At 44.6% G+C, this 65,080-nt stretch overlaps 2 protein-coding genes across 7 annotated transcripts; both read left to right on the forward strand.

Moving 5' to 3' along the window:
- Nucleotides 1-31,502: 31,502 nt before the first annotated feature.
- LOC123181245 (wings apart-like protein 2) lies at nucleotides 31,503-39,691 on the forward strand. Of its 4 annotated transcripts, none has more exons than XM_044593507.1 (13): nucleotides 31,503-32,174; nucleotides 33,560-33,659; nucleotides 34,126-34,459; nucleotides 34,700-34,812; nucleotides 35,422-35,538; nucleotides 35,634-35,727; nucleotides 35,833-35,916; nucleotides 36,275-36,936; nucleotides 37,974-38,254; nucleotides 38,402-38,546; nucleotides 38,796-38,893; nucleotides 39,008-39,089; nucleotides 39,239-39,691. In XM_044593507.1, the coding sequence occupies exons 1-13, from the start codon at nucleotides 31,690-31,692 to the stop codon at nucleotides 39,317-39,319; spliced, it is 2,676 nt and encodes an 891-aa protein (XP_044449442.1). In that variant the 5' UTR covers nucleotides 31,503-31,689; the 3' UTR covers nucleotides 39,320-39,691. The 4 variants fall into 4 exon arrangements, with proteins under 4 accessions (XP_044449442.1, XP_044449443.1, XP_044449444.1 ...); XM_044593508.1 differs by having other exon boundaries at nucleotides 36,278-36,936; XM_044593509.1 differs by having other exon boundaries at nucleotides 35,833-35,895.
- Nucleotides 39,692-44,816: 5,125 nt separating this feature from the next.
- On the forward strand, nucleotides 44,817-47,980 carry LOC123181246 (1-acyl-sn-glycerol-3-phosphate acyltransferase LPAT1, chloroplastic). 3 transcript variants are annotated; one of them, XR_006491601.1, is made up of 6 exons: nucleotides 44,817-45,183; nucleotides 45,286-45,456; nucleotides 46,059-46,465; nucleotides 46,789-46,890; nucleotides 46,984-47,296; nucleotides 47,716-47,980. XR_006491601.1 is itself a non-coding variant. In XM_044593511.1 (5 exons), the coding sequence occupies exons 1-5, from the start codon at nucleotides 45,114-45,116 to the stop codon at nucleotides 47,209-47,211; spliced, it is 978 nt and encodes a 325-aa protein (XP_044449446.1). In that variant the 5' UTR covers nucleotides 44,817-45,113; the 3' UTR covers nucleotides 47,212-47,501. The 3 variants fall into 3 exon arrangements, 1 of the variants encoding a protein (XP_044449446.1); XR_006491600.1 differs by having other exon boundaries at nucleotides 44,818-45,183; nucleotides 47,676-47,980; XM_044593511.1 differs by lacking the exon at nucleotides 47,716-47,980 and having other exon boundaries at nucleotides 46,984-47,501.
- Nucleotides 47,981-65,080: the final 17,100 nt, after the last annotated feature.

Consider the following 65,080-nt stretch of genomic DNA (forward strand, 5'->3'; position numbering starts at 1 on the left):
CGCCGCGAGGCACCTCTCCCTGCAAGAATTCGTCGACCTACACATCCACGTGTACGAGCACATCATGTACATAGGTATCTACAAGGCCAGTGAGGACGCTACGATGTTGGCCTTCTTCAACCGGCTGGAAGCCTTGGATGCCTTTGCTGAGAAGCACCGTGACCTCGCCACAAAAGCCGCCGCTCCTTAGCCGCCGATCGGTGGCCCGGCGCACTGAGTTGAGGAGGAGGAGGTCGTACGTTGATGGATGCATCTTTCTTCTTGCCTCCTGTAACCACCACTAAAGGAAATATGCCCTAGAGGCAATAAAAGTTATTATTTATTTCCTTATATCATGATAGATGTTTATTATTCATGCTAGAATTATATTAACCGGAAACTTAGTACATGTGTGAATACATAGACAAACAGAGTGTCCCTAGTATGCCTCTACTTTACTAGCTCGTTGAATCAAAGATGGTTAAGATTCCTAGCCATAGACATGAGTTGTCATTTGATTAACGGGATCACATCATTAGATAATGATCTGATTGACTTGACCCATTCCGTTATCTTAGCACTTGATCGTTTAGTATGTTGCTATTGCTTTCTTCATGACTTATACATGTTCCTATGACTATGAGATTATGCAACTCCCGAATACCGGAGGAACACTTAGTGTGCTACCAAACATCACAACGTAACTGGGTGATTATAAAGGTGCTCTACAGGTGTCTCCGATGGTACTTGTTGAGTTGGCATAGATCAAGATTAGGATTTGTCACTCCGATTGTCAGAGAGGTATCTCTGGGCCCTCTCGGTGATGCACATCACTATAAGCCTTGCAAGCAATGTGACTAATGAGTTAGCTGTGGGATGATGCATTACGGAATGAGTAAAGAGACTTGACGGTAACGAGATCGAACTAGGTATTGAGATACCGACGATCGAATCTCGGGCAAGTAACATACCGATGACAAAGGGAACAACGTATATCGTTATGCGGTTTGACCGATAAAGATCTTCGTAGAATATGTGGGAGCCAATATGAACATCCAGGTTCCGCTATTGGTTATTGACCGGAGACGTGTCTCGGTCATGTCTACATAGTTCTCGAACCCGTAGGGTCCGCACGCTTAACGTTCGGTGGCGATCGGTATGATGAGTTTATGTGTTTTGATGTACCAAAGATAGTTCGGAGTCCTGGATGTGATCACGGACATGACGAGGAGTCTCGAAATGGTCGAGACGTAAAGATTGATATATTGGATGACTATATTCGGACATCGGATGAGTTCTGGGGGTCACCTGATAATTATCGGAGTGCCAGGGGGTTATCGAAACCCCCCGGGGCAATTAATAGGCCAACATGGGCCTTGTGAGAGAGAGGAGGGGGCCATAGGGATGCCCCCCCCTGAGGAGTCCGAATTGGACAAGGAGGGGGGCGGCGTCCCCTCTTTCCCTTCCTCTCTCCCTCTCCTTCCTTCCCCCTTCCTCCTCCTAGTTGGACTAGGAAAGGAGGAGTCCTACTCCTACTAGGAGGAGGACTCCTCCCCTCCTTGGCGTGCCCCAAGGGCCGGCCAGCCTCCCCCCTTGCTCCTTTATATACGGGGGCAAGGGGGCACCGTAGAACACAACAACAGACAAGTTGATCATTGATCTCTTAGCCGTGTGCTGTGCCCCCCTCCACCATAATCCACCTCGGTCATATCGTCGTAGTGCTTAGGCGAAGCCCTGCGCCGGTAGCTTCATCATCACCGTCATCACGCCATCGTGCTGACGAAGCTCTGTCTCGACACTCAGCTGGATCGAGAGTTCGTGGGACATCACCGAGCCGAACGTGTGCAGATCGCGGAGGTGCCGTACTTTCGGTACTAGGATCGTGAAGACGTACGACTACATCAACCGCGTTGTCATAACGCTTCCGCTTTTGGTCTACGAGGGTACATGGACAACACTCTCCCCTCTCGTTGCTATGCATCACCATGATCTTGCGCGTGCGTAGGAATTTTTTTGAAATTACTGCGTTCCCCAACAGTGGCATCCGAGCCAGGTTTATGCGTAGATGTTATATGAAAGAGTAGAACACAAGTGAGTTGTGGGCGATAATAGTCATACTGCTTGCCAGCATGTCATACTTTGATTCGGCGGTATTGTTGGATGAAGCGGCCTGGACCGACATTACGCGTACGCTTACGCGAGACTGGTTCTACCGACGTGCTTTGCACACAGGTTGCTGGCGGGTGTCAGTTTCTCCAACTTCAGTTGAATCGAGTGTGGCTACACCCGGTCATTGTTGAAGGTTAAAACAGCACATACTTGACGAAAAATCATTGTGGTTTTGATGCGTAGGTAAGAACGGTTCTTGCTCAGCCTGTAGCAGCCACGTAAAACTTGCAACGACCAAGTAGAGAACGTCTAACTTGTTTTTGCAGGGCATGTTGTGATGTGATATGGTCAAGAAATGATGCTAAATTTTATTGTATGAGATGATCATGTTTTGTAACGGAGTTATCGGCAACTAGCAGGAGCCATATGGTTGTCGCTTTATTGTATGAAATGCAATCGCCATGTAATTGCTTTACTTTATCACTAAGCGGTAGTGATAGTCGTAGAAGCAATAGTTGGCGAGACGACAACGATGCTACGATGGAGATCAAGGTGTCGCGCCGGTGACGATGGTGATCATGACGGTGCTTTGGAGATGGAGATCAAAGGCACAAGATGATGATGGCTATATCATATCACTTATATTGATTGCATGTGATGTTTATCCTTTATGCATCTTATTTTGCTTAGTTCGACGGTAGCATTATAAGATGATCTCTCACTAAATTTCAAGGTACAAGTGTTCTCCCTGAGTATGCACCGTTGCGAAAGTTCGTCGTGCCGAGACACCACGTGATGATCGGGTGTGATAAGCTCCACGTTCACATAAAACGGGTGCAAGCCAGTTTTGCACACGTAGAATACTCGGGTTAAACTTGACGAGCCTAGCATATGCAGATATGGCCTCGGAACACTGAGACGAAAGGTCGAGTGTGAATCATATAGTAGATATGATCAACATAGTGATGTTCACCATTGAAAACTACTTCATCTCACGTGATGACCGGACATGGTTTAGTTGATTTGGATCACATGATCACTTAGATGATTAGAGGGATGTCTATCTAAGTGGGAGTTCTTAAGTACTTTGATTAGTTGAACTTTAACTTATCATGAACTTAGTCCTGGTAGTATTTGCATAACTATGTTGTAGATCAATAGCTCGCGTTGTAGCTCCCCGTTTATTTTTGATATGTTCCTAGAGATAAACTATGTTGAAAGATGTTAGTATCAATGATGCGGACTTGGTCCGTGATCCGAGGATTATCCTCATTGTTGCACAGAAGAATTATGTCCTTGATGCACCGCTAGGTGACAGAACTATTGCAGGAGCAGATGCAGACGTTATGAACATTTGACAAGCTCGGTATGATGACTACTTGATAGTTTAGTGCACCATGCTTTACGGCTTAAAACCGGGACTTCAAAAATGTTTTGAACGCCACAGAGCATATAAGATGTTCCAAGAGTTGATATTGGTATCTCATACTCATGCCCGTGTCAAGAGGTATGAGACCTCTCACAATACTTTGCCTACAAGATGGAGGAGAATAGCTCAACAAGTGAGCATGTGCTCAGAATGTCTGAGTACTACAATCACTTGAATCAAGTGGGAGTTAATCTTCCCAATAAGATGGTGATTGACAGAGTTCACTAGTCACTATCACCAAGTTACTAGAACTTCGTGATGAACTATAATATGCAAGGGATAATGGAAACGATTCCCAAGCTCTTCACGATGCTGAAATCGGCGAAGGTAGAAACCAAGAAAAATCATCAAGTGTTGATGGTTGACAAGACCACTAGTTTCAAGTAAAAGAGCAAGGGAAAGAAAGGGAACTTCAAGAAGAATGGCAAGCAAGTTGCCACTCCCATGAAGAAGCCCAAAGCTAGACCCAAACCTGAAACTGAGTGCTTCTACTGCAAAGGAAATGGTCACTGGAAATGGAACTTGTTGGGGAACGTAGTAATTTCAAAAAATTTCCTACGCACACGCAAGATCATGGTGATGCATAGCAACGAGAGGGGAGAGTGTGTCCACGTACCCTCGTAGACCGATAGCGGAAGCGTTTAACACAACGCGGTTGATGTAGTCGTACGTCTTCACGATCCGACCGATCAAGTACCAAACGTACGGCACCTCCGAGTTCAGCACACGTTCAGCTCGATGACGTCCCTCGAACTCCGATCCAGCCGAGTGTTACGGGAGAGTTTCGTCAGCACGACGGCGTGGTGACAATGATGATGTCCTACCGACGTAGGGCTTCGCATAAGCACCGCTACGATATTATCGAGGTGTAATATGGTGGAGGGGGCACCGCACACGGCTAAGAGATCAATGATCAATCATTGTGTCTATAGGGTGCCCCCTGCCCCCGTATATAAAGGAGCAAGGGGGGAGGCGGCCGGCCTAGGAGGAGGGCGTGCCAAGGGGGGAGTCCTACTCCCACCGGGAGTAGGACTCCTCCTCTCCTTGTTGGAGTAGGAAAAGGGAAGGGAGAAGGAGAAAGAAGGAAGGGGCGCCCCCCTCCCTAGTCCAATTCGGACTAGTCCATGGGGAGGGGTGCGGCCACCCTTTGGGGCCTTTCTCTCCTTTCCCGTATGGCCCATTAAGGCCCAATACAAATTCCCGTAACTCTCCGGTACTCTGAAAAATACCCGAATCACTCGGAACCTTTCCGATGTCCGAATATAGTCGTCCAATATATCGATCTTTACGTCTCGACCATTTCGAGACTCCTCGTCAAGTCCCTGATCTCATCCGGGACTCCGAACTCCTTCGGTACATCAAAACACATAAACTCATAATATAACCGTTATCTAACTTTAAGCGTGCAAACCCTACGGGTTCGAGAACTATGTAGACATGACCGAGACACGTCTCCGGTCAATAACCTATAGCGGAACCTCGATGCTCATATTGGCTCCCACATATTCTACGAAGATCTTTATCGGTCAGACCGCATAACAACATACGTTTGTTCCCTTTGTCATGGGTATGTTACTTGCCCGAGATTCGATCTTCGGTATCTCAATACCTAGTTCAATCTCGTTTCTGGCAAGTCTCTTTACTCGTTCCGTAATACATCATCTCGTAACAAACTCATTTGTTGCAATGCTTGCAAGGCTTAAGTGATGTGCATTACCGAGAGGGCCCAGAGATACCTCTCCGACAATCGGAGTGACAAATCCTAATCTCGAAATACGCCAACCCAACAAGTACCTTCGGAGACACCTATAGAGCACCTTTATAATCACCCAGTTACGTTGTGACGTTTGGTAGCACACAAAGTGTTCCTCCGGTAAACGGGAGTTGCATAATCTCATAGTCATAGGAACATGTATAAGTCATGAAGAAAGCAATAGCAACATACTAAAACGATCGAGTGCTAAGCTAACGGAATGGGTCAAGTCAATCACATCATTCTCCTAATGATGTGATCCCGTTAATCAAATGACAACTCATGTCTATGGCTAGGAAACATAATCATCTTTGATCAACGAGCTAGTCAAGTAGAGGCATACTAGTGACACTCTGTTTGTCTATGTATTCACACATGTATCAAGTTTCCAGTTAATACAATTCTAGCATGAATAATAAACATTTATCATGATATAAGGAAATAAATAATAACTTTATTATTGCCTCTAGGCATATTTCCTTCAGAACTGCCCTAGATACTTGGCGGATAAGAAGGATGGCATAGTTCACATCGCCATGTGATTTAACATCAATAGTTCACATCACCATGTGATTAACACCCATAGTTCACATCGTCATGTGACCAACACCCAAAGGGTTTACTAGAGTCAGTAATCTAGTTCACATCGCTTATGTGATTAACACCCAAAGAGTACTAAGGTGTGATCATGTTTTGCTTGTGAGATAATTTTAGTCAACGGGTCTGTCCGTAAGTATTTTGCAAATTTCTATGTCTACAATGCTCTGCCCGGAGCTACTCTAGCTAATTGCTCCTTCTTTCAATATGTATCTACACCGAGACTTAGAGTCATCTAGATTAGTGTCAAAACTTGCATCGACGTAACCCTTTACGACGAACCTTTTGTCACTTCCATAATCGAGAAACATATCCTTATTCCAGTAAGGATAATTTTGACCGCTGTCCAGAGATCTACTCCTAGATCACTATTGTACTCCCTTGCCAAAATCAGTGTAGGGTATACAATAGATCTGGTACACAGCATGGCATACTTTATAGAACTTATGGCCGAGGCATAGGGAATGACTTTCATTCTTTTTCTATCTTCTGCCGTGGTCGGGCTTTGAGTCTTACTCAATTTCACACCTTGTAACACAGGCAAGAAACTCTTTCTTTGACTGTTCCATTTTGAACTACTTCAAAATCTTGTTAAGGTATGTACTCATTGAAAAAACTTATCAAGCGTCTTGATCTATCTCTATAGATCTTGATGCTCAATATGTAAGCAGCTTCACCGAGGTCTTTCTTTGAAAAACTCCTTTCAAACACTCCTTTATGCTTTGCAGAATAATTCTACATTATTTCCGATCAACAATATGTCATTCACATATACTTATCAGAAATGTTGTAGTGCTCCCACTCACTTCCTTGTAAATATAGACTTCACCGCAAGTCTGTATAAAACTATATGCTTTGATCAACTTATCAAAGCGTATATTCCAACTCCGAGATGCTTGCACCAGTCCATAGATGGATCGCTGGAGTTTGCATATTTTGTTAGCACCTTTAGGATTGACAATACCTTCTAGTTGCATCATATACAACTCTTCTTTAATGAATCCATTAAGTAATGCAGTTTTGTTTATCCATTTGCCAGATTTCATAAAATGCGGCAATTGCTAACATGATTCGGACAGACTTAAGCATCGCTGCGAGTGAGAAAATCTCATCGTATTCAACACTTTGAACTTTGTCAAAAACCTTTTTCCGACAAGTCTAGCTTTGTAGATAGTAACACTACTATCAGCGTCTGTCTTCCTCTTGAAGATCCATTTATTTTTTATGGCTCGCTGATCATTGGGCAAGTCAATCAAAGTCCATACTTTGTTCTCATACATGGATCCCATCTCAGATTTCATGGCCTCAAGCCATTTTGCGGAATCTGGGCTCACCATCGCTTCTTCATAGTTCGTAGGTTCGTCATGGTCTAGTAACATAACCTCCAGAACAGGATTATCGTACCACTCTGGTGCGGATCTTACTCTGGTTGACCTACGAGGTTCAGTAACAACTTGATCTGAAGTTTCATGATCATCATCATTAACTTCCTCACTAATTGGTGTAGGTGTCACAGGAATCGGTTTATGTGATGAACTACTTTCCAATAAGCGATGAGGTACAATTACCTCATCAAGTTCTACTTTCCTCCCACTCACTTCTTTCGAGAGAAACTCCTTCTCTAGAAAGGATCCATTCTTAGCAATGAATGTCTTGCCTTCGGATCTATGATAGAAGGTGTACCTAACTGTCTCCTTTGGGTATCCTATGAAGACACATTTCTCCGATTTGGGTTTGAGATTATCAGGATGAAACCTTTTCACATAAGCATCGCAACCCCAAACTTTAAGAAACGACAACTTTGGTTTCTTGCCAAACCACAGTTCATAAGATGTCGTCTCAACGGATTTAGATGGTACCCTATTTAACGTGAATGCAGCTGTCTCTAATGCATAACCCCAAAACGATAGTGGTAGATCGGTAAGAGACATCATATATCGCATCATATCTAATAAAGTACGGTTACGATGTTCGGACACACCATTACACCGTGGTGTTCCAGGTGGCGTGAGTAGTGAAACTATTTCACATTGTTTTAACTGAAGGCCAAACTCGTAACTCAAATACTCTTCTCCACGATCAGATCATAGAAACTTTATTTTCTTGTTACGATGATTTTCCGCTTCACTCTGAAATTATATGAACTTTTCAAATGTTTCAGACTTCTGTTTCATTAAGTAGATATATCCATATCTGCTCAAATCATCTGTGAAGGTCAGAAAATAATGATACCTGCTACGAGCCTCAATATTCATCGGACCACATACATCTGTATGTATGATTTCCAACAAATCTGTTGCTCTCTCCATAGTTCTGGAGAACGGCGTTTTAGTCATCTTGCCCATGAGGCACGGTTCGCAAGCATCAAGTGATTCATAATCAAGTGATTCCAAAATCCCATCAGTATGGAGTTTCTTCATGCGCTTTACACCAATATGACCTAAACGGCAGTGCCACAAATAAGTTGCACTATCATTATTAACTTTGCATCTTTTGGCTTCATTATTATGAATATGTGTATCACTACGATCGAGATCCAAGAAACCATTTTATTGGGTGTATGACCATAGAAGGTTTTATTCATGTAAACAGAACAACAATTATTCTCTAATTTAAATGAATAACCGTATTGCAACAAACATGATCAAATCATATTCATGCTCAACGCAAACACCAAATAACACTTATTTAGTTTCAACACTAATCCCGAAAGTATAGGGAGTGTGCGATGATGATCATATCAATCTTGGAACTACTTCCAACACACATCGTCACCTCGCCTTTTACTAGTCTCTGTTTATTCTGCAACTCCCGTTTTGAGTTACTACTCTTAGCAACTGAACCAGTATCAAATACCGAGGGGTTTCTATAAACACTAGTAAAGTACACATCAATAACATGTATATCCAATATACCTTTGTTCACTTTGCCATCCTTCTTATCCACCAAATAGTTGGGGTAGTTCCGCTTCCAGTGACCAGTCCCTTTGCAGTAGAAGCACTTAGTCTCAGGCTTAGGACCAGACTTAGGGTTCTTCACTTGAGCAGCAACTTGCTTGCCGTTCTTCTTGAAGTTCCCCTTCTACCCTTTGCCCTTTTCTTGAAACTAGTGGTCTCGTCAACCATCAACACTTGATGTTTTTCTTGATTTCTACCTTCGTCGATTTCAGCATCACGAAGAGCTCGGGAATTACTTTCGTCATCCCTTGCATACTATAGTTCATCACGAAGTTCTACTAACTTGGTGATGGTGACTAGAGAATTTTGTCAATCACTATTTTATCTGGAAGATTAACTCCCACTTGATTCAAGCGATTGTAGTACCCAGACAATCTGAGCACATGCTCACTGCTTGAGCTATTCTCCTCCATCTTTTAGCTATAGAACTTGTTGGAGACTTCATATCTCTCAACTCGGGTATTTTCTTGAAATATTAACTTCAACTCCTGGAACATCTCATATGGTCCATGACGTTCAAAACGTCTTTGAAGTCCCGATTCTAAGCCGTTAAGCATGGTGCACTAAACTATCAAGTAGTCATCATACTGAGCTAGCCAAACATTCATAACGTCTGCATTTGCTCCTGTAATAGGTCTGTCACCTAGCGGTGCATCAAGGACATAATTCTTCTATGCAGCAATGAGGATAATCCTCAGATCACGGATCCAATCCGCATCTTTGCTACTAACATCTTTCAACATAATTTTTCTCTTAGGAACATATCAAAAATAAACACAGGGAAGCAACAACGCGAGCTATTGATCTACAACATAATTTGCAAAATACTATCAGGACTAAGTTCATGATAAATTTAAGTTTAATTAATCATATTACTTAAGAACTCCCACTTAGATAGACATCCCTCTAATCCTCTAAGTGATCACGTGATCCATATCAACTAAACCATAACCGATCATCACGTGAAATGGAGTAGCTTTCAATGGTGAACATCACTATGTTGATCATATCTACTATATGATTCACGCTCGACCTTTCGGTCTCAGTGTTCCGAGGCCATATCTGCATATGCTAGGCTCGTCAAGTTTAACCTGAGTATTCTGCGTGTGCAAAACTGGCTTGCACCCGTTGTAGATGGACGTAGAGCTTATCACACCCGATCATCACGTGGTGTCTGGGCACGACGAACTTTGGCAACGGTGCATACTCAGGGAGAACACTTTTATCTTGAAATTTTAGTGAGAGATCATCTTATAATGCTACCGTCAATCAAAGCAAGATAAGATGCATAAAAGATAAACATCACATGCAATCAATATAAGTGATATGATATGTCCATCATCATCTTGTGCTTGTGATCTCCATCTCCGAAGCACCGTCATGATCACCATCGTCACCGGCGCGACACCTTGATCTCCATCGTAGCATCGTTGTCGTCTCGCCAACTATTGCTTCTACGACTATCGCTACCGCTTAGTGATAAAGTAAAACAATTACATGGCGATTGCATTGCATACAATAAAGCGACAACCATATGGCTCCTGCCAGTTGCCGATAACTCGGTTACAAAACATGACCATCTCATACAATAAAATTCAGCATCATGTCTTGACCATATCACATCACAACATGCCCTGCAAAAACAAGTTAGACGTCCTCTACTTTGTTGTTGCAAGTTTTACGTGGCTGCTATGGGCTTAGCAAGAACCGTTCTTACCTACGCATCAAAACCACAACGATAGTTTGTCAAGTTGGTGCTGTTTTAACCTTCGCAAGGACCGGGCGTAGCCACACTCGGTTCAACTAAAGTGAGAGAGACAGACACCCGCCAGTCACCTTTAAGCAACGAGTGCTCGCAACGGTGAAACCAGTCTCGCGTAAGCGTACGCGTAATGTCGATCCGGGCCGCTTCATCTCACAATACCGCCGAACCAAAGTATGACATGCTGGTAAGCAGTATGACTTATATCGCCCACAACTCAGTTGTGTTCTACTCGTGCATATAACATCAACGCATAAAACCAGGCTCGGATGCCACTGTTGGGGAACGTAGTAATTTCAAAAAAATTCCTACGCACACGCAAGATCATGGTGATGCATAGCAACGAGAGGGGAGAGTGTTGTCCACGTACCCTCGTAGACCGATAGCGGAAGCGTTTAACACAACGCGGTTGATGTAGTCGTACGTCTTCACGATCCGACCGATCAAGTACCGAACGTACGGCACCTCCGAGTTCAGCACACGTTCAGCTCGATGACGTCTCTCAAACTCCGATCCAGCCGAGTGTTGAGGGAGAGTTTCATCAGCATGACGGCGTGGTGACAATGATGATGTTCTACCGACGCAGGGCTTCGCCTAAGCACCGCTACGATATTATCGAGGTGTAATATGGTGGAGGGGGGCAGCGCACATGGCTAAGAGATCAATGATCAATCGTTGTGTCTATAGGGTGCCCCCTGCCCCCGTATATAAAGGAGCAAGGGGGGAGGCGGCCGGCCTAGGAGGAGGGCGTGCCAAGGGGGGAGTCCTACTCCCACCGGGAGTAGGACTCCTCCTCTCCTTGTTGGAGTAGGAAAAGGGAAGGGAGAAGGAGAAAGAAGGAAGGGGCGCCCCTCTCCCTAGTCCAATTCGGACTAGTCCATGGGGAGGGGTGCGGCCACCCTTTGGGGCCTTTCTCTCCTTTCCAGTATGGCCCATTAAGGCCCAATACGAATTCCCGTAACTCTCCGGTACTCCGAAAAATACCCGAATCACTCGGAACCTTTCCGATGTCCGAATATAATCGTCCAATATATCGATCTTTATGTCTCGACCATTTCGAGACTCCTCGTCAAGTCCCTGATCTCATCCGGGACTCCGAACTCCTTCGGTACATCAAAACACATAAACTCATAATATAACCGTCATCTAACTTTAAGCGTGCGGACCCTACGGGTTCGAGAACTATGTAGACATGACCGAGACACGTCTCCGGTCAATAACCTATAGCGGAACCTGGATGCTCATATTGGCTCCCACATATTCTACGAAGATCTTTACCGGTCAGACCGCATAACAACATACGTTTGTTCCCTTTGTCATCGGTATGTTACTTGCCCGAGATTCGATCGTCGGTATCTCAATACCTAGTTCAATCTCGTTTCCGGCAAGTCTCTTTACTCGTTCCGTAATACATCATCTCGTAACAAACTCATTTGTTGCAATGCTTGCAAGGCTTAAGTGATGTGCATTACCGAGAGGGCCCAGAGATACCTCTCCGACAATCGGAGTGACAAATCCTAATCTCGAAATACGCCAACCCAACAAGTACCTTCGGAGACACCTGTAGAGCACCTTTATAATCACCCAGTTACGTTGTGACGTTTGGTAGCACACAAAGTGTTCCTCCGGTAAACGGGAGTTGCATAATCTCATAGTCATAGGAACATGTATAAGTCATGAAGAAAGCAATAGCAACATACTAAAACGATCGAGTGCTAAGCTAACGGAATGGGTCAAGTCAATCACATCATTCTCCTAATGATGTGATCCCGTTAATCAAATGACAACTCATCTCTATGGCTAGGAAACATAACCATCTTTGATCAACGAGCTAGTCAAGTAGAGGCATACTAGTGACACTCTGTTTGTCTATGTATTCACACATGTATCAAGTTTCCAGTTAATACAATTCTAGCATGAATAATAAACATTTATCATGATATAAGGAAATAAATAATAACTTTATTATTGCCTCTAGGGCATATTTCCTTCAGAACTGCCCTAGATACTTGGCGGATAAGAAGGATGGCATAGTGAATAAAGGTATATTGGATATACATGTTATTGATGTGTACTTTACTAGTGTTTATAGCAACCCCTCGGTATTTGATACTGGTTCAGTTGTTAAGAGTAGTAACTCGAAACGGGAGTTGCAGAATAAATAGAGACTAGTTAAGGGCGAGGTGATGATGTGTGTTGGGAGTGATTTCAAGGTTGATAAGATCACCATCGCACACTCCCTTTACCTTCGGGATTAGTGTTGAACCTAAAATAAATGTTATTTGGTGTTTGCGTTGAGTATGAATATGATTGGATCATGTTTATTGCAATACGGTTATTCATTTAAGTCAAAGAATAATTGTTGTTCTATTTACATGAATAAAACCTTCTATGGTCATACACTCAATGTAAATGGTTTATTGAATCTCGATCATAGTGATACACATATTCATAATATTGAAGCCAAAAGATGCAAAGTTAATAATGATAGTGCACACTTATTTGTGGCACTGTCGTTTAGGTTATATTGGTGCAAAGCGCATGAAGAAACTCCATGCCGATGGGATTTTGGAATCACTTGATTATGAATCACTTGATGCTTGCGAACCATGCCTCATGGGCAAGATGACTAAGACTCCGTTCTCCGGAACAATGGAGCAAGCAACTGACTTATTGGAAATAATACATACTGATGTATGCGGTGCAATGAGTCTTGAGGCTTGCGGCGGGTATTGTTATTTTTTAACCTTCACAGATGATTTGAGCAGAGTATATCTACTTGATCAAACATAAGTCTGAAACATTTGAAAAGTTCAAAGAATTTCAGAGTGAAGTGGAAAATCATCGTAACAAGAAAATAAAGTTTCTACGATCTGATCGCAGAGGCGAATATTCGAGTCACGAGTTTGGTCTTCATTTGAAACAATGCAGAATAGTTTCGCAACTCACGCCACCCGGAACACCACAGCGTAATGGTGTGTCCGAACGTCGTAACCGCGCTTTATTAGATATGGTGCGAACTATGATGTCTCTTACTGATTTACCGCTATCATTTTGGGGTTTTGCATTAGAGACAACTGGATTCACATTAAATAGGGCACCATCTAAATCCATTGAGACGACACCATATGAACCATGGTTTGGCAAGAAACCTAAGCTGTCATTTCTTAAAGTTTGGGGCGGCAATGCTTATGTGAAAAAGTTTCAACCTGATAAGCTCAAACCCAAATCAGAGAAATGTGTCTTCATAGGATACCCAAAGGAAACTATTGGGTACACCTTCTATCACAGATCCGAAGGCAAGATATTCGTTGCTAAAAATGGATACTTTCTAGAGAAGGAATTTCTCTCAAAAGAAGTGAGTGGGAGGAAAGTAGAACTTGACGAGGTAACTGTACCTGCTCCCTTATTGGAAAGTAGTTCATCACAGAAATATGTTCCTGTGATTCCTACACCAATTAGTGAGGAAGCTAATGATGATGATCATGTAACTTCAGATCAAGTTACTACCGAACCTCGTAGGTCAACCAGGGTAAGATCCGCACCAGAGTGGTATGGTAATCCTGTTCTAGAAGTCATGTTACTTGACCATGACGAGCCTACAAACTATGAGGAAGCGATGATGAGCCCAGATTCCGCAAAATGGTTTAAGGCCATGAAATCTGAGATAGGATCCATGTATGAAAACAAAGTATGGACTTTGGTGGAATTGCCCGATGATCGGCAAAGCCATTGAGAATAAATGGATCTTCAAGAGGAAGACGGACGCTGATGGTAGTGTTACTATCTACAAAGCTCGACTTGTCGTGAAAGGTTTTCGACAAGTTCAAGGTGTTGACTACGATGAGATTTTCTCACTCATAGCGATGCTTAAGTCTGTCTGAATCATGTTAGCAATTGTCGCATTTTATGAAATCTGGCAAATGGATAACAAAACTGTATTCCTTAATGGATTTATTAAAGAAGAGTTGTATATGATGCAACCAGAAGGTTTTGTCAATCCTAAAGGTGCCAACAAAATGTGCAAGCTCCAGCGATCCATCTATGAACTGGTGCAAGCATCTCGGAGTTGGAATATACGCTTTGATAAGTTGATCAAAGCATATAGTTTTATACAGACTTGTGGTGAAGCATGTATTTACAAGAAAGTGAGTGGGAGCACTACAGCCTTTCTGATAAGTATATGTGAATGACATATTGTCAATCAGAAATGATGTAGAATTTTCTGGAAAGCATAAAGGAGTGTTTGAAAGGAGTTTTTCAAAGAAAGACCTCGGTGAAGCTGCTTACATATTGGGCATCAAGATCTATAGAGATAGATCAAGACGCTTGATAAGATTTTTCAATGAGTACATACCTTGACAAGATTTTTGAAGTAGTTCAAAATGGAACAGTCAAAGAAGGAGTTTTGCATGTATTGCAAGGTGTAAAGTTGAGTAAGACTCAAAACACGACCACGGCAGAAAATAGAAAGAGAATGGAAGTCATTCTCTATACCACAGCCATAGGTACTATAAAGTATGCCATGCTATGTACCAGACCTACTATATACCCTGCCCTGAGTTTGGCAAGGGAGTACAATAGTGATCCAGGAATAGATCACTGGACATTGGTCAAAATGATCCTTAGTAAAATAAGGATATGTTTCTCGGTTATGGAGGTGACAAAAAGGTTCGTCGTAAAGAGTTACATCGATGCAAGCTTTGACACCGATCTGGATGACTCGAAGTCTCAATCTGGATACATATTGAAAGTGGGAGCAATTAGCTAGAGTAGCTCCGTGCAGAGCTTTGTAGACATAGAACTTTGCAAAATACGTATGGATCTGTATGTGGCAGGCCCGTTGACTAAACTTCTCTCACAAGCAAAACATTATCACACCTTAGTACTCTTTGGGTGTTAATCACATAGCGATGTGAACTAGATTGTTGACTCTAGTAAAACCCTTTGGGTATTAGTCACATGGTGATGTGAACTAATCACATGGTGAAGTGAACTATTGTTGTTAAATCACATGGCAATCTGAACTAGATTATTGACTCTAGTGCAAGTGGGAGACTGAAGGAAATATGCCCTAGAGGCAATAATAAAGTTATTATTTATTTCCTTATATCATGATAAATGTTTATTATTCATGCTAGAATTGTATTAACCGGAAACTTAGTACATGTGTGAATACATAGACAAACAGAGTGTCACTAGTATGCCTCTACTTGACTAGCTCGTTGAATCAAAGATGGTTAAGTTTCCTAGCCATAGACATGAGTTGTCATTTGATTAACGGGATCACATCATTAGAGAATGATGTGATTGACTTGACCCATTCCGTTAGCTTAGCACTTGATCATTTAGTATGTTGCTATTGCTTTCTTCATGACTTATAAATGTTCATATGACTTTGAGATTATGCAACTCCCGAATACCGGAGGAACACTTAGTGTGCTACCAAACGTCACAATGTAACTGGGTGATTATAAAGGTGCTCTACAGGTGTCTCCGATGGTACTTGTTGAGTTGGCATAGATCGAGATTAGGATTTGTCACTCCGATTGTCGGAGAGGTGTCTCTGGGCCCTCTCAGTGATGCACATCACTATAAGCCTTGCAAGCAATGTGACATGAGTTAGTTGCAGGATGATGCATTACGGAACGAGTAAAGAGACTTGCCGGTAACGAGATTGAACTAGGTATTGAGATACCGACGATCGAATCTCGGGCAAGTAACATACCGATGACAAAGGGAACAACGTATATTGTTATGCGGTTTGACCGGTAAAGATCTTCGTAGAATATGTGGGAGCCAATATGAACATCTAGGTTGCGCTATTGGTTATTGACCAGAGACGTGTCTCGGTCATGTCTACATAGTTCTCGAACCCGTAGGGTCCGCACGCTTAACGTTCGGTGACGATTGGTATGATGAGTTTATATGTTTTGATGTACCGAATATAGTTCGGTGTCCCGGATGTGATCACGGACATGACGAGGAGTCTCGAAATGGTCGAGACATAATGATTGATATATTGGATGACTATATTTGGACACCGGATGAGTTCCAGGGGTCACCGGATAATTATCAGAGTGCCGGGGGGTTATCGGAACCCCCAGGGGAACTAATGGGCCAACATGGGCCTTGTGTGAGAGAGAGGAGGGGGCCATAGGGCTGGCCGCGCCCCCCCTTGAGGAGTCCGAATTGGACAAGGAGGGGGGCGGCGCCCCCTCTTCCCCTCCCTCTCTCCCTCTCCTTCCTTCCCCCTTCCTCCTCCTAGTTGGACTAGGAAAGGAGGAGTCCTACTCCTACTAGGAGGAGGAATCCTCCCCTCCTTGGCGCGCCCCAAGGGCCGGCCGGCCTCCCCCCTTGCTCCTTTATATACGGGGGCAAGGGGGCACCCTAGAACACAACAACAGACAAGTTGATCATTGATCTCTTAGCCGTGTGCGGTGCCCCCTCCACCATAATCCACCTCGGTCATATCGTCATAGTGCTTAGGTGAAGCCCCGCGCCGGTAGCTTCATCATCACCGTCGTCACGCCGTCGTGCTGACGAAGCTCTCTCAATCGAGAGTTCATGGGACGTCACCGAGCCGAACGTGTGCAGATTGTGGAGGTGCCGTACTTTCGGTACTAGGATCGGTCGGATCGTGAAGACGTACGACTACATCAACCGCGTTGTCATAATGCTTCTGCTTTCGGTCTACGAGGGTACGTGGACAACACTCTCCCCTCTCGTTGCTATGCATCACCATGATCTTGCGTGTGCGTAGGAATTTTTTTGAAAGTACTGCGTTCCCCAACAACCACTGCAATCGCATCATCGTGGCCTTAATTCTTATTGTGCTATTGCATTCTCGTTCTAGTCAATACAGACATGTGCGCCCCTTTGCTTAATTATATGCATCACTGTAACTAGTACTCCATCCGTTAATTTATAAGTTGTGCTGCCAGTGTTTGGGGCCGGCGCACGATCACGCACGTTCGTGTGCATCGGTTGCGTCGGGCGCGGCGCGACGATGTAGTTGCCCGCTACAAAAACTACCATGCGTGGGACGTGGCATTGACCATTGGGCGTCAACAGTCGGTCATCTGGGTGCCCAATAAAGGATGCAAAGAGGGATCCTATAGCAGCAAGGACCAGCTTCCCTACCGATAGCTCATCTAACAGAACTCCCAAGTTAAGTGTGCTGAGGCTGGAGTAGTCATCAGATGGGTGATCGGATGGGAAGTGGCCTCGATGTTAAATTAACTGATGTGATGGGTCACTGTAAACATTTAATTGCGTTGAATGTATATAGTGCTCCATCATATTAGTTGAATTAACCTCGAGGTCCTTGTTTTGTAATTTTTGACATTTATTGTTTTTTGTACACATGTTGATTGGCTTGAAGAAGGTCTATCTCGTTACTTTTTGATATTTTTTGTTTTTTGAACACATGTTGATTGGCTTGAATGAAGGTCTATCCCGTTACTTTACGACATGTTTCCAAAACATGGACCTCGAGGTTAATTCAACTAATAGGACGACGCACTATATACATTCAACGCAATTAAATGCTTCCCAAAAAAAGTGATATAATTTCTGTGAACTTATAAGTCATGTATGTCAAATTAACCTCTGTGTACTTGTTCTCGAATTAACCCCCGGGCCTTTTTGCCGCGTATCACACACATCTTGTTAAGTTGAACTATTTATGTTCTCTTCCCTACTCGAAAACAGTTCATTCGACTGAACCGTATGCCGCATATCACACACACCTTGATCTGGCTGACCGTTTCTGTTGCTTTCCCTAATAGCAAACAGTTCATCGGAGCGAACTGTATGCCATATATCGCACACACATTGATATGACTGCCCGTTTTTGTTGTTCTGTCTAATCGCAAACAGTTCGTCTGGATCAACCGTATGCCGTGCATCGCACACACAACTAAAATCTGAACCGTGTTTGAAGGCTCCGCCATCGCAAACGTTTTCCACCTTTTTGATGGTTTTTTTACATCACCGTTTGCGATTATTGCATCGCACACAGTTTCGTCGAAGGGTCTCTAATCGTAGTGGCGTGTTAGCAGCAACCTGCAGTAGTGCCTGCGACGGTTCATCTAGCCTCCACTGGGTCCTGTTCATCAACCCCCAATCGGCTGGGGTGTGGCGGCCTCCTCGGGTCCTATTCATCGAGCTGCAACGGCCTACTACCACGGGGTCCTAATCATCCAACCCCCACCGGGAACTATCCATCCACAACCAACCAACCGGCTCGACTCATTCTACGTACCGCGCGCATAGTAGCCAATGTCACTGTCCATCGAGAGGCAACCCAACACCGGCTGGCTAGCTACGTCTCGCACGGGGGTTCGATCGGCTTCAGTAAGCAGCAAATGCTAGCTAGCGATCGATCGCTCGAGTTCAATTAGCAGCAGCAGCGAAGGAACCGCTCGGGTTCAATTAACGGCCAAGGGATCAATCACTCAGATTGAGTAACGTAGGTAATGCAATTGCTCGGGTTCAGTAAGCGAACGCCTCGCTTGGTTTCATTTACGTACCCAACGCCTCGCACACACGCGCGTACGAGAGAGAATGCACAAACCACAGTGCATCTTGCTCGCCCCCGACCATCCACCGTAACCGGGAACTCCTCGATATTTTCCTCACCCTCGCTTCTACAATGATTTTTTCCGTCATGGACGACCCAAAGAATGTCATGCAGGTGCGCCTCCGGCCCACCCAGGACGAAAAGCCCAATTTCTGTCATGATTTTTTTATCATAGAAGTAGGAGCCCACCACATCTATGATGATACATGTTTTTGTCACAATTATCATCATAGAAGTGTAATAAGCATGACAATTTTTTGTTTGTTCGGGCCATAATGTCACATATGTGTCTTTTTTGTAGTGCTCTTACAGGGCCCATGAGTTGGCATGATGGCCCAGGGCGGAAACCAGCATAGGGGCCTCGGACCGGCCTACTCGGGTCAACAACTAGAGAGGTGTGGCACCCTTGGACCGTAATGTCGTCGTTCATGGTCAACATTTGTGAACTAGTGTCGATTCCCTGCTTGTCAAGAAGCTTGCCATAAGAACATTGAGAGAGCTTTTCTGTGTACTGCAAGCTCAGTTTGCTATTTGTGTGAGGTCTTACTGGTTTCTGGGGCAAGGAATACCTCACCAACATCATGAGGACTTGTGTGACTCTTCAAAACATGGTCATCGAGGATGACGGGGGCTTGGATTTTGACTTTCAGTACGATAATGTTGGTGAAGGAAATATGCCCTAGAGGCAATAATAAAGTTATTATTTATTTCTTTATATCATGATAAATGTTTATTATTCATGCTAGAATTGTATTAACCGGAAACATAATACTTGTGTGAATACATAGACAAACAGAGTGTCACTAGTATGCCTCTACTTGACTAGCTCGTTGATCAAAGATGGTTATGTTTCCTAGCCATAGACATGAGTTGTCATTTGATTAACGGGATCACATCATTAGGAGAATGATGTGATTGACTTGACCCATTCCGTTAGCTTAGCACTCGATCGTTTAGTATGTTGCTATTGCTTTCTTCATGACTTATACATGTTCCTATGACTATGAGATTATGCAACTCCCGTTTACCGGAGGAACACTTTGTGTGCTACCAAACGTCACAACGTAACTGGGTGATTATAAAGGTGCTCTACAGGTGTCTCCAAAGGTACTTGTTGGGTTGGCGTATTTCGAGATTAGGATTTGTCACTCCGATTGTCGGAGAGGTATCTCTGGGCCCACTCAGTAATACACATCACTATAAGCCTTGCAAGCATTGTGACTAATGAGTTAGTTGTGGGATGATGTATTACGGAACGAGTAAAGAGACTTGCCGGTAACGAGATTGAACTAGGTATCGAGATACCGACGATCGAATCTCGGGCAAGTAACATACCGATGACAAAGGGAACAACGTATGTTGTTATGCGGTCTGACCGATAAAGATCTTCGTAGAATATGTGGGAACCAATATGAGCATCCAGGTTCCGCTATTGGTTATTGACCGGAGAGGTGTCTCGGTCATGTCTACATAGTTCTCGAACCCGTAGGGTCCACATGCTTAACGTTACGATGACAGTTATATTATGAGTTTATATGTTTTGATGTACCGAAGGTTGTTCGGAGTCCCGGATGTGATCACGGACATAACGAGGAGTCTCGAAATGGTCGAGACATAAAGATTGATATATTGGAAGCCTATGTTTGGATATCGGAAGTGTTCGGGGTGAAATCGGGATTTTTCCGGAGTACCGGGAGGTTACCGGAACCCCCCGGTAACTTAATGGGCCTTAGTGGGCCTAGGTGGAAGAGAGGAGAGGAGGCCAGGGTAGGGCCGCACGCCCCTCCCCCCAGTCCGAATAGGACAAGGAGAGGGGGCGGCGCCCCCCTTTCCTTCCTCCCTTCCACCTCTTCCCCCTCTCTCTCCTAGTCCAACATGGAAAAGGGGGGAGTCCTACTCCCGGTAGGAGTAGGACTCCTCCTGGCGCGCCTCTCCCCTTGGCCGGCCGAACCCCCCTCCCTTGCTCCTTTATATACGGGGGCAGGAGGGCACCTCTAGACACACAATTGATCATTGATCTCTTAGCCATGTGCGGTGCCCCCCTCCACCATATTACACCTCGATAATATCGTAGCGGTGCTTAGGTGAAGCCCTGCGTCAGTAGAACATCATCATTGTCACCACGCCGTCGTGCTGACGAAACTCTCCCTCAACACTCGGCTGGATCGGAGTACGAGGGACGTCATCGAGCTGAACGTGTGCTGAACTCGGAGGTGCCGTGCGTTCGGTACTTGATCGGTCGGATCGTGAAGACGTACAACTACATCAACCGCGTTGTGTTAACGCTTCCGCTTTCGGTCTACGAGGGTACGTGGACTACACTCTCCCCTCTCGTTGCTATGCATCACCATGATCTTGCGTGTGCGTAGGATTTTTTTTGAAATTACTACGTTCCCCAACAGTGGCATCCGAGCCTGGTTTTATGCGTTGATGTTATATGCACGAGTAGAACACAAGTGAGTTGTGGGCGATATAAATCATACTGCTTACCAGCATGTCATATTTTGGTTCAGCGGTATTGTGAGATGAAGCGGCCCGGACCGACATTACGCGTACGCTTACGCGAGACTGGTTTCACCGTTGCGAGCACTCGTTGCTTAAAGGTGACTAGCGGGTGTCTGTCTCTCTCACTTCAGTTGAACCGAGTGTGGCTACGCCCGGTCCTTGCGAAGGTTAAAACAGCACCAACTTGACAAACTATCGTTGTGGTTTTGATGCGTAGGTAAGAACGGTTCTTGCTAAGCCCGTAGCAGCCATGTAAAACTTGCAACAACAAAGTAGAGGACGTCTAACTTGTTTTTGCAGGGCATGTTGTGATGTGATATGGTCAAGACATGATGCTATATTTTATTGTATGAGATGATCATGTTTTGTAACCGAGTTATCAGCAACTGGCAGGAGCCATATGGTTGTCGCTTTATTGTATGCAATGCAATCGCCATGTAATTGTTTTACTTTATCACTAAGCGGTAGCGATAGTCGTAAAAGCAATAGTTGGCGAGACGACAACGATGCTACGATGGAGATCAAGGTGTCGCGCCGGTGACGATGGTGATCATGACGGTGCTTCGGAGATGGAGATCACAAGCACAAGATGACGATGGCCATATCATATCACTTATATTGATTGCATGTGATGTTTATCTTTTATGCATCTTATCTTGCTTTGATTGATGGTAGCATTATAAGATGATCTCTCACTAAAATTTCAAGATAAAAGTGTTCTCCCTGAGTATGCACCGTTGCCAAAGTTCGTCGTGCCCAGACACCACGTGATGATCGGGTGTGATAAGCTCTACGTCCATCTACAACGGGTGCAAGCCAGTTTTGCACACGCAGAATACTCAGGTTAAACTTGACGAGCCTAGCATATGCAGATATGGCCTCGGAACACTGAGACCGAAAGGTCGAGCGTGAATCATATAGTAGATATGATCAACATAGTGATGTTCACCATTGAAAACTACTCAATTTCACGTGATGATCGGTTATGGTTTAGTTGATTTGGATCACGTAATCACTTAGATGATAAGAGGGATGTCTATCTAAGTGGGAGTTCTTAAGTAATATGATTAATAGAACTTAAATTTATCATGAACTTAGTACCTGATAGTATCTTGCTTGTCTATGTTAATTGTAGATAGATGGCCCGTGCTGTTGTTCCGTTGAATTTTAATGCGTTCCTTGAGAAAGCAAAGTTGAAAGATGATGGTAGCAATTACACGGACTGGGTCCGTAACTTGAGGATTATCCTCATTGCTGCACAGAAGAATTACGTCCTGGAAGCACCGCTGGGTGCCAGGCCTGCTGCAAGAGCAACACCAGAAGTTATGAATGTCTGGCAGAGCAAAGCTGATGACTACTCAATAGTTCAGTGTGCCATGCTTTACGGCTTAGAACCGGGTCTTCAACGATGTTTTGAACGTCATGGAGCATATGAGATGTTCCAGGAGTTGAAGTTAATATTTCAAGCAAATGCCCGGATTGAGAGATATGAAGTCTCCAATAAGTTCTACAGCTGCAAGATGGAAGAGAATAGTTCTGTCAGTGAGCATATACTCAAAATGTCTCGGTATAACAATCACTTGATTCAACTGGGAGTTAATCTTCCAGATGATAGCGTCATTGACAGAATTCTTCAATCACTGCCACCAAGCTACAAGAGCTTCGTGATGAACTATAACATGCAAGGGATGAATAAGACAATTCCCGAGCTCTTCGCAATGCTAAAGGCAGCGGAGGTAGAAATCAAAAAGGAGCATCAAGTGTTGATGGTCAATAAGACCACTAGTTTCAAGAAAAAGGGCAAAGGGAAGAAGAAGGGGAACTTCAAGAAGAACAGCAAGCAAGTTGTTTTTCAGGAGAAGAAACCCAAATCTGGACCTAAGCCTGAGACTGAGTGCTTCTACTGCAAGCAGACTGGTCACTGGAAGCGGAACTGCCCCAAGTATTTGGCGGATAAGAAGGATGGCAACGTGAACAAAGGTATATGTGATATACATGTTATTGATGTGTACCTTACCAGAGCTCGCAGTAGCACCTGGGTATTTGATACTGGTTCTGTTGCTAATATTTGCAACTCGAAACAGGGACTACGGATTAAGCGAACACTGGCCAAGGACGAGGTGACGATGCGCGTGGGAAACGGTTCCAAAGTCGATGTGATCGCCGTCGGCACGCTACCTCTACATCTACCTTCGGGATTAGTATTAGACCTAAATAATTGTTATTTGGTGCTAGCGTTGAGCATGAACATTATATCTGGATCTTGTTTGATGTGAGACGGTTATTCATTTAAATCAGAGAATAATGGTTGTTCTATTTATATGAGTAATATCTTTTATGGTCATGCACCCTTGAAGAGTGGTCTATTTTTTATGAATCTCGGTAGTAGTGACACACATATTCATAATGTCGAAGCCAAAAGATGCAGAGTTGATAATGATAGTGCAACTTATTTGTGGCACTGCCGCTTAGGTCATATCGGTGTAAAGCGCATGAAGAAACTCCATAATGATGGACTTTTGGAATCACTTGATTATGAATCACTTGGTACTTGCGAACCGTGTCTCATGGGCAAGATGACTAAAACACCGTTCTCCGGAACTATGGAGAGAGCAACTGATTTGTTGGAAATCATACATACAGATGTATGTGGTCCGATGAATATTGAGGCTCGTGGCGAATATCGTTATTTTCTCACCTTCACAGATGATTTGAGCAGATATGGGTATATCTACTTAATGAAACATAAGTCTGAAACATTTGAAAAGTTCAAAGAATTTCAGAGCGAAGTTGAAAATCATCGTAACAAGAAAATAAAGTTTCTACGATCAGATCGTGGAGGAGAATATTTGAGTTACGAGTTTGGCCTACATTTGAAACAATGCGAAATAGTTTCGCAACTCACGCCACCCGAAACACCACAACGTAATGGTGTGTCCGAACGTCGTAATCGTACTTTACTAGATATGGTGCGATCTATGATGTCTCTTACTGATTTACCGCTATCGTTTTGGGGTTATGCTTTAGAGACGGCTGCATTCACTCTAAATAGGGCACCATCGAAATCCGTTGAGACGACGCCTTATGAACTATGGTTTGGCAAGAAACCAAAGTTGTCGTTTCTTAAAGTTTGGGGTTGCGATGCTTATGTGAAGAAACTTCAACCTGATAAGCTCGAACCTAAATCGGAGAAATGTGTCTTCATAGGATACCCAAAGGAGACTGTTGGGTACACCTTCTATCACAGATCCGAAGGCAAGAAATTCGTTGCTAAGAATGGATCCTTTCTAGAGAAGGAGTTTCTCTCGAAAGAAGTGAGTGGGAGGAAAGTAGAACTTGATGAGGTAACTGTACCTGCTCCCTTATTGGAAAGTAGATCATCGTAGAAACCAGTTTCTGCGACACCTACACCAATTAGTGAGGAAGTTAATGATAATGATCATGAAACTTCAGATCAAGTTATTACTGAACCTCGTAGGTCAACCAGATTAAGATCCGCACTAGAGTGGTACGGTAATCCTGTTCTGGAGGTTATGTTACTAGACCATGACGAACCTACGAACTATGAAGAAGCGATGGTGAGCCCAGATTCCGCAAAATGGCTTGAGGCCATGAAATCCGAGATGGGATCCATGTATGAGAACAAAGTATGGACTTTGGTTGACTTGCCCGATGACCGGCAAGCCATTGAAAATAAATGGATCTTCAAGAAGAAGACTGACGCTGACGGTAATGTTACTGTCTATAAAGCTCGACTTGTTGCGAAAGGTTTTCGACAAGTTCAAGGGATTGACTACGATGAGACCTTCTCACCCGTAGCGATGCTCAAGTCTGTCCGAATCATGTTAGCAATTGCCGCATTTTATGATTATGAAATTTGGCAAATAGATGTCAAAACTGCATTCCTGAATGGATTTCTGGAAGAAGAGTTGTATATGATGCAACCGGAAGGTTTTGTCGATCCAAAGGGAGCTAACAAGTGTGCAAGCTCCAGCGATCCATTTATGGACTGGTGCAAGCCTCTCGGAGTTGGAATAAACGCTTTGATAGTGTGATCAAAGCATTTGGTTTTATACAGACTTTTGGAGAAGCCTCTATTTACAAGAAAGTGAGTGGGAGCTCAGTAGCATTTCTGATATTATATGTGGATGACATATTGCTGATTGGAAATGATATAGAATTTCTGGATAGCATAAAGGGATACTTGAATAAGAGTTTTTCAATGAAAAACCTCGGTGAAGCTGCATATATATTGGGCATCAAGATCTATAGAGATAGATCAAGACGCTTAATTGGACTTTCACAAAGCACATACCTTGACAAAGTTTTGAAGAAGTTCAAAATGGATCAAGCAAAGAAAGGGTTCTTGCCTGTATTACAAGGTGTGAGATTGAGTAAGACTCAATGCCCGACCACTGCAGAAGATAGAGAGAAGATGAAAGATGTTCCCTATGCTTCAGCCATAGGCTCTATCATGTATGCAATGCTGTGTACCAGACCTGATGTGTGCCTTGCTATAAGTTTAGCAGGGAGGTACCAAAGTAATCCAGGAGTGGATCACTGGACAGCGGTCAAGAACATCCTGAAATACCTGAAAAGGACTAAGGATATGTTTCTCGTTTATGGAGGTGACAAAGAGCTCATCGTAAATGGTTACGTTGATGCAAGCTTTGACACTGATCCGGACGATTCTAAATCGCAAACCGGATACGTGTTTACATTGAATGGTGGAGCTGTCAGTTGGTGCAGTTCTAAGCAAAGTGTCGTGGCGGGATCTACGTGTGAAGCGGAGTACATAGCTGCTTCGGAAGCAACAAATGAAGGAGTCTGGATGAAGGAGTTCATATCCGATCTAGGTGTCATACCTAGTGCATCGGGTCCAATGAAAATCTTTTGTGACAATACTGGTGCAATTGCCTTAGCAAAGGAATCCAGATTTCACAAAAGAACCAAGCGCATCAAAAGACGCTTCAATTCCATCCGGGATTTAGTCCAGGTGGGAGACATAGAAATTTGCAAGATACATACGGATCTGAATGTTGCAGACCCGTTGACTAAGCCTCTTCCACGAGCAAAACATGATCAGCACCAAGACTCCATGGGTGTAAGAATCATTACTGTGTAATCAAGATTATTGACTCTAGTGCAAGTGGGAGACTGAAGGAAATATGCCCTAGAGGCAATAATAAAGTTATTATTTATTTCCTTATATCATGATAAATGTTTATTATTCATGCTAAAATTGTATTAACCGAAAACATAATACTTGTGTGAATACATAGACAAACAGAGTGTCACTAGTATGCCTCTACTTGACTAGCTCGTTGATCAAAGATGGTTATGTTTCCTAGCCATAGACATGAGTTGTCATTTGATTAACGGGATCACATCATTAGGAGAATGATGTGATTGACTTGACCCATTCCGTTAGCTTAACACTCGATCGTTTAGTATGTTGCTATTGCTTTCTTCATGACTTATACATGTTCCTATGACTATGAGATTATGCAACTCCCGTTTACCGGAGGAACACTTTGTGTGCTACCAAACGTCACAACGTAACTGGGTGATTATAAAGGTGCTCTACAGGTGTCTCCAAAGGTACTTGTTGGGTTGGCGTATTTCGAGATTAGGATTTGTCACTCCGATTGTCGGAGAGGTATCTCTGGGCCCACTCAGTAATACACATCACTATAAGCCTTGCAAGCATTGTGACTAATGAGTTAGTTGCGGGATGATGTATTACGGAACGAGTAAAGAGACTTGCCGGTAACGAGATTGAACTAGGTATCGAGATACCGACGATCGAATCTCGGGCAAGTAACATACCGATGACAAAGGGAACAACGTATGTTGTTATGCGGCCTGACCGATAAAGATCTTCGTAGAATATGTGGGAACCAATATGAGCATCCAGGTTCCGCTATTGGTTATTGACCGGAGAGGTGTCTCGGTCATGTCTACATAGTTCTCGAACCCGTAGGGTCCGCACGCTTAACGTTACGATGACAGTTATATTATGAGTTTATATGTTTTGATGTACCGAAGGTTGTTCAGAGTCCCGGATGTGATCACAGACATAACGAGGAGTCTCGAAATGGTCGAGACATAAAGATTGATATACTGGAAGCCTATGTTTGGATATCGGAAGTGTTCCGGGTGACATCGGGATTTTTCCGGAGTACCGGGAGGTTACTGGAACCCCCCGGTAACTTAATGGGCCTTAGTGGGCCTAGGTGGAAGAGAGGAGAGGAGGCCAGGGCAGGGCCGCACGCCCCTCCCCCCTAGTCCGAATAGGACAAGGAGAGGGGGGCGACGCCCCCCCTTTCCTTCCTCCCTTCCACCTCTTCCCCCTCTCTCTCCTAGTCCAACATGGAAAAGGGGGGAGTCCTACTCCCGGTAGGAGTAGGACTCCTCCTGGCGCGCCTCTCCCCTTGGCCGGCCGAACCCCCCTTGCTCCTTTATATACGGGGGCAGGAGGGCACCTCTAGACACACAATTGATCATTGATCTCTTAGCCGTGTGCGGTGCCCCCCTCCACCATATTACACCTCGATAATATCGTAGCGGTGCTTAGGCGAAGCCCTGCGTCGGTAGAACATCATCATTGTCACCACGCCGTCGTGCTGACGAAACTCTCCCTCAACACTCGGCTGGATCGGAGTACGAGGGACGTCATCGAGCTGAACGTGTGCTGAACTCGGAGGTGCCGTCCGTTCGGTACTTGATCGGTCGGATCGTGAAGACGTACGACTACATCAACCGCGTTGTGTTAACGCTTCCGCTTTCGGTCTACGAGGGTACGTGCACTACACTCTCCCCTCTCGTTGCTATGCATCACCATGATCTTGCGTGTGCATAGGAATTTTTTTGAAATTACTACGTTCCCCAACAGTTGGTAGCCTTGTTGAAAGAGAATGGTGCCCTATGTGTGGTTTTGGTAATTGATAACATTCTCTATGGACTAATGGTTGCCTTTGAGTTATATTTGTAGGTTTTTCCATACACATTTCTTGAAGTCCATGTGTTGGTTTCAAGCAGATTATGTGATGACTAAGGTGCTACTCAAGGAATTATCCAAAGATTGGTCATAGAGAAGACATGATACAAAGTTGATCAAGACTAAGTTAAAGAGTGAATCAAGTTGATCAACACACAAAGCGTACAATATGTACTGCGAGGGATTAAGTGATCCCATGGTATAGTAAGCATTGTCCATTATGCTTTTGTGTACTAACCCATGGCCTACGTGAGAGTTCTATGTGGGGTTAGGTACGTTTCCATGGGCTTGCATCAAGAGGAAGATCTCATAGAACCCATGGAGGATGACATCAAGTGGAGCATCACAAAGAGATCATGCTTAAAGCTTGCCGTCCATTGTGGTGACAATGGACTTGTGAAGATGTGCCCAAGAGTGGCTCACCCATAGTGGAGTATGGTGAAGCAATCAACTAGTCCTCATCGAGCGTGCGCAATCAAGGAAGGTGGTCCAACTTGAGGAAGTCAAGATCATCATTATCTAGCTCAAGTGGACTATGTGCAAGGCTAAGGTTTGCCCTTGATAGTATAGGTTTTCTATTTTATCGGTCTCATGGTGGTAGTTGGGAGACCGGGTTATAGGATCGATTGTCGTACTATCAAGGGGGGCTCTCAAGTAAGTAGCTTGACCGTATCGTTCGTAGAGAGCTCAAACATCATATTTCTCGTTGTGAGGTTTTAGATTTTGTGTTCATCTTCTTGTCAAACTCAAAAACGGAGTTCACATGCTTCATCTTTGAGTTTTCGGTGGTGGAGAGTTTGTCAGTTCATGCTCGGGGAAGGTCTTCTTCCTTATCCTATTGTCATTTCTTCTCCAGTGCTAGTTCTTAATTTATCCAGTCGTTGTTGGATAGTACTTGTCGTCTTCTATCCAACAAGCTTGAGGTTGCTGTTTTTGGAGTCCGTTTGCAGTAGTTATAGCAGTTTCAGTATTGGAGCGTCCTTCTATTTTGCTTGGGCAGTGTTTTAACTCTAAGCGATAGTACTGCTCCCCGAGCGGTAGTACCTCTTATAAGAGGTAGTACCGCTTATAAGCGGTACCGCCAGTCTAGCCACTTCCGCTCGTATTTATGCTTCTGGAACTCATCCCGACTTTCGCAGTAGTAGAGAGCGGTAGTACCTCTTATAAGCGGTAGTACCTCCCCGAGCGGTGGTACCTCTTATAAGCGGTACTACCTCCCCGAGCGGTAGTACCTCTTATAAGCGGTACTACCTCCCCGAGTGGTAGTACCACTTATAAAGCGGTAGTACCTCTCTCGCAGAACCTTTTTCGTCTCGTTGGGTTGTTTTGACCGTGCTAAGCGGTAGTACCGCTCCCCCGAGCGGTAGTATCGCTTGCGCACGACTTGTGTGCATAACAGTTGGATTCAGGGGGCCTTCTTCCCCAATGGTCTCTATCCTTTGAGCTCGTGTTTTGCCCTCGTTGTTGACCTTCTTCGAGCTTGCTATCTCTCAATCCCTCCAATGATTCTTGAGGGAAAGAGACAGGAGATCTAGATCAACATTTCCACCAATCACTTTCTCATCTAAGTGAGAGGAACCCCTTGGATCTAGATCTTGGAGTTATTTGTGTTCTCCTTGTTCTTCCTCTCGCATTCCTCCATAACTTTTGTTGCCGTGGTGGATTTGACAGTGAGGGACTTGGGCACTCCGTGTGCCCTTGTCATTGCATTGGTGCATCGATTTGAGTTCACCACGGTGATACATGGAAGTGAAAGGTGAGAAGCTTATTACTCTTGGGTGTTTGGGCACCCTAGAGCTTGTTCCTCTTGGGTGCTTTGGTGCCCTAGACGGTTGGTGTTGTCAAAGCTCAATCATTGTGGTGTAAAGCTTCAAACAAGTTTCGGGAGACTCCAATTAAGTTGTGGAGAGTGCCCCGAGAAATTTGTATGGGTTCTGGTGACTGCCCCCAAGGGTTGTCATTTGTATAGGTTCGGTGGCCGCCCTCAAGGGTCCCTTAGTGGAATCACGACATTTTACATTGTGCGAGGGCGTGAGGAGATTACGGTGGCCCTAGTGGCTTTTCGGGGAGCACTGTGCCTTCACACCGCTCCAAGCGAAGATTGTCATCCGCAAGGGTGTGAACTTGGAGATACATAGTCGTTTCCGCGTGCCTATGTTATCTCTTACCCGAGCCCTTTACTCATGCACTTTTACTTTGTAATAGTCATAGTCTTTTTTATTATATATCTTGTTATCACTTAATTGTTTATCTTGCTTAGCATAAGTTGTTGGTGCACATAAGTGAGCCTAATTGTTTTAGGTTTTATGCTTGACAAATTAAACGTTAGTTTTATTCCGCATTTGTTCAAGCCTAAAGCGTAATTATTTTAAATGGACTATTCACCAGCCCTCCACGCAACATCCATGATCTTTCACTCGTGTAACCTCGCGGGAACCAGGACCGGATCCAAACTTTTCTTGAAACATGCCGGAAGATTGAAGATCGGGCTTCCCATACCCAGCTTCGTGAAGATCTAATTAAGCATCAACGTAGTTACTACTTGTGAGACAGTCTCCTTTTATTCGACCATGTCTACTCATTTTATTCATGCTTGATTTGAACCCTAGACGCTGACCAGACGAGGAAGCTCAAGACCGCGTGCACAAGTGCTCTATCAAAATCAAGATAGAGGAACAATCTGACCGTGGAGAAGCGCGTCGAGACGCCGCGGCCATTTCGATTCAAACTAGACTGTGCTTTACCTTGGTTATTAAACCTGGCCTGACACGCGATAACTAACCCCAGGCCGCAGCAACGCACAAAACCACCAGCAGTAACCAACGCACGAAACCAGCTCCCCGACCCCGAGTTCCTCCCCTCCCAGGCCCAGGCCAGAATCCCCAAATCCGGATCAGCCGCAGAGCAAAACGTTCGAAACCCAGACACAGACGCCCAAGCCCACGCCCACGCCCAAATCTCTCTCTCTCTACTCGCATGCGCGGACGCGCAGCTACCCGCAGCAGCGAGTCGCCATGATCGTGCGCACCTACGGCCGCAGATCCCGCACCTTCTCCGACGGCGCCGCCGCCGGCGGAGGCGGAGGGGACCGCGGGCTCTCGTCCTCGCAGGACGCGTTCGCCTTCGACGGCGGGGATGGGGACGACGAGCTCGCGGCGCTGGGCTCGTCCGCGTCGCAGCCCTTCCCGCCGTCGCAGGAGTCCTCCTCGATGTGGGACTTCGACGAGGACCCGCCCACGCAGCCCCCGCCGCCCCGGCTAGAGGGGCCGCGCCGGAAGGGGCGCCGCGGGAGGCACGCCGAGCCCGAGCCCGAGGCGGCCACGGCCACGCTCATGGAGGCCGAGGAGTACGGGGAGATGATGGAGAGCGTCGACGAGGTCAATTTCGCGCTCGACGGGCTGCGGCCCACCGCGCCCAGGCGGGTGCGCCGGGCCAGCCTGCTCGCGCTGCTCGGGATCTGCGCGTCCGCCGCGCGCCGCCGCGTCCTCCGGGCTCAGGGGTCAGTGCACCTTTCTCTTGGTACACAAGTTGCCTTCTTGGTCTTCTTGGTGCCCAATCTTGGCTCCCCGAATCGAGAACCTCGGGTTAGGGTTACCAAATCGGGGCTTCTTGCGGGTGACCTCGGTTCAAAGATTGGGATTCTGTACGATTAGGGCTCAAGAATTTCGGTTTCTTCCGGAAAGGAGCCACCTTTTGGCCTTCAGACCACCACGAACGAGCGAGCTCTGTTTCCTTTGCCTTGTGATGAATAGCTTAACTCATGCAGCTTATTTGTTTGCTTGCCTGGCCTGAGCTGTTTAGTTCGATTAGTTTGCTTTGTCGGGCTTTTTGTTGTAGAATCAAGACTTCACATATCGTGGAGAATCCCCACTGACACAACTGGGCTTAAGTAGTATGCACCTGAGTTATCTGCGTCCCAAGCAGGATGGTCTCTTTGTTTTTGCTAAGACCTCAAGTATGCCATGATTCCATAAGAAGGAAGCATGGTGATTGATTGGAAATGTCTAGAAAGACATCTTCCCTTTTGAATTAGAATTTGCTCCGGTCTATAGATACGTCTGAAGAACATTGTTGGTAGAAGGGCCATCCATTGAACTCGAGCCTAATATTTCTCCTCTGTTCAGGAGAGTATACATTTTGGTAACCAAAAGTGCAGTATTGAACCTACCTATTTGAGCTGTGAACAGCACCAGTGTTTCACTCTTAACTCACTGTCATACCAACATTTTGACAATTGACAACTATTTAAGTTTAGGGTGTACTGCTTTTCTTTGATCTGTATAGTTGAAGATGTAGGATATTGTCTGTTCCTGTCCCAGCCAGTCTTCAAATTTGTTGTTTCTATAAGATGTACTATGAGATAATTAATAATAAGCGTACTGAACATGTGAAATGCTTATTTAAACTGGGTAAGTTCAACGTTAGTATTTAGGGGTGTGTCTATAGCTCAGTCAACTTAGGAATAATTATTTCTCAGTCAACATTGATAGCCATCCGATCAAGATCATCTCATCCCTTGTGTAGTTGCACAATCTCGATGTGAAGACCAAACTATTTTTAGCTGTGACTCAGTTGCCTGAGAAATAGCAAAACTGTTTAGTGAAACAAAGGGCATGCTTGAAGTGAGGATGCTGGAATCACTAGATTCTTGAAACGTTTTACCCATTTCTACATCAGTAGATGGTTAACATTGTTGAAAGTAAATTCCCATTGAACACAATTATTTTAACATGTAACCATGTAATGTTCATCTCAGTAATCTATTTAGTCTGAGAAGTACCAAAATCAAAATCACTGTTTAACAAACATTTCATTTGTTTTTTTCAAATTTTACACGTATTCCATCTTGTTACTCACAAGTGCATGTTTTGTTATGTCCTGTAGATTGGTAAAGCAAATTATAGATAATGTTTTGGCTCTGAACATTGATGATCCTTCCTGTGGTGTTGCGGCGGCAGCTCTTTTATTTGTTTTGGCAAGTGATGTGAGTACCTCTCAATCCCAAACCACCAGATGATATGTTTCTGTGCATGCTGCTTTCCGTGCGCATTAAATATTCTCTTCTCACAAATCACAAAGATACTCATGTCGTGACAAAGCTGTTTATTTATTTTTTCTTGTAGAAGTATTTGCTTTCTTTCTCAACACTAATGCATGATAAAAATAACTTTAGTTAACTAACTTCATGCTTTATTTTTTATTGACAGCTGAACCATAATTTATGATTTAAATTCAGCTAGTTTGCTACTCCCTCTCAAGTCTATAAAATGTCCTATATTAGTTTACAGAGGGAGTATTTACTATTCAGATTTTCATTTGTGAATTACATATATTGCTCGTTGAATGCGTTTTCCCAACAGTTGCTGCTCTTTTAATACTTCTGAGTTCCGATGAGCATTCCTTCAGCTTCAGTTTCTTCTTATGATCAATCTATCCTTGTTGTTATTCAGGTACAAGAGAATCATGTACTAAATTCAGAATCGTGTATTCGGTTTCTTCTTAAATTATTAAATCCTCCAATGGACGCAAATGATGTCAAAGCACCATCTATAGGTTCCAAACTCCTTGGAATCAGTAAAGTTCAAATGTTTAATGGCTCAAATAAGGATTCCGATTCCAGCTCAGAGGATATCATATCAAAAGTCGAAGAAATCCTCTTAAGCTGTAAAGAAATCAAGCCACTTGACAGGGATGGAAAGAGAGCATCAAGGCCAGAATTATGTTCAAAATGGCTTGCTTTGTTGACAATGGAAAAGGCATGCTTGTCAGCTGTCGCATTAGAGGGTATGGTTTTTAATCAATTTCTTGACCACGATTACCCTATTGCCATTATTGCATTCACCGCGAAGTACACTGTCAATTCACAAGTTAAGCATTGCATGCTTGCTTTACATGGATGCCTTTGCCTAGCCCTTGTTTCACTTGTGTTTGAGTTTTCAGTGATGGCTTGCCTAGTCCAGAATTATGCGTAGTAACTTATTTTTTTGCTAAATATTACTCATTTTCAATTGTTTATCTTTTCAGAGACTTCTGACATGGTGACCAGAGTTGGAGGGGATTTCAAAGAAACATTAAGGGCATTGGGTGGTCTTGATAATATTTTTGATGTTATGGTTGATTGTCATTCCTCACTGGAGGTATGATCTTGCTTATTTTTTATTTTATTTCATAAAATAAACAGGTATGCACAGGTTCACATAAACAACATTCAAGCTGTCATTATCTGTTCTGTCACAATGCTGAAGAATGGTTGCATGTTTTTGTAGTCTGTACATTTTAAGCCCTAACATGCTTGAAGCTGCACACTAAAACTTTGCTGCAGCACAAAATTATGCTGTGAAATTTTCTCTGATTGAAAATTTTAAATCCTGAATGCAGTCTTAGAGTGATTTATGTCAAGCATTAATTTTTGAATTTTGAATCTCTAGTGATTATATGTGTCCAAGGTGATAATACTTGCATAGGTTTCATGTCATGGAGACATTATATGATTATTACCCTGTTGAACGCTACAATTTCCACTACACAAGCGGACAAGCCTCTCTTAGAGTTTAAGTGAATTGAAGCCACATGTCGTGTTTCTGGTTTGTGTAGTTTATGACCTGGGCCTCCGATGTGTACACCATTTATTTTCGCAGTGAATTATTCTGCTAGTCCTTTTTCCCCATTTCGCATACTTAATGCATTATATACCAGTTAAGCTAACAGAATATAATATATTTGTGCTGGCCAACCTTGTATATCAGGGAATTGTAAAGGATACCTCCACTCTGTCCTTGGAAACATCTTTGCAAAGTGCTGCACTCCTCCTGAAATGTTTGAAAATTTTAGAGAATGCCACATTCTTAAGTGATCAGAACAAGGTAATTTTCCATATCTTGGAATGTTAGTTCAGTGCAATGATAGTATTGCCATGTACTACTTCTTAACTTCACTCGACTCCTTTTGATCCTTCCAGACCCATTTGCTCAGCATGAGTAGAAAATTGAGTCCCAGAGGCTCTACAGTTTCTCTTGTTGGTGTCATTATCAATATTGTTGAATTATTATCAGGTAATTTTGCATTAGATTTCAGTATTTTTCCTATTCCCATATAATGTAACGTTCAACATCCACTTTGAAAACTTGCAATCTGATGCCTATTTTCCTTTGCTGCAGTACTGTCTCTCCTTCAGAATTCTTCCACTGTTTCCATCAGTACAGATAAAAAATCTTCCAAAGGTTGTAAAGGGGGCTGCTCTGGTAGTCACAAGTCACAACCACCAAATTATTTGAACTTCTGTCTTTCCTGTGAACTGTCTAAATCTAGATTCAATACTTGATATATTTTCAGTGTTTTTCTATATTGACGACCCAGAGTATCCTCTCTGGGTGCAGCAATAAATTTGCAAGGCAGTTAGGGTATCATGCATGTGCACAAATGTTCACTGTACACAAAACTATGATGTTCACCTTCTAGTCTTATATAAAGCACAACGATATATATTCCTCGATACAAGTTTAATATGGTCTCACGTTCGTAATTCTCATGTGCACAAATGTTCACAACGATATATATTCCTCGATACAAGTTTAATATGGTCTAAATTCTCTTGTGCAGCAGACATCAAGGGTGCAACTACATTGAATGGTCATGGCAAGGGCAAGAACTCAAAGCAAAATAAGCTTTCGCTGAACCAGAAATGCCAAAATTGCTCATCTTCCAAATTAGATGCTTCTCATATTAGTATATCTTCCACTAGTGATGTTGGCCTATCACAAATGACACTTGATTGTTCCCAGTCTACTTCAAGCAACAGGGCATCAAGTGGTTCATTAGGTGAGAGGCACAGCAATGGTCTTGGTCTTGGTCTGAAGCTTAATATAAGAAAGGAACGTGGTAAAGCCAACCCAATTAGAGGCTCAAGTGGATGGGTTTCTATAACAGCACATAGTTCTGATGGAACGTCCAGAGAAATGGCAAAACGACGACGTCTGTCTGAAAACGGCAACAGTGATTTGAGAAGTGGCAGTGGTAGTGATCCTTTTGCATTTGATGATGTTGATCAGGAGCCTGAACTATTTGGTCAAAAAAAGAGATCAACACATGGCCGTCAAGCAAAATCAGCGAATGAGAAATTGTCGGACGATCGTGGGATTGCTGCGATTGGAAGTCAGGAATCATATCAACCTGAAGATAATCATCATCTGGGTGCAACATCCCATTCTAATGTTGATGATGATTCCAATCTTTTGGAAGACTGCCTTTTGGCATCAATTAAGGTAAGCCTTCTTGATTTTTGTTGGCTGGCATATTTTTGTAAAGAAGTATTGCATCCCTTTGAAATAGGTTTGTCCATTTGTGAATGCTCAGTATAGGCTGTTAAACCTTTGGTCAATGTGTGAATTCGTATGATCGCATGCACTGGAAGATCTTTCACCATTTATACCACACAGTAACTGTTCGTGGAGTTGTGATGTGTCACTTGGTTGGAAGTTTAAGAAAGAGTATTAAGACAAATATACATCAATATGTCATAGTATCTGCTTCACTCCGTGCATCGGTGCATACTCGAGGAATGGGCTGAGCCTGATGCTCAAGTTTAGAGTTCAGTTTGTGGTGCCTGATTAACACTCTTACTTAACCTGAAACCTGCTTTAGTTGGGTTTAAGCATTAACATAAAGCTGTCTCAGGCTTGCCTCCTATTGAAGGTTGAAGGTTCTGCTAAAAGTTACAATAAGCTTATTAAACTGAAGATAAAATTAGAACTTCCATCCAGAGCGTGAATGAACTTGCTCGTATGGTAAGTCCCAATTGTGATCAGCTCAGATGCTTTTCTAAGCTTATTGACCACCTTTAAACGGTTTTAGGTGCTCAGCCTGTTAAGTCACTTTGAAGATATGTTTCAGTATTAAATTTAACTGTGACAATAAGTTGTTTTTGAAAGACTAGTCTGTATGGATAAACTAGTAGTTGATCTTGTCTCAACTAATTGTGGGCCTAAGCTTAACTGTACATACCTATGTATTGCTTCTTGTGACGGTATTTGTGAGATATCCCATAATAATTGTAGTCTCTTATCTTTTTCTGCTCCTCACTAGGATATTTGATGAAAGATCATTGCACCTTTACCTTATCACTCCAAAAAGAAACTGTAACTGTCCAAAGGGTCTAATCTTATTCGTCCCTTCTATTTTGCTGTGCAGTATTGAAACTTTTGAACAGTTGGTGGATGATGTTTTATGTTAGAAAAATGTTATGTGGTGTTACTTTTGCAATGGCATGTAGTATATGATTTTCCCATGTTTTTTCTGGCAGGTTCTTATGAACTTAGCAAATGACAACCCATCTGGTTGTGAACATATTGCATCATGTGGTGGACTTAACACCATGGCCTCCTTGATCATCAAGCATTTCCCTTCATTTGATTTCTCCGCGGACACTGGCCGAGATGTCGATCTTTTACAAGACCTCACCGATTCTGAGGACAGCAAAGCATGCCAAGTGAAAGCTAAGCAACTGCGAGATCATGAGCTTGATTTTCTGGTTGCCATATTGGGCTTGCTTGTCAATCTCGTGGAAAAAGATAGCCTTAATAGGTAAAGCCTGTTACTTTCTTCCTTTCCATTTGTTTGATTCATACCCGTGTTACTGTTGTGCTTCAGCTAGTTCCTTGGGGTCTGGAGCAGTCATATATCCCAACTAACAAATGTCTAGTTCTAAATAATTTCATGACCTGGCTGTAGGGTACGGCTTGCATCTGCTCGTGTTTCTGTGGGTCTGTCTAAGAATGCGCAGAGTGAAAAGGCACAGAGGGATGTTATACCACTCCTCTGTTCAATCTTCTTAGCAAGTAAAGGTTCTGGGGAAGCTTCTGCAACTATATCACCGGTAATTCTAACCTTGAATCCCTTAGTTTAAAATCCATGAAATGGAAACTAATGCATTTGTAGGCTTTGATATCCAGTCAATTGACAAAATATCATGAATAGTCGAGTACCATTCCATTTTAAACCTGCACTATATTATTAGCCCTTTTTGGGGATCTTTGTTGCAAATGCCTTCTACCTAGCAGCTAGCAAATCCTATTGTATGATGTCCTGTAGCTCATTTGATTGACTGCTTATTATAACTAACCAGGATGATGAAGAGTCAATGTTGCAAGGAGCACGGGAAGCTGAAATGATGATCGTGGAGGCCTATGCAGCCCTCGTGCTTGGCTTTCTTTCGATAGAAAGGTTAGTAATCTGAGTTGTCGTCTGTAATGTTCCATACTTCCATTACGGTGAGTTGATTGCATAATGTCAGCCTCAATGGTGTTGGACTTGTTAACATTTTGTCTGCTTCAACAGCATGAAGGTTCGAGGAGCGATTTCCAGCTGCCTTCCAAACAACAACTTGAAAGTTCTTGTGCCTGTGCTAGAGAAATTTGTGGTATGCCTCTTGTCCGGTAGATCTTACCCTTGTAGGAAGCTTATTTTCTTCTTCATTTCAACATTTTACCCTTCTTGTGCTATGTTTCTACTTGCTGCTGCGTATAGAGATAGAGCATGTAATAATCCGTTTATTTGTTACATGTGCAGGCGTTTCATCTGCAGCTTAATATGATGACAGACGAAACACACTCATCTGTTACAGAAGTTATTGAAAAATGCAAACTATGATAGGATGGTGAAGAGGTCACTTTGTATAGACTGACTGGCCTCTTCGCAGCCGAGGCACACACAAGTGTTCCTCCTCGTCTCCTCATGCGCCGCAGATGACCTGCAGTCGTCTTGCAACTAACCAACCATGGTGCCATTCTTTCTTTTCTTTTCCTTTGGCCCCCCTGTTGTTGTCGCCCATCTTTTGTGTGTGCTCCTTGTCGCCTCTCAAAACACGTTGTTTACTTAGCCAATTCAATTGAATGTAAAATAACATCATAGGGAATGTACTGTGTGTGCGTGTGTGTGTTTGTAATTTGTACTGGTACCAGTCATAGTCAGTCACCACACATGCCTAAATCTGAAGAAGCTTAATGGAACGTACCCTCGCCATGCCGTTTGGTTTGTGCCTCCTGTGTCTGAAACAGATATTTTGTTTGCTTAATACTGTTCCAAACACCGGATTACATTCAGCAGATGGATTTTATTTGGTCAAAATTGTTGCTAGTCAATTATGCAAAAAATTAAGCAAAAATGCTATTCTTACTTACAACTTGTACAAAATTTGTACGCTCCTTTGATTTTAGCTAACCATCATATATTTGAAAATGGTAGGACTAGCACCGCTCAAATTAAACGAATATAGTGACACATTGAAAAGGGTAGTCGTGCATTTCTTAGGTCCTCTTTGTTTGGGCTACAGATTCTTGAGAATTAGGCTGTGTTTGGCAATCCACCGCTTCATCACCAGGGAGCGGAGCGCGCGGAGCAGCCTTGAAAAGGGTAGTCGTGCATTTCTTAGGTCCTCTTTGTTTGGGCTACAGATTCTTGAGAATTAGGCTGTGTTTGGCAATCCACCGCTTCATCACCAGGGAGCGGAGCGCGCGGAGCAGCCTATTTGCCGCTCTCCGTATTTCTATTGTATGCCGCTCCGCTCCGCGGCGGAGTTACGGAGCGGAGGGATTCCGAACAGAGCCTTAGTTGTGGCTTGGATTATAGTGAGGGGCGGCTCCCCTTTTTTGTTCGGTTGGGTCTACTTGCCGCTCTTCGTATTTCTACTATATGCCGCTCCGCTCCACAGCGGAGTTACGGAGCGGAGGGATTTAACATAGCCTTAGTTGTGGCTTGGATTATAGCGAGGGGCGGCTCCCCTTCTTTGTTCGGTTGGGTGGGAAAGAACAAGGTGGAGAACCTGGCGTTGGAGGAAATTGGGCTAGGGGCCAATGGCATTTCTAGCGTAATAACAGGGAGAAGTTGGTCTATTAGCATTTCTACCGTAATAAACGGGGAGAAGTTGGTCTATTGGCATTTCTACTGCAATAACGGGGAGAAGTTGGTCTATTTCGGAACCTGGATAAATGGCAACTCGGGTATCTAGGGAATCAGCAAATTCGCAGCTTCTGGCCTGCGCCTTGCTGTAGCACAATTCTAGAACCCATTCTTCAAAGCTAAGATAAAAATCTAAGTGTTTGTTTGAGATTCTGATTCTGGATGGATTAGAATCCAAGAATCTGTAGTTTTTTTGTTGCATGGTAATACGTGTCTCATTCATATCATAAAGAATAAAGTACAAGTCATGTAGAAACCGACATGACAGAATTGAAAAGATAGCAGAGCATCTCTGATCTTCACACCAACGCTCGTCACCTGCCTCCAGCACCACCACAATAGCCACCGAAGAAAAAAATGACGAATCACCACCTCACCCGAGCTTGACACGGCTCCATGGCTGATATGCAGCTTTGAGACCTCCAAGGCAGCTCAGCAAAAGCGAAGCCCTTGTCGTTAAACGAATCAGACTGGGGCAACACCCGGGACACGCCAACGAACTCCAGATCTGGCATCCTACCAAGACTAAGACGCCGAAGGAGGAAACCATACCTGCCATCCACGAACCACGAGCTCAGCAGATGTTCCATCTTCCAGATGCCGTCGATGCAGACCACAATCTGCATCCACTCCTGGACTGCCTCCCAAGCTCTGCGCCGACGCTGGAGCAAACGCCGCCTCAACGGTGGAGCCCGAGGACACATGTGAAAGTGTGTTATATCGACTAGAGGGGGGGGGGGTGAATAGGCGATTTTTACAAATTCGTCACTGAGGAAATTCAACTTGAGGAATTTGCTAAGTGACGAAATACAAGCAGCGGAATAAGTACTCAGGTGCAAGCATAACATGGCAGTAACACAGTCATCATGATGATATGAAACAAGCACAGAGCACAGGTAGCATGTAAACAGGATAAGCAGGCTGAAGATAAGATGACTGAAGAAATATGATTGAGGAAATTGATAAAGTCTTCAGTCAAAGTCTTCAAACAGTAACAATCAATTTCATCAACACATGAATGAGGAAATGAAAGGGTTGAAGAAATAAAACCAGTAGCTCAGTGAAGACAATGATTTGATAGACCAGTTCCAACTGTTGTGACAGTTGTACGTCTGGTTGGAGTGGCTGGGTATTTAAACCTGAGGACACACAGTCCCGGACACACAGTCCTCACCGCATTCTCCTTGAGCTAAGATCACAGACCTCGCCCAATCACTCGTGGTAAGTCTTCAGGTGACTTCCAAACCTTCACAGACTCGGTCACTCGGCGATCCACAATTCCTCTTGGATGCTCTAGCCCATGACGCTTAACCGTCTGGAAGATGGACAATCTTCAAAGGTAACAAGCGTCGATTCCACACAGGAACAATCTCTTCAGTGATGCTCGATCACTTTGGGTTGTAGGTGTTTGGGTTTGGGTTTTTCCTCACTGATGATTTTTTGCTCAAAGTCCTCGGAGGATGGGATGCTCTCAATGACAAGTGTCAATTTCTCTCGGAGCAGCCAACCAACTAGTGGTTGTAGGGGGCGGCTATTTATAGCCGGGGAGCAGTCCAACATGATAAGACATAAATACCCTTTGATGATATGACCGTTAGGTGGATACGATATTTCGGGACAGCTGGCGCGTAGCACAGCAACGGTCGGAAATTTGAGATCTCAAATTCCTCAGGGCTATCATGTTCCTCACTTGTAGGCAATCCGCACTGGGAAATTCGTAACTCCTCAGTCAGAACAAATTCCTCAGAGACCAGAAGATCTTTGTCTCTGTCACTGAAGAAATTGACTGAACTGCATGAGATTTCCAAAGGCTTCACTCGAAAGGATTGGGTAGGTGTAGGATTTTGAGATGAGCATCACTTGGAAATTTTTCCTTAGTTTTACCTCGACCCCCTTTAACAGTACGGTGTTTTCTATGACTCAAGAAAGAGAAAATGAAACTACGAAAACAAAAATCTTCACACTTCATAATCCTCGCATCAATATCAAAGTCTTCAAGATCACACCAATTTCCTCACTTTCAAAGTCTTCAAGAAAACCAAAGTCGTCAAATGAAGACATTCATTTTTAGTGGGTGACTTTCTTCGTAAATATCAAACTCCTCATAGACTTATAGAACCTGCGTATACTCACAAACACATTAGTTCCTTAACCTATAAGTCTTCAATACACCAAAATCACTAAGAGGCACTAGATGCACTTACAACAGGTCCACCACGAGGATGCCGCCGCCGCCACGCCATCCTTACTTGAACAGACTTGTTTCTAAATCCATCCCCAACCATAGGACCGATGGCCTCATCAGGGAAGGATCCGAGGAATCTTTCGCCGCCATCGTCGCCGCCGAAGCAAAGACGATTAACAACCTAAAAACCTAAACTACGAGGGAGTAAAATCGATCCACACGCGTGGATCCGACGACCCCCCTCACCACCGACGAACGAGGTCGCCGGCGGAGAGGAGCCGGCGGAGAACAACATTGGAAGATCGGCCTCTCCTGGCGGCGGCTAGAGTTGCAATCGCCAAGGACGAGAGGAAAATTTTGTAGGACTAGATCATTTCTCTCTTTTTCTGTAGCTAAAGCCCAAACAAAGGCCACCTTAAAGTGCAATCTGTGTAGATTAAAAGTACAACTACAAAGAAAATACAAGTATTGGCTGATTTCAAATCAAACCATTTAAATAAATAAAATGGAAAATACAAGTAAAAAGTTCAAATAAATCTTGAACATTTTTGAAATGTGTTCCGGTGAAAAATATATATTCAAGTGTAGCAAATAGATAAAATCGAAAAAAGTGATAAAAAAAGATTGGCTAGCTATCATCTAGATAAAAATTAACCAAGTCGCATCTAACTCCTACATCGTTCGATTTTATGTGAAGATTCGTGCAGATTATTTTATTTGATCAATTGAATGATATAGGAGACTTGTATTTTTTTTTGAGTGATATAGGTGTTAGCCGAGACTTTCCCAATTCACATCTAGCAAATAAAAAAACCCAGTAGATTAGCAAAAAAAATATGATTTAACGGATTGGAAGAAGATCCGTAATAATATTGTCTTATTTTAGGCTCAATAATAGACTAGTTTGTACTTTTTACATCAATAATGTGGCCACTTAGATAAAGCATATAGGATTATTTCTATCATCATTTTAGCTGGGGCCATATTTGAACTCCGGAATAACATGAGTCGACGAAGGTAGGACCTAACCCTAACCACCACCCCGTGATCCGATCCCTCTTGCCGCCGCCAGGGTTAGCCTCGCGGTGGTGGGTAGGATGTTGTTCATAGCCTGATATGGAGGAGCTGGTGGGCTGCTACGGGATGTCGATGGTGATTCATGGTCGGGCTATGACTGTCGGCAGGTGATGCTCGTCGGCGACGTTGGTGATCCAGAGCAACGATCTTCAATGGTGGCACGACCTTGCTAGGTCACCCGAGAATAGGGAGTCGATGCATTGTCCTGAACGGCGATGAGGTCGACATCAGGCCTGAACCTGTTGTGCAATGATACATGTGATTTTTCCAAGGTTTTATTTAGGAGTCTTTGAGTTTGGTTTGGGACAGCGAGGCCGCTGCCTTCTAGGAATAATGTTCTCCTCGCTCTTTCATTATGTTGGTATGTCTATCGATAGCGAGGATGTCTGGAGCCGTGCTCCGGCGGGTCCGGGATCCGGTCGACTCAGGGTTCCAGTCGATCCTTCTTGATTCAGCTGACGTTCATGGTCTTCAGAGTTTTTGCATATCCTCTATCTGTGTTTTCGATTTGCGTTGCAGTTCGCGGTCGTTGGTGTCTCCTAGTATGCATTGATGACTTTTTATTTGTTGCTTCTACAAGCTATTGGGTTTTCAAAAAAATAATAAAAAATTTCCCGCCCGAGATGGAGGCCAGAGGCAGCATCGAGTTATGCTCATACCTCCGCCGATGGATAAATGAGGAAGAAGATTTCGGCACCCAAAATCAACTGTAATTTTATCTTTCTGGGTGTGTGTGTTGTAAATTCATGTGACACTTAATATATGGCCTAGGGCCTTTTGAAAAAAAAAGAACGAATGTAGATAAAGCGAACCGGGCCACAGAATGTACTACAGAGAAACTTGGCAAACACCGCCGAAACAAACCACCGCCGGCCACCGTTTTGCCCGAGTCTAGCCCCGTCCGCGCGCGCATGCGCGTCCAGTCAGCGCGCGCTCGCCCGCTTCCACCCTCACGATTTTATCCACTCTCACCAGTCACCAACGGAGCTTCGCCCAGCGCCATCCCCCCCGCCCCGCCTCCGGATTCTCTCGCCCCAGGCCGAACAACCCCACGTTCGCCACGTGCGCGCGCGCCACCGCCTCGCCGCCCCAGCCAATGATCTAGAGCCTCGCGGATCTGACGCGGCACCCGCGCCCCGCCTCCGCGGTCCGGTCACCGTCTCGCTTGCCGCCTGTTCGTGCTGCTCTCGCCGGCATAGGGGGACGCGTGCGGCGAGCTCGTCCATGGGGACGCTCGTCTGGCTGAGGCCGACCGCGGCCCCGGCCGTCCCCGCCGGTCCCTCCGCCGCGCACGGTACGCGACACGGCTCGACGCTTACCTCCGGAGAAAGCCCCCGCGATGCTGCTGCTGATCCTATCTTATTTGGTGCTTGGTTTCTGTTTCGCTCTTCTGCAGTGGTGGCTGGCGGTGGTATAAATGCCCGGCCTCGGCGTGTGTCCATGGCGTCCCGCTGCCCGAACCCGCGGGTGCTCCAGGCGGGGAGGTGCCGATGGCTGGTTGCGAGGTCGGGTGTCACGGCCGCTGCGGCGGCCGCCGATGACCCTGAGGATTCGTCGGGGCTTTCAGGTTTCAGGCCTCCTCCCCTCTCTAGAGCCAAATGCTTTGAACTTCTTATGCCAGTGCCCGCGTAGCTAAGCTGTGCTAGCTAGAAAATCACATTGACATGTAGTTTTACGAAATATGGAAGTTATGGAGCGTATATGAACCTGCAATGTTGCCGTTGCTAGTGCTATGTGAGTTAGGTGAGTTTTGATAAACCAATAATGCAGAAACTCAAACTATTGTCCCAACCCTTCATTTCAGTATGGACCAGAGGATATGATTTGATACTTTCCTTCCTTCTGTTTATAACCAATATATGATGGACTGTAGGCTTATAATTGTTACTTCTACTCATGTGAAAGGTGTCATTAGAGTTTTTAGATTAATTTCAGAGGGAGAACAGCAGTTGTTAAGGTATTTATAAACCCTGTAGCAGCTAATGCCAGTGGCATGTTTGATGAAATTTAAGTAGTAGGCCCTACTGACTAGTACGTATTAGGAAAATCATCTCCACATATTCTGCAAACAATCTGTTGGTGAAATCATTCAAATTATATTCTAGCTGGATTTTTTTGTGCTCACTTTTTCTTTTTGGAAAACTTACTTATATTTATTTATTTAACCAGATCTGCAAGTGGCTTCAAGGATCAGAGGGGTCTTCTTCTATGCAGTGACTGCTGTTGTGGCGATCTTTTTGTTTATAGCTATGGTTGTGGTTCATCCACTTGTGCTCTTGTTTGACCGCCACCGTAGGAGGGCTCAGCACTATATTGCAAAGATTTGGGCTACTCTGACAGTTTCCATGTTCTACAAGCTTGAAGTCGAGGGAATGGAGAATCTACCTCCCAATAGTAGCCCTGCTGTCTTTGTTGCTAACCATCAGAGCTTCTTGGATATCTATACCCTTCTAACTCTAGGAAGGTGCTTCAAATTTATAAGCAAGACCAGTATCTTTATGCTTCCAATTATTGGTTGGGCAATGTATCTCTTAGGTGTCATTCCTTTACGGCGTATGGACAGCAGGAGCCAGCTGGTATGGCCTTAGCCTTGTCCCTTCCTTTTTCAGTAGGCTCTTAAATTTCGATAATCTTGTGATTGAATATAAGTTGTGGATTACCTGCAATTTGTGCCACTGAAGAAGTTCTTATTTGGTAATTCCTTTGCATATCCTTTTTGTTAGTGCAGCTCCAGCATCTTATGTGAAGCGTACATGCATACGCCCAAACCTGATAACCTATTTTGTTTAGTTTAGTTTAGTTTTCAACATTAATGACATTTTTTGTTAAATGCCTTCCTATTATAGAGTTTACCCACTTACACTTCATGTTGAACATATCATATATCCTCTAAATTCAGGACTGTCTTAAACGGTGTGTGGATTTGGTGAAAAAGGGGGCGTCTGTATTTTTCTTTCCAGAGGGAACTCGAAGTAAAGATGGAAAGCTAGGTATATTCAAGGTTAGGTTCCGTCGAATGTTATTTTACTCTTGTGTGTACTACGCTATTAGCTTTCAGTTCCGTGAAGTACTGACATTTTATAATTATCCCCAGCGAGGAGCATTTAGTGTCGCAGCGAAGACTGGCGTTCCTGTCATACCTATTACCCTTCTTGGGACAGGGAAACTGATGCCTCCTGGAATGGAAAGCAACCTTAATTCAGGTTCAGTAAAAGTCATTATTCACCGTCCAATTGAAGGGAATGATGCAGAGAAATTATGTACCGACGCAAGGAATGTGATAGCAGACACTCTTCTTCTACATGGTTATGGAGTGCACTAGTGGAAGTGGGTGGTTTTTCCTATTCAATGGATCATGGAACCTAGTTTGCCGAAACGTGTCGACTCAAGGCAAAGATAGTTTACAGGTACACGTTACTGACTAGTTCGATATTTTGAGAATCAGTAGGAAATGCTATTTGCTTCTTAAGAAGAACAGCTTTTTGAAATGAAAGAGTTTCCACGGGCGTCGTATATCATTTGTTCAAATAAGGTTCATGTAGCATAATGGTATGACTGCGCAAAACGTATCTTCAGTTTAAACTTCAAGAAAAAGGACACCTTCAGTTTGAATATGTGCCCCACATTTAGAGGTTTGAGATTGTTATCTCCACCACATGGAGGTGTGAGACGAGTGTCCTAATAAGAGACTGAATATAACACAGATGTATTTGGTGGCGGAAATACTTGTAAGTACGTATTTTTTAAAAAGGAAGGATTCCAAAAGATCTACCCTTGTTTGTGCAGCTAGTAGAGGTGCTGAGTGCAGGCATTCTTTTTGCTGCAGAATGAAGACAGGGGCTGGAGGAAGAATAAGAATGACTTGTGCTTGTTAGTTGCTGTGTGTGACTTGCAAAATAGGCTTTGATGTAGTTTATCTTTCACAAATTGTAGTTTGCATTATTTGCCTTGTTCTATAGTATTTAACATGAAAAGATGTTATGTGTCAAAGAATTCATCTGGATTTAGATGATCTTGCCATATTCTACATACTGGGAAGATAAGAAATTTTTTTGTGGGTGAGAAGATAATAAAGTTGGCACGTTGATTTCCTTTTGGGACTTGATAAAGATGCCTTCCCCCCCCCCGGCCTTTTCAAGTGCATATCAGTAACCGAGTTCGGCTTCTCGCCGAGACGTTCTTGTCCTGACTCGGAAACTTCCCGTACGACGCTAGGGTCTTGCCTCCTCATGTTAACGGAATGGGCTTTACCTTCCCTGCCGTTGCTGCTGCCCGTTTTTTTTTCTTTTGTTCTTTTTCACTCAGTTTTCTTTGTCTGATTTTGTGGTTTCCTGACCATTTTTTTTCTATGGATATGTCTAGGACTCAGTCGACTGAGACTTCGCGAAGTCTCAGTCGGCTGACATCAGCGTACAATTTTTCTGCGTTGGATTGTATGTATTAGCCTGCGTACGATTTTTGTTACGTAAGTATATGTCGCTACCGTACCTTTCCAGACTCAGTGAGCTTACATGGGCCTGCAAATCGGCCCATTGGTTCCTTCACGTCACGTGATGTGTTCCTTTCTCTCTTTGTGTACCTCTTGCTTTCTCTTTTATTCTCATCATTTATTTTTTTAAATAGATTTGAATCATATAAAAAATATTTATGCAAAGAAGTAAAATATCAAAACAGGAAGGAAAAAAGAACGCAAAAATAATTTCCTGCTCTTCGTACCATCTTGCTCTCTCTCTGTTTTTCTTATCATTCTTCAAAAAAACAATTTCTATTGTAACAAAGATCTTTCATGTTACAAAAATAAAATTAGAAACCAAATAAAAATGAAAAATAAAGACTAAAATGAAACTATAACAAAAATAAAATTAAAAACTAAAAACAAAAATTAAAACCACAGAAGAAAAAAAGGAAATGCACCCCACCCACACACACACACATAAAAACACAAAGTTGTTGTATTGAAGACATGTAGTTGCACTTGGTGTCGACATATGGAGGTAGTGGAGGACATGCAACTCCCGTGGACAAAAACGCTGCTAAGTTACACGCACATTGAAGACATGCACATGCAGTCGGGGTGACACTTGCAGTTGCATGCCTAGTGGCAGACATGTGCAACTCCCCCCGAACAAAAAACCCATTAAGTTGCAGTCATGTTGAAGTCATGCAGTTGCAGCCGAGGGCAACACTTGTGGTTGCATGTCTAGTGGCAGACATGCAACTTCACCGGACAAAAAACACCGCTAAGTTGCAGTTACATTGAAGACATGCAATTGCAGCCGGGGGCAACACTTGTAGTTGCATGTGTAGAGGCAGACATGTAACTCGCTCCAACCGCTAAGTTGCAGTCGCGTTGAAGACATGTAGTTGCACTCGGGGAGACACTTGTAGTTGCGGTCGGGTCTACACTTGCAGTTGCATGTCTAGTGACAGACATGCAACTCGCTCCCGGACAAAAAACAACGCTAAGTTGCAATCGTGTTGAAGACATGAAGTTGAGGGCGACACCTGTAGTTGCATGTCTAGTAATAGACATGCAATTTCCCTCTTCACCCCCGGTAGGGGTGGGCATAAAAACCGAACACCGAACCGAAACCGTAACCGAAAAAACCGATTTTTCGGTTTTTACCAATGATGCAGAAAAATTCGGTTTCTACACTCAATAACCGAATTAAGTTCCGTAGGTTTGGTCTTATTTTCGGTTAACCGGAAAAGATACCGAACAGTGGGTAGGCATGTCTTCCAGCCAGTTGTACGTCGCTACGGAGCATGCAATCCAGCCCGCGTGCGCCTGCGCGACCACATGCGTGCAGGCCCTGCAACCAACATGCATGCAAGGCCCAAAGGAAGCTCAGCCACGTGACTGCATGAGTCCGTGGGCTTCTTTTTTTATTTTATTTTAGTCGACTTAGTGGGCTTCTTCGCATAAGGCAGAGCAACCGGCCGGCAACCATCATGTTTAGTCCCACCTCGTTTGTTTAAGGAGAAGTAGACAACAAATCGTCTATATAATAGGCCATGCGTGAGTGCTGTTGGGAAAAGCGCAAAGCGCACCATTCATGTCTCGGTGTATCGGTATATACCGAAACTGAACCGAAATTTTCGGTCAACCGAAATATCCGTTACCTGTTTTGCACTGCCATTTTCGGTTTCCAGTTCAGCAAACCGAATTTAATAAAATACCAAACGGTAAAAACCGAATTTTTGGTTTATACCGAATGCCCAGGCCTAACCCCCGGACAAAAAGCATGACTAAATTGTAGTCGCGTTGAAGGCATGGAGTTGCAGTTAGAGGGCAAAACTTGCAGTTGCGTGCCAAGTGTCAGACACGCCCACTCCCCTGACAAAACATAACAGAATTGCAATTGCATTCAAGACATGTAGTTGCAAATCGAGGGTGACACTTGCAGTTGCATGTCTAGTAGCGAACATGCAACTCCCCGTCCCTGACAAAACATCACCGAGTTGCAGCCTCGTTGAAGGGATGCAGTTGCATTCATGGGCGACACCTGCAGTTGCAGGTCTAGCGACGGATATGCAATTACCCCCACTCTCGACAAAACATAACAGAGTTGCAATCTCATTCAAGAAATGCAGTTGCAAATCGAGAGCGACACTTGTAGTTGCATGCCTAGTGGCAGACATGCAAATGCCCGTCCCCGACAAAAGACAACCGAGTTGCAGTCGCGTTGAGGACATGCGGTTGCAGTCAGTGGGTGGACATGCAACTGGAAGATGGAAATTTGGAAATCGTCTTGAGAAGACAAAAAATCAAAAAGAAATACTAAATGCCATCAAGAGCCATCTCCAAGCGGCATGCCGTGCGCACACAATATCGTTAGTCTTATTTAAATTTTAAAAATAATCTATACTAAATATATAAGCAAACAGTATATAAAAAAGTAGAGTTGCGACAAACAAACAAATAAGATACAAGAAAAACATGTATCATAGATTAGTTGTATTTTCATAAATTATTAAAAAAGAATAAAAAATACAAGATGACATTCGAATATGGTTAGTTGCACAACAAATTATGCGCTGTTTAAATATGAAAAATTAAAAAGAACAAAGAAAATGCCACCTAAAAAATATCAGAGATGCCCCTATGAACTACCAATCGCTATGTTTTTTTCCTCCTTATATTAATTCATAAGGAAAAACCTTATGTTTTAGTAACTATTCATGTTCTTATAGTGGAGAGTAAACATCTACGTAGGAGGATCCAAAAATTTATGCGGACAAACTATGAGGAAAACAAAAAAAAGGAAAATAAATATAAGGAAACATCACGCCACAACCTACAGCCCACATAGAAAAGGCCCAAGATGGGTGGACAATGACCACAACGGCACAACTGATGGGCCACCGTCTGCTACGGTAGAAACAGGGCGAGTAAACATAGACAATAACGCGCAGATTAATCAAATTGGATTGGCTAACCTCGGTCGACTGAGACTTCACTAAATCTCAGTCGACTGAGATTTAGCACAACCGTTTTTCTATTTTCTCTTCTACATTATTTATTTATTTTTCAAGAAATGTTCAAACTTTCAAAAATTCTTCATGTTTTTAAAAATTATTCGTGTTTTTTTTCTTCAAAAAATTCTTGAATTTGAGAGAAGTTCACAATTTTAAAAATCTTTGGAATTTTCAAAATTATTCATGATTATAATCTTTTTTTTAAGTCGTGGACATTTTGGAATTTCATTATTTTTTGAATTCATGAACACTTTTCTAATTCACATATTTTTTGAATTTGGCAAGAATTTTTGTATTTCATGAACCTTTTTGAATTTACGGATTTTTAGTACGCCCACATTATTTTAGTTTTTTTATTCACATTTTTTTTCTAAAACCATAACCTTTTCTTGTAGTCGTGTTTTTTTTTCAAATTAAAATTGAACTGGCCGAAAAAAACGAAATGAGAAAAACAAAAACAGACTTGCGGCATCTCGATGGGCCAGGCCCATCTCGCGCGGTCTATATAAAAGCAGCGCCCCTCGTGGGTGCTTTCTGTCTTCTTATCCCGCGAGGTGGTTACTGCCGAACGCCGCCGCAATGGGCTTTACCCTCCCAGCCGCCATGGCATCCACCAGCGCCACCTTGCCTGGTTGGTCGATGCTGGATCGCTTCGTGTTCTGGAGCGAGAACTTCGCCTTCCCCAAGGACGCCGCCTCAACCCTGGCCCCCGGCACCAACTCCATGGACCAAAAGTTCCGGATCTGCTTCAAACTCGTCGACCCGCCGGGGGTGTCCCGCCTTTATCTGCAGATGGAGGACGGCCTGTGGCAGTCCCATAGCTTCGACATCGTCGCCGCCCACCGCGCCGCGCTTCTCCTCCAGATGAGCTACCCTATCCAGGTGCCAGGCTACGACGCCATCATCCCGATGATCGACCACTTCCTCTACCGCGCCGCCGGCGGTGGCTCTCCGCCGTCTCTGGAGCGGCTCCCCCCTCTTGACGGGACCATCGCCCAGCTCCAGGACCGAATCAAGGCCCGGGCCAGTGACGACGCCACCACGAATCAGCTTTTGCGCAGGCTGCGGGGCCTGGACCTAGGCGTCCTGTGCCGCGGAGGGGACGAGGTCGCCGTCGCAGAGCTCGAGATCACCGGGTCCATGGCGCCGCCCAAGCTCCACGTACTCTGCCCGTCCACCTCCAGCAGTTGGGAGGTCAAGCATCCGCCCATCGTACCCTGCGACGCCGCCAAGGAATTTGATCTGGGGGAGTTCTTTAGGTGCTTTGATGCTCACGCGGTCGTCTCCTTCAGGAGTTATCTGTGCTGGGTCGATTACTCCCTTGGCATCCTGTTCTGCGATGTGTTTGACGAGAGCCCCAAGCTCCTAAACCTGGAACTCCCAGCTCAATTGCCCCAATTGCATCGCGAAGTCATGGGCCGAGCATGGGCCGAGGCGTACCACGCCGTGGGCGTCACAGAGGGCGAGGTCATGAAATTTGTCAAACTTGTCCGTGACAAGGACGAGCTTTCTGAAACCACTGGACCTGCCACCGATGCTTTCACCATCACCTCATGGTCACTCAAAATAACAGAAAGCAACGGCATGATGAAGTGGGAGCAGGATGCATTTCTTAGATCCAGCGAGATCGGGTTTGATGGATTCACGCATCTTCCTCGTACCCCGTTGGAATTCCCTCTCATCAGCATGTATGAGCCCAGTGTCGTTTACTTCATGATCGGGCATGACCAGGCGTCGTACATGTATAATAAGGTGTGGATTGTTGCCGTTGACATTAGCAATGGCAAGGTGAAGTCGTCGTCTGCATACATCAACGGTGTAGAACAGGTGGGGGACCTCTGTGGTGAGGAAGCTTTGTACTTTGCCAAAGAAAAACCCCAGTGTTACACTAGCTTTCTTCCTGCCGACTTCGCCAAGCACCTCAATTTGTTTGGAACCAGGTAATTGCTTCTCATGTACTCACTCTATAAAGAAATATAAGAGCGTTTAGATCACTAAAGTGCAGAGGGAGTAGGTATGTATTTCGTTGTTTGTGCACAATATTCATTTAGATTGTTTGTTTTCTCAGCTACTTATGTTTGCTGCCCCATTTGGTGTTTGTGTCAATCAAGGGTAGTCTTGATCTTACTTCCAGTAAACAAAAATAACCTGGGATCTAGAGTTTGGAATTTGAATCAAAATTTTGAAGAGATGTTAGTTGGCTGTGACCAAAAGGAGTACTGTCTTCCTCTCTAAGTTGTTCTCATCGTATTACCTGTCACATCTGTATGATGGCCATCCTTCAAGGCTTCAACCAAATCTCTCAACCTGCAATTTCCAGCAAGTTAAGCTGCACCTGCTACCACCGAGGCTTTGGGTACTTATTTTTGAGACGCAACCATTTATATGGCACTGCGCCACCTTGTTACTGTAGAACGTGTAATTTGTCCGTCTAAGAGCATCTCCGGCTGTTGCCTCCCAGGAGGCATAAAAATCGCTGCCTGAAGGCGAGCCGGCGGTACAATCGGCGCTGGGGGCGGTTGGGCGTCTAGCCGTCGCCCCCAGGCGTCGATATTGGCCCAGTTTTCGGCCCACTTTCGGCGAATAAAGGCCCCATATGGGCGAGAATCGGCCCATATTCGGTGTGGTTCGTCGTGGTTCGGCATTGAATTCTTAACATGAATATTTTTTTATCACATAGTTCATCGCAGAAAATCAAATAGTTCAACAAAATAGTGCAACAACAAATAGTTCAATACACATTATATAGTTCAACAAATAAAAACTCATATTCACCACACGTCGCGCCCGGCGTCGCCCTTGAGCCTTCATAGGTGCTCCACCAGATCCTGCTGCAGTTGATGCTGCACCTGTGGGTCTCGGTGTTGGGAATCGTAGCATAATTTTAAAATTTTCCTACGCTCACCAAGATGCATCTATGGAGTATACTAGCAACGAGGGGAAAGGAGTGCATCTACATACCCTTGTAGATCGCGAGCGGAAGCGTTCCAATGAACGTAGATGACGGAGTCGTACTCGCCGTGATCCAAATCACCGATGACCGAGTGCCGAACGGACGGCACCTCCGCGTTCAACACACGTACAGTGCAGCGACGTCTCCTCCTTCTTGATCCAGCAAGGGGGAAGAAGAGGTTGATGGAGATCCAGCAGCACGACGGCGTGGTGGTGGATGTAGCGGGTCTCGGCAGGGCTTCGCCAAGCTTCTGTGAGAGGGAGAGGTGTAACAGGGGAGGAGGGAGGCGCCCAAGGCTGTGATGTTGCTGCCATCCCTCCCCCTTTATATAGGCCCCCTGGGAGGGGGGGGGGCGGCGGCCAAGGGGGGTGCCTTGCCCCCCAAGGCAAGTGGGAAGCCCCCCCACCCTAGGGTTTGCAACCCTAGGCGCATGGGGGGAGGCCCATGGGGGGGGGGGCGCCCAGCCCACTAGGGGCTGGTTCCCTTCCCACTTCAGCCCACGGGGCCCTCCGGGATAGGTGGCCCCACCCGGTGGACCACCGGTATATAATTCTTCACCTCCGGACCATTCCGGAACCTCTCGTGACGTCCGGGATCTCATCCGGGACTCCGAACAACTTTCGGGTTTCCGCATACACATATCTCTACAACCCTAGCGTCACCGAACCTTAAGTGTGTAGACCCTACGGGTTCGGGAGACATGCAGACATGACCGGGACGCCTCTCCGGTCAAATAACCAACAGCGGGATCTGGATACCCATGTTGGCTCCCACATGTTCCACGATGATCTCATCGGATGAACCATGGTGTCGAGGATTCAATCAATCCCGTATGCAATTCCCTTTGTCAATCGGTATGTTACTTGCCCGAGATTCGATCGTCGGTATCCCAATACCTTGTTCAATCTCGTTACCGGCAAGTCTCTTTACTCGTACCGCAATGCATGATCCCGTGACTAACGCCTTAGTCACATTGAGCTCATTATGATGATGCATTACCGAGTGGGCCCAGAGATACCTCTCCGTCACACGGAGTGACAAATCCCAGTTTCGATCCGTGCCAACCCAACAAACACTTTCGGAGATACCCGTAGTGCACCTTTATAGTCACCCAGTTACGTTGTGACGTTTGGCACACCCAAAGCACTCCTACGGTATCCGGGAGTTGCACGATCTCATGGTCTAAGGAAAAGATACTTGACATTGGAAAAGCTCTAGCAAATGAAACTACACGATCTTTTATGCTATGCTTAGGATTGGGTCTTGTCCATCACATCATTCTCCTAATGATGTGATCCCGTTATCAATGACATCCAATGTCCATAGTCAGGAAACCATGACTATCTGTTGATCAACGAGCTAGTCAACTAGAGGCTTACTAGGGACACGTTGTGGTCTATACATTCACACATGTATTACGATTTCCGGACAATACAATTATAGCATGAACAATAGACGATTATCATGAACAAAGAAATATAATAATAACCATTTATTATTGCCTCTAGGGCATATTTCCAACAGTCTCCCACTTGCACTAGAGTCAATAATCTAGTTACATTGTGATGAATCGAACACCCATTGCGTCCTGGTGTTGATCATGTTTTGCTCTAGGGAGAGGTTTAGTCAACGGATCTGCTACATTCAGGTCCGTATGTACTTTACAAATATCTATGTCTCCATTTTGAACACTTTCACGAATGGAGTTGAAGCGACGCTTGATATGCCTGGTCTTCCTGTGAAATCTGGGCTCCTTCGCAAGGGCAATAGCTCCAGTGTTGTCACAGAAGAGAGTCATCGGGCCCGACGCATTGGGAATCACCCTAGGTCGGTAATGAACTCCTTCATCCAGACTGCTTCCTGTGCTGCCTCCGAGGCTGCCATGTACTCCGCTTCACATGTAGATCCAGCCACGACGCTTTGCTTGCAACTGCACCAGCTTACTGCTCCTCCATTCAAAATATACACGTATCCGGTTTGTGACTTCGAGTCATCCAGATCTGTGTCGAAGCTAGCGTCGACGTAACCCTTTACGACGAGCTCTTCGTCACCTCCATAAACGAGAAACATATCCTTAGTCCTCTTCAGGTACTTCAGGATATTCTTGACCGCTGTCTAGTGTTCCATGCCGGGATTACTTTGGTACCTTCCTACCAAACTTACGGCAAGGTTTACATCAGGTCTGGTACACAGCATGGCATACATAATAGACCCTATGGCCGAGGCATAGGGGATGACACTCATCTTTTCTCTATCTTCTGCCGTGGTCGGGCATTGAGCCGTGCTCAATTGCACACCTTGCAATACAGGCAAGAACCCCTTCTTGGACTGATCCATATTGAACTTCTTCAATATCTTGTCAAGGTACGTACTCTGTGAAAGACCAATGAGGCGTCTCGATCTATCTCTATAGATCTTGATGCCTAATATATAAGCAGCTTCTCCAAGGTCCTTCATTGAAAAACACTTATTCAAATAGGCCTTTATACTTTCCAAGAATTCTATATCATTTCCCATCAATAGTATGTCATCCACATATAATATGAGAAATGCTACAGAGCTCCCACTCACTTTCTTGTAAACACAGGCTTCTCCATAAGTCTGTGTAAACCCAAACGCTTTGATCATCTCATCAAAGCGAATGTTCCAACTCCGAGATGCTTGCACCAGCCCATAGATTGAGCGCTGGAGCTTGCATACTTTGTTAGTATTCTTAGGATCGACAAAACCTTCCGGCTGCATCATATACAACTCTTCCTTAAGGAAGCCGTTAAGGAATGCCGTTTTGACGTCCATCTGCCATATCTCATAATCATAGTATGCGGCAATTGCTAACATGATTCAGACGGACTTCAGCTTCGCTACGGGTGAGAAAGTCTCATCGTAGTCAACCCCTTGAACTTGTCGATAACCCTTAGCGACAAGTCGAGCTTTGTAGATGGTCACATTACCATCCGCGTCCGTCTTCTTCTTAAAGATCCATTTGTTTTCTATGGCTCGCCGATCATCGGGCAAGTTAGTCAAAGTCCATACTTCGTTTTCATACATGGATCCTATCTCGGATTTCATGGCTTCCAGCCATTTGTCGGAATCCGGGCCCGCCATCGCTTCTTCATAGTTCGAAGGTTCACCGTTGTCTAACAACATGATTTCCAGGACAGGGTTGCCGTACCACTCTGGTGCGGAACGTGTCCTTGTGGACCTACGAAGTTCAGTAACTTGATCCGAAGCTTCATGATCATCATCATTAACTTCCTCCCCAGTCGGTGTAGGCACCACAGGAACATTTTCCCGCGCTGCGCTACTTTCCGGTTCAGAAGGGGTGACTATCACCTCATCAAGTTCCACTTTCCTCCCACTCAATTCTTTCGAGAGAAACTCCTTCTCCAGAAAGGACCCGTTCTTGGCAATGAAGATCTTGCCTTCGGATCTGAGATACAATGTTCATGCTCAAAGCTGGCACTAAATAACAATTATTGAGGTTTAAAACTAATCCCGTAGGGAGATGCAGAGGTAGCGTGCCAACGGCGATCACATCGACCTTGGAACCATTCCCGACGCGCATCGTCACCTCGTCCTTCGCCAGTCTCCGTTTATTCCGTAGTTCCTGTTTTGAGTTACAAATATGAGCAACCGCACCGGTATCAAATACCCAGGAGCTACTATGAGTACTGGTAAGGTACACATCAATTACATGTATATCACATATACCTTTGGTGTTGCCGGCCTTCTTCTTGTCCGCTAAGTATTTGGGGCAGTTCCGCTTCCAGTGACCACTTCCCTTGCAATAAAAGCACTCAGTCTCGGGCTTGGGTCCATTCTTTGACTTCTTCCCAGTAACTGGTTTACCGGGCGCGGCAACTCCCTTGCCGTCCTTCTTGAAGTTCTTCTTACCCTTGCCCTTCTTGAACTTAGTGGTTTTATTCACCATCAACACTTGATGTTCTTTTCTGATCTCCCCTTCCGCTGATTTCAGCATTGAATATACCTCAGGAATGGTCTTTTCCATCCCCTGCATATTGTAGTTCATCACAAAGCTCTTGTAGCTTGGTGGAAGCGACTGGAGGATTCTGTCAATGACCGCGTCATCCGGGAGATTAACTCCCAGCTAAGACAAGCGGTTGTGCAACCCAGACATTCTGAGTATGTGCTCACTAACAGAACTGTTCTCCTCCATTTTACAGCTGAAGAACTTGTCGGAGACATCATATCTCTCGACCCGGGCATGAGCTTGAAAAACCAGTTTCAGCTCCTCGAACATCTCATATGCTCCATGTTTCTCAAAACGCTTTTGGAGACCCGGTTCTAAGCTGTAAAGCATGCCGCACTGAACGAGGGAGTAATCATCAGCACGCTGCTGCCAAGCGTTCATAACGTCTTGGTTCTCTGGGATTGGTGCTTCACCTAGCGGTGCTTCTAAGACATAATCTTTCTTGGCTACTATGAGGATGAGCCTCAGGTTCCGGACCCAGTCCGTATAGTTGCTGCCATCATCTTTCAGCTTGGTTTTCTCTAGGAACGCGTTGAAATTGAGGACAACGTTGGCCATTTGATCTACAATACATAGTGTAAAGATTTTAGACTAAGTTCATGATAATTAAGTTCATATAATCAAATTATTTAATGAACTCCCACTCAGATGACATCCCTCTAGTCATCTAAGTGAAACATGATCCGAGTTCAACTAGGCCGTGTCCGATCATCACGTGAGACGGACTAGTCAAGATCGGTGAACATCTCCATGTTGATCGTATCTTCTATACGACTCATGCTCGACCTTTCGGTCCTCCGTGTTCCGAGGCCATGTCTGTACATGCTAGGCTCGTCAAGTCAACCTAAGTGTATTGCGTGTGTTCCGAGGCCATGTCTGTACATGCTAGGCTCGTCAACACCCGTTGTATTCGAACGTTAGGATCTATCACACCCGATCATCACGTGGTGCTTCGAAACAACGAACCTTCGCAACGGTGCACAGTTAGGGTGAACACTTTCTTGAAATTATTATAAGGGATCATCCTACTTGCTACCGTCGTTCTAAGCAAATAAGATGCAAAAACATGATAAACATCACATGCAATCAAATAGTGACATGATATGGCCAATATCATTATGCTCCTTTGATCTCCATCTTCGGGGCACCATGATCATCTTTGTCACCGGCATGACACCATGATCTCCATCATCATGATCTCCATCATTGTGTCTTCTTGAAGTTGTCATGCCAATGGTTACTTCTACTTCTATGGCTAACGCGCTTAGCAATAAAGTAAAGTAATTTACATGGCGTTATTCAATGACACGCAGGTCATACAAAATAAAGACAACTCCTATGGCTCCTGCCGGTTGTCATACTCATCGACATGCAAGTCGTGATCCCTATTACAAGAATATGATCAATCTCATACATCACATATATCATTCATCATGTCTTCTGGCCATATCACATCACATAGCACATGCTGCAAAAACAAGTTAGACGTCCTCTAATTGTTGTTGCAAGTTTTTACGTGGCTTGTATAGGTTTCTAGCAAGAACGTTTCTTACCTACGTAAAACCACAACGTGATATGCCAATTTCTATTTACCCTTCATAAGGACCCTTTTCATCGAATCCGTTCCGACTAAAGTGGGAGAGACAGACACCCGCTAGCCACCTTATGCAACTAGTGCATGTCAGTCGGTGGAACCTGTCTCACGTAAGCGTACGTGTAAGGTCGGTCCGGGCCGCTTCATCCCACAATGCCGCCGAAACAAGATAAGACTAGTAGCGGCAAGAAGAATTGACAACATCGACGCCCACAACTACTTTGTGTTCTTACTCGTGCATAGAAACTACGCATAAACCTGGCTCTGATACCACTGTTGGGGAACGTAGCAGAAATTCAAATTTTTCTACGCATCACCAAGATCAATCTATGGAGTTTACTAGCAACGAAGGGAAGGGGAGTGCATCTACATACCCTTGTAGATCGCGATGCGGAAGCGTTGCAAGAACGCGGATGAGGGAGTCGTACTCGTAGCGATTCAGATCGCGGTTGATTCCGATCTAAGCACCGAAAGTACGGTGCCTCCACGTTCAACACACGTGCAGCCCGGTGACGTCTCCCACGCCTTGATCCAGCAAGGAGAGAGGGAGAGGTTGGGAAGACTCCATCCAGCAGCAACACGACGGCATGGTGGTGATGGAGGAGCGTGGCAATCCCGCAGGGCTTCGCCAAGCACCGCGGGAGAGGAGGAGGAGGGAGAGGGGTAGGGCTGCACCAAAAGGAGACTTTCTCGTGTGTCTATGGCAGCCCAAACCTCAAGTATATATAGGGGGAAAGGGGGCTGCGCCCCCCTTAGGGTTTCCACCCCCAAGAGGAGGCAGCCAGCCCTAGATCCCATCAAGGGGGCGGCCAAGGGGAGGAGAGGGGGAGGCGCCCCACTAGATGGGCCCTAAGGCCCATCTGGACCTAGGGTTTGCCCCCTCCCACTCTCCCATGCGCCTTGGGCCTTGGTGGGGGGGCGCACCAGCCCACCTGGGGCTGGTCCCCTCCCACACTTGGCCCACGCAGCCTTCTGGGGCTGGTGGCCCCACTTGGTGGACCCCCGGGACCCTCCCGGTGGTCCCGGTACATTACCGATTTCACCCGAAACTTTTCCGGTGACCAAAACAGGACTTCCCATATATAAATCTTTACCTCCGGACCATTCCGGAACTCCTCGTGACGTCCGGGATCTCATCCGGGACTCCGAACAACATTCGGTAACCACGTACATGCTTTCCCTATAACCCTAGCGTCATCGAACCTTAAGCGTGTAGACCCTACGGGTTCGGGAACCATGCAGACATGACCGAGACGTTCTCCGGTCAATAACCAACAGCGGGATCTGGATACCCATGTTGGCTCCCACATGTTCCACGATGATCTCATCGGATGAACCACGATGTCGGGGATTCAATCAATCCCGTATTCAATTCCCTTTGTCCATCGGTATGTTACTTGCCCGAGATTCGATCGTCGGTATCCCTATACCTTTTTCAATCTCGTTACCGGCAAGTCTCTTTACTCGTTCCGTAACTCACATCATCCCGTGATCAACTCCTTGGTCACATTGTGCACATAATGATGATGTCCTACCGAGTGGGCCCAGAGATACCTCTCCGTTTACACGGAGTGACAAATCCCAGTCTCGATTCGTGCCAACCCAACGGACACTTTCGGAGATACCCGTAGTGCACCTTTATAGCCACCCAGTTACGTTGTGACGTTTGGCACACCCAAAGCATTCCTACGGTATCCGGGAGTTGCACAATCTCATGGTCTAAGGAAGTGATACTTGACATTAGAAAAGCTCTGAGCAAACGAACTACACGATCTTGTGCTAGGCTTAGGATTGGGTCTTGTCCATCACATCATTCTCCTAATGATGTGATCCCGTTATCAACGACATCCAATGTCCATGGTCAGGAAACCGTAACCATCTATTGATCAACGAGCTAGTCAACTAGAGGCTTACTAGGGACATGGTGTTGTCTATGTATCCACACATGTATCTGAGTTTCCTATCAATACAATTCTAGCATGGATAATAAACGATTATCATGAACAAGGAAATATAATAATAACCTATTTATTATTGCCTCTAGGGCATATTTCCAACACATCTTACCCATGAGGCATGGTTCGCACGTGTCAAATGATTCGTAATCAAGAGACTCCAAAAGTCCATCTGCATGGAGCTTCTTCATGCGCTTGACACCAATGTGACCAAGGCGGCAGTGCCACAAGTATGTGGGACTATCGTTATCAACTTTACATCTTTTGGTATTCACACTATGAACATGTGTAACATCATGTTCGAGATTCATCAAAAATAAACCATTGACCAGCGGGGCATGACCATAAAACATATCTCTCAAATAAATAGAACAACCATTATTCTCGGATTTAAATGAGTAGCCATCTCGAATTAAACGAGATCCAGATACAATGTTCATGCTCAAAGCTGGCACTAAATAACAATTATTGAGGTTTAAAACTAATCCCGTGGGTAGATGCAGAGGTAGCGTGCCGACGGCGATCACATCGACCTTGGAACCATTCCTGACGCGCATCGTCACCTCGTCCTTCGCCAGTCTCCGTTTATTCCGTAGTTCCTGTTTTGAGTTACAAATATGAGCAACCGCACCGGTATCAAATACCCAGGAGCTACTACGAGTACTGGTAAGGTACACATCAATTACATGTATATCACATATACCTTTGGTGTTGCCGGCCTTCTTCTTGTCCGCTAAGTATTTGGGGCAGTTCCGCTTCCAGTGACCACTTCCCTTGCAATAAAAGCACTCAGTCTCGGGCTTGGGTCCATTCTTTGACTTCTTCCCGATAACTGGTTTACCGGGCGCGGCAACTCCCTTGCCGTCCTTCTTGAAGTTCTTCTTACCCTTGCCCTTCTTGAACTTAGTGGTTTTATTCACCATCAACACTTGATGTTCTTTTCTGATCTCTACCTCAGCTGATTTCAGCATTGAATATACCTCAGGAATGGTCTTTTCCATCCCCTGCATATTGAAGTTCATCACAAAGCTCTTGTAGCTTGGTGGAAGCGACTGGAGGATTCTGTCAATGACCGCGTCATCCGGGAGATTGACTCCCAGCTGAGACAAGCGGTTATGCAACCCAGACATTCTGAGTATGTGCTCACTAACAGAACTATTCTCCTCCATTTTACAGCTGAAGAACTTGTCGGAGACATCATATCTCTCGACCCGGGCATGAGCTTGGAAAACCAATTTCAGCTCCTCGAACATCTCATATGCTCCATGTTTCTCAAAACGCTTTTGGAGACCCGGTTCTAAGCTGTAAAGCATGCCGCACTGAACGAGGGATTAATCATCAGCACGCTGCTGCCAAGCGTTCATAACGTCTTGGTTCTGTGGGATTGGTGCTTCACCTAGCGGTGCTTCTAAGACATAATCTTTCTTGGCTACTATGAGGATGATCCTCAGGTTCCGGACCCAGTCCGTATAGTTGCTGCCATCATCTTTCAGCTTGGTTTTCTCTAGGAACGCGTTGAAATTGAGGACAACGTTGGCCATTTGATCTACAAGACATAGTGTAAAGATTTTAGACTAAGTTCATGATAATTAAGTTCATATAATCAAATTATTTAATGAACTCCCACTCAGATAGACATCCCTCTAGTCATCTAAGTGAAACATGATCCGAGTTAACTAGGCCGTGTCCGATCATCACGTGAGACGGACTAGTCAAGATCGGTGAACATCTCCATGTTGATCGTATCTGTTATACGACTCATGTTTGACCTTTCGGTCCTCCGTGTTCCGAGGCCATGTCTGTACATGCTAGGCTCGTCAAGTCAACCTAAGTGGATTGCGTGTGTTCCGAGGCCATGTCTGTACATGCTAGGCTCGTCAACACCCGTTGTATTCGAACGTTAGAATCTATCACACCTGATCATCACGTGGTGCTTCGAAACAACGAACCTTCCCAACGGTGCACAGTTAGGGTGAACACTTTCTTGAAATTATTATAAGGGATCATCTTACTTACTACCGTCGTTCTAAGCAAATAAGATGCAAAAACATGATAAACATCACATGCAATCAAATAGTGACATGACATGGCCAATATCATTATGCTCCTTTGATCTCCATCTTCGGGGCACCATGATCATCTTCGTCACCGGCATGACACCATGATCTCCATCATCATGATCTCCATCATTGTGTCTTCATGAAGTCGTCACGCCAACGATTACTTCTACTTCTATGGCTAACGCGTTTAGTAACAAAGTAAAGTAATTTACATGGCGTTATTCAATGACACGCAGGTCATGCAAAATAATAAAGACAACTCCTATGGCTCCTCCCGGTTGTCATACTCATCGACATGCAAGTCGTGATTCCTATTACAAGAATATGATCAATCTCATACATCACATATATCATTCATCACATATTCTGGCCATATCACATCACATAGCACTTGCTGCAAAAACAAGTTAGACGTCCTCTAATTGTTGTTGCAAGTTTTTTTACGTGGTTTGTAGGTTTCTAGCAAGAACGTTTCTTACCTACGTATGACCACAACGTGATTTGCCAATTTCTATTTACCCTTCATAAGGACCCTTTTCATCGAATCCGTTCCGACTAAAGTAGGAGAGACAGACACCCGCTAGCCACCTTATGCAACTAGTGCATGTCAATCGGTGGAACCTATCTCACGTAAGTGTACGTGTAAGGTCGGTCCGGGCCGCTTCATCCTACAATACCGCCGAAACAAGAAAAGACTAGTAGCGGCAAGAAGAATTGGCAAACTCAACGCCCACAACTTCTTTGTGTTCTACTCGTGCATAGTAACTACGCATAGGCCTGGCTCATGATGCCACTGTTGGGAATCGTAGCATAATTTTAAAATTTTCCTACGCTCACCAAGATGCATCTATGGATATACTAGCAACGAGGGAAAAGGAGTGCATCTACATACCCTTGTAGATCGCGAGCGGAAGCGTTCCAATGAACGTGGATGACGGAGTCGTACTCGCCGTGATCCAAATCACCGATGACCGAGTGCCGAACGGACGACACCTCCGCGTTCAACACACGTACAGTGCAGCGACGTCTCCTCCTTCTTGATCCAGCAAGGGGGAAGGAGAGGTTGATGGAGATCCAGCAGCACGACGGCGTGGTGGTGGATGTAGCGGGTCTCGGCAGGGCTTCGCCAAGCTTCTGTGAGAGGGAGAGGTGTAACAGG

Source organism: Triticum aestivum, chromosome 1D (assembly GCF_018294505.1).
Source record: "Triticum aestivum cultivar Chinese Spring chromosome 1D, IWGSC CS RefSeq v2.1, whole genome shotgun sequence".
In the NCBI taxonomy this organism is placed as follows: Eukaryota; Viridiplantae; Streptophyta; class Magnoliopsida; order Poales; family Poaceae; genus Triticum; species Triticum aestivum.

Excerpts from the sequence above, each read along its gene's own strand:
- LOC123181245 (XM_044593507.1), top strand. The coding sequence starts at position 31,690 with ATGATCGTGCGCACCTACGGCCGCAGATCCCGCACCTTCTCCGACGGC. Across the intron at positions 34,813-35,421 it reads ATTGTCATTCCTCACTGGAG|GGAATTGTAAAGGATACCTC; the intron begins GTATGATCTTGC and ends CTTGTATATCAG. Across the intron at positions 38,894-39,007 it reads GGCTTTCTTTCGATAGAAAG|CATGAAGGTTCGAGGAGCGA; the intron begins GTTAGTAATCTG and ends CTGCTTCAACAG.
- LOC123181246 (XM_044593511.1), top strand. The coding sequence starts at position 45,114 with ATGGGGACGCTCGTCTGGCTGAGGCCGACCGCGGCCCCGGCCGTCCCC. Across the intron at positions 46,466-46,788 it reads TGGACAGCAGGAGCCAGCTG|GACTGTCTTAAACGGTGTGT; the intron begins GTATGGCCTTAG and ends CTCTAAATTCAG. Across the intron at positions 46,891-46,983 it reads GAAAGCTAGGTATATTCAAG|CGAGGAGCATTTAGTGTCGC; the intron begins GTTAGGTTCCGT and ends AATTATCCCCAG.